A 60948-nucleotide genomic window follows, 5' to 3' on the forward strand; every position below is an offset into this window, starting at 1 on the left:
ATGAGGCCACCTGCAGCATGTAGTCTTCTCCACCAAGAAATCTTCAGGTTGTTCAAGATGATATAGGCTCGTATGGGTATGATAACCATGGGTGCTTAAAAGCACAACTTCCCGTGGTGACATGGAGAGGGAGATGGCTGCTGACATGGAAGGCTGGAGGGGTAATTTTGGAAATGAAATTATAAAACAGTGGATAGTGCATGAAAGAGATATTTTTTTGGGCAACAGTAGACATATTTTGGGTTATGGAAAGTTGGGTTATGAAAAAGCTATTAGGCCCAAATGGGCGGGCCAAAACACAGTTTTCCCTATATTTATAGTATAGGGCCTAAGATGTGAACGTTTCTTTTAAAGTTAGGTAAACATTTCTTTCAAAATTAATGGAATCTCACTATGATTTATATACACATGCTTTCAGTGTCCATAGAGGTTGAAATAATACAATGATTTTTAACTTATATCTTGCTTTTTATATGTGATTTAATATTGTTTTGGATTATTGATTATGACTCATGAATTATCATGCATGGAACTAATCAAAATGATATAATTAAATTATATTAATGAATTTGAGATAGACATGACAATTATTAATTTAAAATATCTTATATGAACATAAAATTTTAAATATAGACTCATAATTTATATTAATATAATAAAGTTAAAAAACTACGTTTATCTCAAATTTATGCCTAGGGCCCATATTTTGCTGAGAGCCAGCCGGATGTCATCACATGCAAGAAAGCTAGGAAACAAAGCTAAAGTTTGCTTCTTGTGTGGGAAGAGGTACTTCCGTGCTTGACTGAAAGAAAGGATTTTCTACAAGAAAAATTGTCCCCTTGTTTGTAAAGCCTCAAGTTGCGACAGCAATAACGACAAAAGTAGGCCAAAGAATTTGTCATTATTATGAGACTAGAGAGGTTTTACTGAGAAGTTTTCCGAGCGTGATATCAGCATTCGCTGTATCACAGTGATACAACAAATGGTTTGAACACAGTACCTAGAACCCATTAGCTCAAATTTCATTGATCTGAACACGATGATCCTCATCCGCAGACCATTTTAGGGAATAATTAATTCTAGCGATTGTTTAACTGCCTGTACGAAGAACTTTATCAAAATTGGATTCAGTGTATCTTAACCAATCTTGATCAGTATGCGACTGATGATTCTATTTGATAAAAGTAATGCGGTGGCCCAACTTTATCTTAATTTCTATGTTGAAAGTAACCATTATATTATTCTATAATTATAAATATATACTGTGGAATCAAGATGACTTTGATATGCTAAGGATCAAAAGAGGGCAGCCACTTTAGTAGTGGATTATACTAAATAAAGCTGATCGATTATTACATTGGAAAATAACATTGAACCTATCATGAAAGACAACCCTACTGGACCATGCCCCGAGTACTAAATGCTGATAAAAAACAAGTACATGTTCCAAAGGAATTGAGTCCATATATACACATTAGTGCTCAAAGAGAAAAACTATATATCCACCGCTTAACTACAGTGATCCTTTGAGCAGAAGAAGCTAGCCATGTACTTCCTTCTCCAATACCTAAACATAACCACGGTCGGAGTCTTTGCCACACTTTTCCTTTCCTACTGTCTATTATTATGGAGGTCTAGAGCTGGTAACAAAAAAATAGCACCAGAAGCTGCTGCTGCATGGCCCATAATCGGTCACCTACACCTGTTAGCTGGTGGTTCTCATCAGCTTCCCCACATAACCTTGGGAAACATGGCCGACAAATATGGACCGGTCTTCACAATTCGGATTGGGTTGCATCGAGCTTTGGTGGTAAGTTCTTGGGAGATGGCTAAAGAATGCTCGACCGCCAATGACCAGGTTTCATCCTCGCGTCCCGAACTTTTAGCCTCAAAACATTTGGGCTACAACTACGCCATGTTTGGTTTCTCTCCATACGGTTCTTACTGGCGTGAAATGCGCAAGATAATCAGCCTAGAGCTACTCTCTAACAGCCGCTTAGAGCTGCTGAAGGACATCCGAGCTTCAGAAGTGGTGACATCCATAAAAGAGCTATACAAGCTCTGGGCAGAGAAAAAAAATGAATCGGGCCTTGTCTCGGTGGAGATGAAGCAGTGGTTTGGAGACTTGACTCTGAACGTAATTCTTAGGATGGTGGCAGGGAAGCGTTATTTCAGTGCTTCAGATGCAAGTGCTAATAAACAGGCGCAGAGGTGCCGGAGAGTGTTCAGGGAATTCTTTCATTTGTCAGGGCTCTTTGCGGTGGCGGACGCTATTCCATTTCTTGGATGGCTCGACTGGGGGAGATATGAGAAAACCCTAAAGAAGACAGCATTGGAAATGGACAGTATCGCTCAAGAATGGTTAGAGGAGCACCGTCGGAGGAAAGACTCCGGTAATGATAATAGTACGCAAGACTTCATGGATGTGATGCAGTCAGTTCTTGATGGCAAAAACCTTGGTGGTTACGACGCTGATACCATCAATAAAGCCACATGCCTGGTATGAGTTATTAATGAAACACCCACGTACCATTTATATTTGCATATTATCTTCTTTTCCACAGACAGTTTTTCTTTTGTTTATATGTTTTAATTGATGCATATTCACTTTCTTCTTCTCTTAATTAAATTGCAATAATTAAACATACAATTTAAATAAATTTTAAAATTTATTTTTAACTAAAAACAAAAGTATACATATACAAATATATACTGTTTAAGCAATTAATTTTTAAAAATTATCCTTTCAGAACACCTCCGCCAAGCTGAGACATGCTTCAAGGGAAATCTAAATATAATGATTTTAAAAGCTACTTTATAATTTTATTTTCGAGCATGTTGCATAATATATGCTTTCCTTGAATTGATTTTCTAAATTTTATTTTTGTCAACAAGAAAGGGTTATCTACGTTTTAGAAGTTATCTTTAATTTCCCTTGCAAAGAATAAGTGATATTGAAAATTATAAGTTAATTATGTTCACTTGAATAAGAGATTTGAATAATCTTGTAAAAAGATGATGTATATCGTTTAAGTGGATGGTTGATTTAGAAATTATCATAAAGGGAAATGGAAAAAAATACTATTATTTTGGTACAAGACCATATTATTAATTGGTGTCTCTAGAAAGTTCCATTAGATGCTATCAAACAATTAATTTGGTGTCTCACTTGCATAATTTTGAGTTATTGGATTTTGGGTTTTGCAGACTCTAATCTCCGGAGGTAGCGACACAACTGTTGTCTCTCTAACATGGGCACTCTCTCTTGTACTAAACAACCGTGACACCTTAAAAAAAGCTCAACAAGAATTAGACATCCAAGTTGGTAAGGAAAGATTAGTGAATGAACAAGATATAGGTAAGTTGGTCTATCTCCAAGCCATTGTTAAAGAGACATTACGGTTATATCCACCAGGACCATTTGGAGGACTACGCCAATTTACCGAGGATTGCACCTTAGGTGGATACCATGTCTCTAAAGGCACCCGTTTAATAATGAACCTTTCGAAGATCCAAAAGGATCCAAGAATTTGGTCAAATCCGACAGAATTCCAACCAGAGAGGTTTCTCACCACCCATAAAGATGTTGATCCTCGAGGAAAACATTTTGAATTTATACCATTTGGAGCTGGTCGAAGAGCATGTCCAGGAATAACTTTTGGTCTTCAAATATTACATTTAACATTGGCTAGTTTCTTACATGCGTTTGAATTTTCAACTCCATCAAATGAACAGGTCGATATGCGCGAGAGCCTTGGACTTACAAACATGAAATCTACCCCACTTGAAGTTCTCATTTCTCCACGCTTATCTTCTTGTAGTCTTTACAATTAAAACATTGAAACGAAGAGGTCAAGTCGGTCTTGCTAGTCTTGGTTTAAAGACATATGGAGTTAGGTTCAATCAATCTATGACAAGATTTGGGATTGTATTAAAAGTAGGTTGGACTAAGAATGATGTATAATAAACTAAAGTACTATTTATGTCAATAAAGTATAACTTTATATATTATTTGGTTATCCTTGCTCTCCGTCTAGGCTCTCATGTGTGCAAGGCCTACCCATGAGGCCCTTTTCTCCAAATTTGAGTCAAGTGGCTAAGGGGCTTACAACTAGCTTCTTTGCCATAGACAATTTTTCTTTTGTTTATATGTTTTAATTGATGCATATTCACTTTCTTCTTTTCTTAATTAAATTGCAATAATTAATCATACAATTTAAATAAATTTTAAAATTTATTTTTAACTAAAAACAAAAGTATACAGATACAAATATATACTGCTTAAGTAATTAATTTTTAAAAATTATCCTTTGAGAACATCTCAAACAAACTGAGACATGCTTCCAGAGAAATCTAAATGTAATGTTTTTAAAAGCTACTTTGTAATTTATTTTCGAGCATGTTGCATAATATATACTTTCCTTGAATTGATTTTCCAAATTATATTTTTATTAGCAATAAGGGTTATCTACGTTTTGGAAATTATAAGTTAATTATGTTCACTTGAATAAGAGATTTGAACAATCTTGTAAAAAGATGATATATATCGTATGGCTGATTTGGAAATTATCCAAAATGGGAAAAAAATGCTATTATTTTGGTACAAGACCATATTGTTCAATAGTGTCTCTAGAGAGTTCCATTAGATGCTATCAAACAAATAATTTGGTGTCTCACTTGCATAATTTTGAGTTGTTCGATTTTGGGTTTTGCAGGCTCTAATTGTCTGAGGTAGCAACACAACTGTTGTCTCTTTAACATGGGCACTCTCTCTTTTACTAAACAACCACGGCATCTTAAAAAAGGCTCAAGAAGAATTAGATATCCAAGTTAGCAGGGAAAGATTAATGAATGAACAAGATATAAGTAAGTTGGTCTATTTTCAAGCCATTGTTAAAGAGACATTACGGTTATATCCACTAAGACCACTTGGTGGACTATGCCAATTTACTAAGGATTGCACCTTGGATGGATACCATGTCTCTAAAGGCACCTGTTTAATAATGAACCTTTCAAAGATCTAAAAGGATCCAAGAATTTGGTCAGATCCAACAGAATTCCAACCAGAGAGGTTTCTCATCACCCATAAGAATGTTGATGATTGGAGAAAACATTTTGAATTTATTTCATTTGGAGCTGGTCGAAGAGCATGTTCAGGAATTGCTTTTGGTCTTCAAATATTATATTTAACATTAGCTAGTTTCTTACATGCATTTGACTTTTCAACTCCATCAATGAACAGGTTGACATGCAAGAGGCCTTAGACTTACAAACATGAAATCTACCTCACTTGAAGTTCTCATTTCTCCGGACTTATCTTCTTATAGTATTTACAACTAAAACATTGAAATGAAGAGGTCAAAGTCGACCTAGCTAGTCTTGGTTTAAAGACGTATAGAGTTAGATTCAATCAATCTATGATAAGATTTGGGACTGTATTAAACATAGGTTGGACTAAAAATGATGTACAATAAACTAAAGTATTGTCCATGCCAATAAAGTATAACATTATATATTATTTGGTTAGCCTTAAGGAATGTAGCATCATAATTATTTCTTTGTTTGGTCTATTTATCACCATTTTTTCCCCTTCTCTTCTTCCCTCCTCTTCATCAGAACAAATAATATATAGTCTTTTTATTTTTAAAAATCAAATTCGATTCCCAATTATATAAAAATTTTACTATTACTTTATAATAAACTTTACTTTAATCTTAATAACTTTGACCATGATCTCCATCATTGATTAAATATAGGGATAATTTCATTTATTTTTTCTAATATTGGAGTTAAATTTACCCATCCATTATTAACTTGAAATTTTATTAAATATCCCTTTTTTTTCCTTCTTTTTTTTTACATGTATATCTTTTAATTTAAAATAATAGTTGTCCGATATATTTATATGAAATTTTCGAAGAGGTGAATGAAACTAAACTTTTCTTTAAATATAAAATCATAAAAATTTAATATACGCTAGCACGATCCGGTCTAAATATTATATATAATTTGTGTCATTTCAAAAAATCATAGAAGATCCTTTTGGCAAGGTGGCCCCTTTGAATGGGAATTCTCTAACTGGTCACTACATATTTCATAATTTCAAAGATTATGGAGGATCATTTACCAATCATTATCAGAAGAAGTGCTGATTCCTGTATAAAACTAACCAATACGATATTTAGCACATGCAAACAGATTTGCAAGGATCTTAAAGTCAAGCCTACGGGCCATCCCTTTACGGCCTGTTCGAAAAAGCACAAATTGATGGGGTGCCACTTGCCAGCGGCCCAGCAGTCTGTTTCAATATCTAAATGTTACCCGGTGGGATTGCTTGACATACTTTTTGTCTCCTAGCTACCATATATTATTATGGAGCTCCAGAGCTGGTAAGATAAGAATACACCCAAAAGCTGCTGGTGCATGGCCAATAATCGGTCACCTCCTCTTAGGGTCACAGCTTCCTGGGATTTTTTTTTATAAAATTACGATAAATTTAAAATTAATTTTTTAAAATGCAACATATTGAAAATATGCTTGAATAATAATAATAAAATGACAAATAATAAAAAGGAAAGAAAGTTGTCTTGTGGCTATAAGAAAGAATAATATAAAAGAGAGAGATGAGGAGAGGCGGATAGAGAGAAGAGTAGGCGGAAAAAAAAAAAAAAAAAGGAGAACGGGGAGGTGCTGCAAATCTTTGGGCGTTCGATCGTATGACGAGCAAAACGAGTTATGTTTTGCATGAAAGTCAAGGAGAAAATTTTCTTTGACGCGAGGAACATTCCTTCAAAGTTCGATTTTAGTTTCAATAATTGGATTTTTTGATTTGTGGTAAGATAGTTTAATCCTACAACTTTGTTTAATATTTTGTTCTTGAAAAAATATTATGAATTTTTTTAGTGGAAGATAAATATGTTTTATTTGTGTTTTCTTTATGTTATTTGAAATATGATTATTGTTAAGGTTATTATTATTATTATTTTATAATTTACATATTATTATGATTTTATTTTTAAAATTTTTATGTTTGCAATGATTTAATTGAAGAAAAATTGTTGTGTTGATTGTTGAAAATTATTTAATATGTTGGGAATAAATAAAATTTATATGATTAGGGTTGAGACTCTGTTTTGATGATATGTAAATTATTGTGAATATATATATATATATATATATATATATATATATATATATATATATTATATTTGTGATGATTTAATTGAAGAAAAATTGTTGTGTTGTAATTGGAATTATTGATCATGTTTGGAGTAAATAAAAATTATGTCCTAGAAAATTATGCATGATAACATGTAAGTTTATTATATTTCATATGCATCATGGTTATGTGAAAAAAAAAATTGATGAAAGATTTTATAAAATGAAAAACAAAAAAGAAAATAATGATGAAAAGTAAAAACCTGAAAGATAAATTAAGAAGGAAATGAGATTTCTAGTGTGAAAAATTACAAAAATTTATCCCGTGAAAACTCCAAATAGAGAGTGTTTTTGGTATAGATGCATATCATTAAGTGAAAACCCAAAAACAATAGTGTGTTACCTTATTGAATGTAAGCATTTGCACCATGTTTTCATTTGGAAGGACATGTATTAAATACTTGAATGACATCAATGGTATGTTTAAATATATTATTAGAGATTGAAATGGTTTATTTATTTTGTAAGTTTAGAATTATTGGATAAACCGCTATTGGCGATTGGACCGATGAATCGGGCGGTTTTTCATGAACTGCATGGCTAAATTCCAGCTCCAGTCTTCCCCCCATTTTTCCTTTCATCCAAATAGTCCAACCTCCCCCTCCTCTTTTTCATAGGGTCCAAGTGAAAGCCCAATAAGCCCAGCCTTACATTTTAATGGCTTTTTGGCAAAACCTAAACCCATTTAAACCCCTCAATGGGTTGTACCTTTGAACCCATTAGTTACCCAAATGGCTTTAATTTATATTACCTTTTTGGCATGTAGTTACATGAATTTTTGTAATTTAAATTATATTTTGTTATTTTGTAAAATATTTTTTACTTAGATTTATGTAGATATTTGGGTTAATTTGGGATTATATATTGATCTATTCAACTAAAATCATTGACCGTCAAATTGGATAGGAATAACATTTAACGTCAACCCTTTGACCTGATATCACTAGTCGGATTCTGAGTTGCCTTGAATAGGGTGTGACTATAATGGATTTTCTTCTCCAATGCCTAAACCCTGTCATGGTTGGAGCGTTTGCAATACTCGTCCTCTCATACCACCTGTTATTATGGAGGACTGGAGCTGGTAAGAGCAGAATGGCACCTGAAGCTTCTGGTGCATGGCCCATAATAGGTCACCTGCACCTGTTAGGTGGATCTAAGAATTTGCCTCACTTACTTTTTGGAACCATGGCCGACAAGTATGGACCAGTATTCAGCATCCGGCTGGGATTAAAAAGAGCTGTGGTGGTGAATAGTTGGGAGATGGCCAAGGAATGCTTCACCACCCATGACCTGGCTCTGGCCTCCCGTCCTGAGGTTGAGGCCGCCAAATATTTGGGATATAACTATGCCATGTTTGCTTTCTCTCCTCACGGTGCATACTGGCGTGAAGTGCGTAAGATAGCTACTCTAGAGCTACTCTCGAATCGCCGGCTAGAATTGCTGAAGAATGTCCGAATCTCAGAGGTGGAGACATGCATGAAGGAACTATACAAGCTTTGGGCAGAGAAGAAAAACGAAGCGGGCGTTGTTTTGGTGGACATGAAGGAATGGTTTGGGCACTTGACTCTGAACGTGATTCTTATGATGGTTGCTGGAAAACGATATTTCAGTTATACAGGCGAAAGTAAAGAGAAAGAGGCCCAGCAGTGCCGGAAAGCGATTAGGGAATTCTTTCGTTTGTGGGGACTCTTTGTGGTGTCAGATGCCATTCCTTTTCTTGGATGGCTTGACGTGGGTGGACATCTGAAAGCCATGAAGAAGACTGCAAAAGAACTGGACGGTATTGCTCAGGAATGGTTAGAGGAACACCGGCAGCGAAAAGATTCGGGTGAAGCTGATGGTAACCAGGACTTCATGGACGTGATGCTGTCCATTCTGGGTGGTAGAGACACTACTGATTATGATGCTGATACCATCAACAAAGCTACAGCCCTGGTATGCACATTATTCCTTTAGCATCTTTATATGGTAGTAAAAAATGAGACATAATTTCATGCTTTATCATCTTTAGTCCAGACTCAAGAGTACTTGGGCCTGGGTTGGAAGAACTTCTTATTTTTGCTTAGTTTCAAGTCGAAACTAATCAAAAGCAGCGATTTTTAAAAGGTAATTATAATAATGGTATTATAAAAGTTCAAACATAAAATAACTTTTTGCATAAATCAAAATAGAGTTTTTATATATACATATAAAATGTTTTTCTGATCTTCATATTAATTTTTTTAAGTCATAACTTTTTTGAACAAAATTAGTCAAACCATAGAACTCTTGAACTTACAAAAAAGGGCTTTCGATTTCTTAGAAGTAGATACATGTAGATTATGAAAGTATGTTCCTTAGTCCGCATGGTTTGAGGCCTCTTTGAGTGGGCTTCTAGAGTCGGTTAGACAATTGGGCCTTTCAAAGGATTTCCTAGATTTACATTTTTTTTAGCCCAACTTGAGTTTTTATAAAATGCTATATTTATACGCGAGTTTCATATTCAAGCTAAACATACCCATTTTGATTGGAAAAAAAAAAAGGAAAGAAAATGGGGCCTTTTTTCCACCCTTAATCCTATCACTACTTTTAATTTTATTTTATTAGTTAATGGTTTGTATTTCACAGATTCTGATTGGAGGAGGTACTGACACTACATCTGGTACTTTAACGTGGGTCATCTCACTTTTATTAAACAATCCAGATGTATTAAGAAAAGCCCAAGAAGAATTGGATGCTCATGTTGGTAAAGAAAGACTAGTAAATGAAATGGATATAAGTAAGTTGGTCTACCTTCAAGCAATTGTTAAAGAGACATTGAGGATAAATCCAATAGCCCCACTTTCAGGACCGCGTCAATTTATCCAAGATTCTATTTTAGGGGGTTACTATATCTCAAAAGGCACTCGTCTTATATTGAACCTTACCAAGATCCAAACAGACCCAAGAGTATGGTTGAACCCAATGGAGTTCCAACCAGATAGATTCCTCACCACCCACAAAGATGTTGATGTTAGAGGTAAACAATTTGAGTTGACACCATTTGGTGGTGGAAGAAGAATTTGCCCTGGAGCAGTTTTTGCCCTTCAAGTGCTACACTTAACATTAGCCAACTTCCTGCATAGATTTCAACTTTCAACTCCATCAGATGCACCGGTTGATATGAGCGAGAGTTTTGGATTAACAAACATCAAATCCACTCCACTTGAAGTTCTTATCTCCCCACGCTTGGCTTCTTATGATCTTTATGAGTAGAACTTGAGGTTGCTAAGAGACTTATTTCAAAAAACCTAGTGCTATGAAATGTGAAATAAAAATAAATTTCACACATGTAGCATAAGTTCAATATTATTTTAAAGTAGTTACTCATGTGTGTCCTTTAATATTGTCTTAGCTTGAATTTAATGAAAAATATTTTCGACACCTATTTTGTGTGGACAAGTAATAACCCAATTTTTTGTTATGTTTCTTCATTCTTCCATGAAAGAGAATTTAGAAGAAAAAGTGGCATATAGCATTACAATTTAAAAATTAATAAGCATGTACTCCACCATATCCATATATATGCATAGTAGACTTAATGAGTTTCCAAGTTGATTAATTGGTATCTCCTTTTGATAGATTTCAGCCACCTTTTTGTACATGATTAAAGTAGTAATGGAAACTAAAATTACAACTCCCATTTCATTGTAAAAAGTTGGGATGTGCAAGGTGGGTCAGTTCAATTTTGGGCATTAAAATCAAATCGAATTGAACCCAAAAGAGGAAAATGATTAGTTTGACTTGATTAACAATAATCTAAGTTGGTTTATTTTGCTTCTATTTATAACATCAAATTTTTTTTTTTAATTTGAACGAAAATAATATTATTGAAGCAAGTCATCTTTGGACGGTTGAAATGATATTATTACGACTAATTTCAAATCATATTATTATAACTTAATGACATGAATAGGTATTATTGTAACCCATGTCAATCATATCAAATAGTCCAAGTCATAGATAAAAGTTATAAAGGTGTGATTGGGAGTTCCATCCAATGTGAAAAATGTATACCAAATTAATGATGTAACCAATTGTTATACTGTATATTGTCACTGTGTGTATAACTTTCAATTCAATTCAGTTTGGTTCATTAATTTTTCTAATCGGTAATTGAATTGGTATAACTTAGTTTTATATTTAAAAAACCAAATTTATTAAAAAATAAAATCTTAAAAAATTAATAGATTTGGGTCAATTTCATTGATTTTGCCAATTGTACACCCTAAAAGAAGGGATGTCCACTTATCATCCATAAACTTTGTGCACTCCTAAGTTACAATTTTGCCCCATGTGATTCACATTTGTATTTATTATTCTCAATTTTCCGTACAAATGATTTATTATTTTGCAGAATATTACTCCATGAGATTCACATTTGTACTTATTATTATCAACTTTGTCTACTCTTAAGTTACAATTTCTCCTAATTAGATTCACATGTGTTACTGCCATAATTGACTTTCCACATTTATGCATGAATTATTATGTCAATAGATGCATTATCATTTTGTCAAGTTAATCTGACTTAGGTTAATCACCAAAGACAAGGTGAATTCATTGACTCAATTTTAATAAATTTTAATTTAAATGAGTGCAAGTAATAATAATAAAACAGTTAAAAAATACATAATTAAATAAATAAAATGGAGAGATAACAGGTACAAACTCCAATTTATATTTTGCTCAATCCTATACTCTCCTCAAGCTCTCAAATGCAAATTGAGGGTTCCACTAGTTTTTAAGACTTCAATCAAACCTTAATCCTTTACACTTGGATTCTCAATTTCAATGATCTTTTTACACTTTAATTCAAGAAATTCCTCACTCTTGAACATACTCAAAGGTAACACTTGAACAACATTGATCTCACAAAATTTTATTTACAGATAATATAAATGAAAACTTAAATGGTTTTTCTTGATTAGGATTTCTAAGTTAATAAGGATTTTTACATTAAAAAGAAAGAGTTAAGATCAACTGGGTTTTGTAAGATTTTGATATATATCTTAGTTTGCGAGTTTTTTGGGATTCTATTGTAATCTTATTGTTTTATCCTAAAATTGTCAAAAAAAGAAATCAGTAATTTAGTATGGCAATTTTACTCCAAAGATTATTGATTAAAAATTATTTTACTAATACCAACGTGTAAGAGTTAAAGGCATAAAATTGAAATTAAAGTAAGTTTATTATTTTGGATTTGGTTAAGTAATGACAAGATTAATAATTGAACTTAATGTAAAAAGAAGTGTAAAAACTTTAAAAGTTTAAAATATCATTTCATTATTAGTTTCCACTTGCCAACATAGACTTCTCATTCTATTCTAACAAGTTTTTTGTACTTTTATATATATATTTCATAAACTTAACAAAGGATACAAACAGCAAAAGAAAAAAAAAAATTGAGCTACTAAACCTCAATATAAATTTGGGGTGAATTGTCAATAAGGAGCATGGGGAAGTACTGTATCACAGATCAATGTGAAGAAGATGTATATATATTTATAGTATAGGACCTAAGAGGTGAACGTTTCTTTCAAAGTTAGGTAAACATTTCTTTCGAAGTTGATGAAATTTTACTATAATTTATATACACATGCTTTCAATGTCCATATAGGTTGAAATAATACATGGAGATGATTTTTAACTTATATCTTGCTTTTTATATGTGATTTAATATTGTTTTGGATTATTGATTATGACTTATGAATTATCATGCATGGAACTAATCAAAATGATATAATTAAATTATATTAATGAATTTGAGATAGACATGGCAATTATTAATTTAAAATATCTTATATGAACATAAAATTTTAAATATAGACTCATAATTTATATTAAAATAATAAAATTAAAAAAGTACGTTTATCTCAAATTTATGCCTAGGGCCCAAATTTTGCTGAGAGACGGCCGGATGTCATCAGATGCAAGAAAGCTAGGAAACAAAGCTAAAGTTTGCTTCTTGTGTGGGAAGAGGTACTTCCGTGCTTGACTGAAAGAAAAGATTTTCTACAAGAAAAATTGTCCCCTTGTTTGTAAAGCCTCAAGTTGCGACAGCAATAACGACAAAAGTAGGCCAAAGAATTTGTCATTATTATGAGACTAGAGAGGTTTTACTGAGAAGTTTTCCGAGCGTGATATCAGCATTCGCTGTATCACAGTGATACAACAAATGGTTTGAACACAGTGATCTAGAACCCATTAGCTCAAATTTCATTGATCTGAACACGATGATCCTCATCCGCAGACCATTTTAGGGAATAATTAATTCTAGCGATTTTTTAACTGCCTGTACGAAGAACTTTATCAAAATTGGATTCAGTGTATCTTAACCAATCTTGATCAGTATGCGACTGATGATTCTATTTGATAAAAGTAATGCGGTGGCCCAACTTTATCTTAATTTCTATGTTGAAAGTAACCATTGTATTATTCTATAATTATAAATATATACTGTGGAATCAAGATAACTTTGATATGCTAAGGGTCAAAAGAGGGCAGCCACTTTAGTAGTGGATTATACTAAATAAAGCTGATCGATTATTACATTGGAAAATAACATTGAACCTATCATGAAAGACAACCCTACTGGACCATGCCCCGAGTACTAAATGCTGATAAAAAGCAAGTACATGTTCCAAAGGAATTGAGTCCATATATACTCATTTGTGCTCATAGAGAAAAACTATATATCCACCGCTTAACTACAGTGATCCTTTGAGCAGAAGAAGCTAGCCATGTATTTCCTTCTCCAATACCTAAACATCACCACGGTCGGAGTCTTTGCCACACTTTTCCTTTCCTACTGTCTATTATTATGGAGGTCTAGAGCTGGTAACAAAAAAATAGCACCTGAAGCTGCTGCTGCATGGCCCATAATCGGTCACCTACACCTGTTAGCTGGTGGTTCTCATCAGCTTCCCCACATAACCTTGGGAAACATGGCCGACAAATATGGACCGGTCTTCACAATTCGGATTGGGTTGCATCGAGCTGTGGTGGTAAGTTCTTGGGAGATGGCTAAAGAATGCTCGACCGCCAATGACCAGGTTTCATCCTCGCGTCCCAAACTTTTAGCCGCAAAACATTTGGGCTACAACTACGCCATGTTTGGTTTCTCTCCATACGGTTCTTACTGGCGTGAAATGCGCAAGATAATCAGCCTAGAGCTACTCTCTAACAGCCGCTTAGAGCTGCTGAAGGACGTCCGAGCTTCAGAAGTGGTGACATCCATAAAAGAGCTATACAAGCTCTGGGCAGAGAAAAAAAATGAATCGGGCCTTGTCTCGGTGGAGATGAAGCAGTGGTTTGGAGACTTGACTCTGAACGTTATTCTTAGGATGGTGGCAGGGAAGCGTTATTTCAGTGCTTCAGATGCAAGTGAAAATAAACAGGCGCAGAGGTGCCGGAGAGTGTTCAGGGAATTCTTTCATTTGTTAGGGCTCTTTGCGGTGGCGGACGCTATTCCATTTCTTGGATGGCTCGACTGGGGGAGACATGAGAAAACCCTAAAGAAGACAGCAATAGAAATGGACAGTATTGCTCAAGAATGGTTAGAGGAGCACCGTCGGAGGAAAGACTCCGGTGATGATAATAGTACGCAAGACTTCATGGATGTGATGCAGTCAGTTCTTGATGGCAAAAACCTTGGTGGTTACGACGCTGATACCATCAATAAAGCCACATGCCTGGTATGAGTTATTAATGAAACACCCACGTACCATTTATATTTGCATATTATCAGGGCTAGCTTCTTTTCCACAGACACTTTTTCTTTTGTTTATATGTTTTAATTGATGCATATTCACTTTCTTCTTCTCTTAATTAAATTGCAATAATTAAACATACAATTTAAATAAATTTTAAATTTTATTTTTAACTAAAAACAAAAGTATACATATACAAATATATACTGCTTTAAGCAATTAATTTTTAAAAATTATTCTCTGAGACAAGCTGAGACATGCTTCGAGGGAAATCTAAATATAATGATTTTAAATGCTACTTTGTAATTTTATTTTCGAGCATGTTGCATAATATATGCTTTCCTTGAATTGATTTTCTAAATTTTATTTTTGTCAGCAAGAAAGGGTTATCTACGTTTTGGAAGTTATCTTTAATTTCCCCTGCAAAGAATAAGTGATCTTGAAAATTATAAGTTAATTATGTTCACTTGAATAAGAGATTTGAATAATCTTGTAAAAAGATGATGTATATCTTTTAAGTGGATGGTTGATTTAGAAATTATCATAAAGGGAAATGGAAAATAATACTATTATTTTGGTACAAGTCAGTGGTGTCTCTAGAAAGTTCCATTAGATGCTATCAAACAATTAATTTGGTGTCTCACTTGCATAATTTTGAGTTATTGGATTTTGCAGACTCTAATCTCCGGAGGTAGCGACACAACTGTTGTCTCTCTAACATGGGCACTCTCTCTTTTACTAAACAACCGTGACACCTTAAAAAAAGCTCAAGAAGAATTAGACATCCAAGTTGGTAAGGAAAGATTAGTGAATGAACAAGATATAGGTAAGTTGGTCTATCTCCAAGCCATTGTTAAAGAGACATTACGGTTATATCCACCAGGACCACTTGGAGGACTACGCCAATTTACCGAGGATTGTACCTTAGGTGGATACCATGTCTCTAAAGGCACCCGTTTAATAATGAACCTTTCGAAGATCCAAAAGGATCCAAGAATTTGGTCAAATCCGACAGAATTCCAACCAGAGAGGTTTCTCACCACCCATAAAGATGTTGATCCTCGGGGAAAACATTTTGAATTTATACCATTTGGAGCTGGTCGAAGAGCATGTCCAGGAATAACTTTTGGTCTTCAAATATTACATTTAACATTGGCTAGTTTCTTACATGCATTTGAATTTTCAACTCCATCAAATGAACAGGTCGATATGTGCGAGAGCCTTGGACTTACAAACATGAAATCTACCCCACTTGAAGTTCTCATTTCTCCACGGTTATCTTCTTGTAGTCTTTACAATTAAAACATTGAAACGAAGAGGTCAAGTTGGTCTTGCTAGTCTTGGTTTAAAGACATATAGAGTTAGGTTCAATCAATCTATGACAAGATTTGAGATTGTATTAAAAGTAGGTTGAACTAAGAATGATGTATAATAAACTAAAGTACTATTTATGTCAATAAAGTATAGCTTTATATATTATTTGGTTACCCTTATGTAATGCGACATCATAATTATTTATTTGTTTTGTCTAATTCATTGCCACATTTTTTCCTTCATTTTCACCACAACAAATAATATATAGCTTTTTTATTTTTTGAAATCAAAGTTAGTTCTGAGTTATATAAGAATTTTACTATTACTTTATAATAAACTTTAATCTCAATAATTTTAACATGTAAATATGATCTTTATCCTTAATTAAATATGGGGATAATTTCATTCATCTTTTAGAAGATTAGAGTTAAATTTACCTATCCATCATTAACTTGAAATTTCACTAAATATCTTTTTTTTTTCTTTTTTCCTTTACTATTTTTACTCATCATATCTTTTAATTTAAAATAAAAAATATGTTTAATAAAATTTGGAAATAATGGTTGTTAGACATATTTACGTGAAATTTTCGATGAGGTGAATGAAACTAAAGTTTTCTTTAAATGTAAAATCATAAAAATTTAGTATCTGCCAGCATGATCCGGTCTAAATATTATATATAATTTGTGTCATTTCAAAAAATCATAGAAGATCCTTTTGGCAAAGTGGCTCCTTTGAGTTGGTATTCTCTAATTGTCACTACATATTATATAATTTCAAAGATCATGGAGGATCATGTTGGCAATCGTGATCAGAAGAAGTTGCAGCTTCCTCTATAAAATACTATATATACATAAAATTAATCAATGCAATATTTAGCATATGCAAGCAAAATTGGACGGATCATGAAAGTAAACCTACGGGCCACCCCTTTACGACTTGTTCGAAAAAGCACTAACCCAGGGTGGTGCCACTTTCCAGCTGTCTTTTTCAATAGCTAAATGTTACCACGGTCGGAATGCTTGGCATACTCTTTCTCTCCCCACTATCTATTATTATGGAGATCCAGAGCTGGTAAGAGAAGAATAGCACCCGAAGCTGCTGGTGCATGGTCAATAATCGGTCACCTCCTTTGGGTCACAACTTCCTGAAAAACCGTCTGTCTAGTAGGTAAGATTCAGAGGTGAATACATGTATTTAAAAAGATTATAACAAAAAATTTGAATTGTTTTAACCTAATGAAGATATAAAAGATAAATAAAATAATCAAAATCAAACAAATAAGTAAAGGACATAAATTTTTTTATGGAAAATTTTCACATTTACTATAAAGATAAAAAAACTACAAGATATAACATCTTTAATCTATGATCTATTGTTTGAAATCAAAGTATGCAAATTTATTTGCGCACGATGCAACACCTTTCTCTTAGTCTCGTTGAAGAGATGCAAGTCAATCCTATGAATTTTTTCTCAAGAAATTGGAAATGATAGGGTAAGTTGTTGATTCTCTTATAGTGTCAACATAAAACATATTTAGGTATTATATATATAAGAGAAGATCTACTAGAATTGGTATCAATTAAAAAATTATATTTTACTAAAAATAATTTAGAAACTTAAACTTTTAAAAAGATTTGGAATAGTTTTCTTTTTAAAATTATTAATTTTAAATTATTTCCCAATTTATTTTTATTATTTGGAAATGAATTTTTAAATTGAGAATTTAAAAAATCTTTTTATTATTTGGAAAGATCTTTTAAATTCTCAATTTAAAAATTCATTTCCAAATTATTTTTATTATTTGAATTTTTTTTTTAAAATTCTTAATTTAAAGTTCTTTTCAAATTAATTAAAATATTTTAATTCAATTAAAACTTCCATTTTAACCTAACATAATTTATTAGAAAAACTAACTTGTCTTTACTCATTTCAAATTTACTTGTAATGGTTCAGTTGATTAAATGAACTGTAACGACCCGCATTCAACCATGTAGATATTGTTCGCTTTGGGCCCAAGGGGGCCCTCACGGCTTTAAAACGCGTCTACTTGGTTAAGAGGAGCCTCTACATATATAGCGCCAGGAACTTCCTCCCCTATCCGATGTGGGACATCACAAACACCCCCCCATGCAGACACAACGTCCTCGTTGTGTCCCATGAGATTGCGGGGCCAAACAGACAAAGCCAAACAAACCCCCACACCGGGGTCGGGGATCGGCTCTGATACCATTTGTAACGACCCGCACTCAACCATGTAGATATTGTCCGCTTTGGGCCCAAGGGGGCCCTCACGGCTTTAAAACGCGTTTACTTGGTTAAGAGGAGCCTCTACATATATAGCGCCAGGAACTTCCTCCCCTATCCGATGTGGGACATCACATGAACAATCTCCTTCAATATTGAAAAGTAAGCCATCATCTAAAAAGATTTTTAAGTCAAAATGAAATTAAACAAAATTGTTAACTAACAAATTACAAGACTTACTATCCCAACATCCCCCATATATACTTGGGAACCATGGCAGACATATACAGACCGATCTTCACGATCCTGGTCGGGAATGCATCGAGCATTGGTGGTGAGCAATAAGGAGGTGGCCAAAGAATGCATCGCCATCAATGACTCAGCAGTGTCCGGCCATCCCAAATTGGTAGCCCCAAAACATCTGGGTTACAACTATGCCATGTTGGCTTTATATATATATATCAATAGAAATACTTAATAACAAAATAAATATTTACATGTGAGGAAAAAATATTTACTTAAATTTTGGAGAATTAATAATAAGGTTATATTTGGTTTCTAAAAAGTATTAAAGAAAAAAAAAATACAAAAGAAAATGATTTTTTTATGTTTGGTTTTATTATAATTTTTTTTAACGAAAATTAAATATAATTAGAAATTTATATATTTTAAAATTATTTAATCTTTATATAATTGAGGAAATTAAGTGAAATAAGTTTGATGAAACATATAAAAATAATTTATTAATTTTGAATATATATGTATTTTTTATTTTTCTTCTTTTTTTTTTGTTCCACTTTTCATATCTATTTTCTTTTCCTCAAAATTTTCAAGAACCAAGCCAAAGTATTTGTATTTAATTGTAATAAATACATGATAGTTTATTTTTTTTTTCACGAATTGTAGACACCATTTATGTGCACTTGTCATAAATTACTTTTACGATAATTTTAATTATCTAAATTATTATATCGTAATGTAATAAAATAGTTCCTTTATTTTTTATAAAATATTTTTATATTTTAATTTTATAATAAACATACTCTTTCCTACATTTCTTGAAATTTTTTTATATATAAATTATGAAAACGTAAATTATGGTTGCGTCTTTTTTTTTTTTTTTTTTGGTTTTAGAAAAAATAATGAAAATGCATTTCATAGCTGTGGATTTTGATAAATTGGAAAAAAAAGAAAAAAAAAAAGAAAGAAAGGTGGAAAGAATTTAAAATGTGTATTTTTAAAATTTATTAAGAAATTTAACCTTCTTTTTTCGTGGATATGGGCGATTATGCCAAACCATATAAATATTTTTTCTTTTTCATTTATTTTATTTTTGTTGTTGCATTTGATATTGCAATTTCCCTCCTCCCCCAACAAGTGGAATTAAAGTTGTGGTGGGAAGATCATGTGAAAATTGAAAAGGATGTCAAGCATAAAACATGATATTGAATCATTTGATGGAAATAATAGTAATAATAATTTTAGCATATGCCAGATGTTTTGGTATAACAAAGACTTCTTAAAGTGTTAAAAAGGTAAGAAACCAAAGAACATGATAGAAGATGATTTATGGGAGAAGTTATACACAATTTATATGTCAACATCCCAAGAAGATGGATGAAGGATTAGATGTTGGGGTCATATAGATAAATTTATTAAGTATATACCCAGGTATTAAGTGTAGATATTAAGATGGATAGAAAGATCAAATCATTATTTCATTGGCTTTCTACCAAAATCGTACGAGATAGTAGTAACTGCACTTTTAGTTGGAGACAACTATTACACACCCTAAATACTAAAATTATGATTTAATTATAATATCAAATGATTAATTTATAATTTTAAAATTTTATATATAAATTTATGAATAAAATACAATGTTTGAAATATAAAACTAATTATTTAATTATTTTCAAATTCATGAATTTTAATTCTAATGTACATAATAACCGTAATTTTTTTATAAAGTTGTTACTAAATATATATTTCCAAATAGTAACATAATAACATTTTATTTTACAATTTCTAAATTTAAAATTTTATTTCTTTTAAAAGTTGAAATAATATGGTCTAATGAATTGAGAGTTTTTATATATGTCTTGTATGTTGTTTAAGTTATGTAATTTCACCATGTAAAATAGACTATTTTAAAAAGTTTTAAAATTTAAGATAAGAAATAATAGATTTTGTTACTTTTCATGTTGGTGATACTCAATTTTTTTGATTTTTGATTTTTGATAATTTTACTTAGGTGAACTTTTTTCAAAAAAAAAAGAAAAGAAAAAAAGAAATTTAACTAAAGTTGTCAATTTATAATTAAAATTGGAAAATCAAATTTTGATTTACCTATAATTAAATTCTAAAATATTTTTATTAGATTCAAGGAGGGTATTCCATTATTTATATTACAAACTTAAAGTTAAGTAGACATTTACTTCAATGTGCTATACAATAAATAAAATGATGCAAAATGGTGCACCACACCCAACCTGCGCACTTTATGCACACCACTCAAATTGTGCATCTCCAACATACCACCTAAATTGTGCACCTCTAATGCATCACTTGAATTGTGTACTACTTAAATTATGCACGTCTCCGGTTTAAAACACTTTGTGCATCCCCAATTATGTACCTCCTTCTCTTTTAACACCTACTTAGATTTGCATATTATCAGGGCTAGCTTCTTTTCCATAGACAGTTATTCTTTTGTTTATATGTTTTAATTGATGCATATTCACTTTCTTCTTCACTTAATTAAATTGCAATAATTAAACACACAATTTAAATAAATTTTAAATTTTATTTTTAGCTAAAAACAAAAGTATATGTATCCAAATATATACTGCTTAAACAATTAATTTTAAAAAATTATTCTTTGAAAACACCTTAGACAAACTAAGACATGGTTCCAAAGAAAACTAAATATGATGCTTTTAATAGTTGCTTTGTAATTTTATTTTCAAGCATGTTGCATGATATATACTTTCCTTGAATTGATCTTCCAAATCTTATTTTTGTCAACAATATACCTATGTAAGAGATGGTTAGTTTAGAATTTTTCTCTTAAACCATAGGGAAAAATGGAAAAAGAATACCATTATTTTCGTACAAGGTCATATAGTTTAACAATGTTTGAAGATGGTTTCATTATATACTATCAAACAATTAATTTGGTGTGGTCACATACGTATTTTTAAGTTGTTGTCTTCTTCATTTTGTAGGCTCTAATTGCAAGAGGTAGCGACACAATAGTTGTCACTCTAACTTGGGTGCTCTCTCTCTTCTATTAAACAACCATGACACCTTAAAAAAAGCACAAGAAGAATTGGATACACAAGTTGGCAAGGAACGATTAGTGAATGAACAAGATATCAGTAAATTGTTCTATCTCCAAGCCATTGTTAAAGAGATATTATGGTTATATCCACCACGACCACTTGCAGGGCCACGCCAATTCACTGAGGACTGCACCTTGGATGGTTACCATGTCTCTAAAGGCACCTAATTAATATTGAACATTTCCACAATCCAAAAGGATCCAAGAATTTGGTCAAATCCAATAGAATTCCAATCAGAGAGGTTTCTCACCACCCATACGGACCTTGATCCTCGAGGAAAATACTTTGAATTTATACCCTCATTTGGCACCAATAGAAAAGCATGTCCTGGAATGACTTTTGGTCTTCAAATGCTACATTTAACGTTGGCCAATTTTTTACAAGCATTTGACTTTTCAACTGCGTCAAATGCACAGATTGATATGCATGAGAGCCTTGGAATTACAAACATGAAATCTACCTCACTTGAAGTACTCATTTCCCTACGTTTGTCTTCTTGTAATCTTTACAACTAAAACATTGAAACAAAAAGGTCAAAGTCGGTGTAGCTAGCTAGTCTTAGTTTGAAGACGTTAGCTTCAGTCAATCTACAATAAGATTTAGGAGTGTATTAAAAGTAGGTTGGACTTGATACTTTTAAGGAATGCGATGCTAGTACTATTTGAATGGGTAATGATTCAAACTCTAAAATCATTAGGATTTGAATCATAAAGGTGAAGATATTTTATGGTATTATAAGGATGTTGAGTAATGTTAAGCATGTTCCCAAGTTGAGGAGGAGTTTAAATTTCTTTAAGGGCTTGGACACTTTGGGTTGTGATTTTTTTGTGAAGCATAGTATTATGGGTATCAAAAAAGGTGCTTTGACAACAATGAAAAGGAAAAAAGTGAAAAATTTATACACCTTAATCAATAAGACAACTTATAGGTGGAGTTCTGAAGGAGTCATGTTAACAGAAAGAAGGAATGACACGTATTTATTAATCTTCATAATTATGTATAATTATGAGATTTGAGTCAATGCATGTGGAGATTATTGGTATTTGAATCTAATTATTTATTTTTTATTTTTGAAAAAGTCAATATTTATAAAGTCTATGTTTTACTAAATTACCCTTTTGAATTTGACTAGGATTAGGAAACTATTGATTTAGGGTTAATTCACATGATTTTACAAATATGTGGTTTTAAATAAGATTTATACTAAAAAGGAAAAAAAAAAATAAGAAAAGAGGAAAACTTAAATAGGTAAATAGTCTATTGAGTTTTGGATGGAGAAATGTTGAGAGAATTTGAAGATTTTCTTTGTGAAGCATATTAATAAATTTTATCTTCCTTTCCCAGGCCTTTTCTATTTATTTTATTTTTCCTGCTCAATTTGAGTGTTTCAATTTTTCCAGAACATGGACAGCACAAATGGCCAGATGTTTTATATACGGTGCATGTCATAAAGTCGCCGCCTTCAGCTTGGCAAGAAATCAAGCGAAACTGGACTTGAACTTGTCATTCTTAAGAAAATAAGCGCTAGCTAGGGTTCAAATTTTATGATGTGAGCATGCAACACTTATCCCAATCCACTGTTCTACTAATAGGATGTAGAAGACAGCAAGCAATTGTAGGAGCTTTTCTTTTTTCTTTTTTTTTTTTATCAAGGTAGTTTCTGAAAGGATGTGGATCAACATCGATCTGTAGTGATCCCTAGAAGGCTCCACTGTTCTAATAATAGGATGTAGAAGACAGCAAGCAATTGTAGGAGCTTATCTTTTTTTTTTTTTTTAATCAAGGCAGTTCCTGAAAGGATGTGGATCAACATCGATCTGTAGTGATCCCTAGAAAGGCTGTTTTCTAAATATAGTATTATAATAAAATTAACGTTTGCCGAAATTAATAACGTTTGGACATGTTACATGAGAGAAACAAACACGAGTACTCCTTGTAGTACATGAGAAACCATATATATATATATATATATATATATGCTTGAACGGGGGAGCTACCCACAGTTTAACCACAGTGATCCAATAACGACATTCTGAGCTACAATGGATTTCCTTCTCCAATGCCTAAACCCTGTCATGGTTGGAGCGTTTGCAATACTTGTCCTCTCATACCACCTGTTATTATGGAGGTCTGGAGCTGGTAAGAGCAGAATGGCACCTGAAGCTTCTGGTGCATGGCCCATAATAGGCCACCTGCACCTGTTAGGTGGATCTAAGAATTTGCCCCACTTACTTTTTGGAACCATGGCCGACAAGTATGGACCAGTATTCAGCATCCGGCTGGGATTAAAAAGAGCTGTGGTTGTGAGTAGTTGGGAAATGGCCAAAGAATGCTTCACCACCCATGACCTGGCTCTGGCCTCCCGTCCTGAGCTTGTGGCTGCCAAATATTTGGGATATAACTATGCCATGTTTGCTTTCTCTCCTCACGGTGCATACTGGCGTGAAGTGCGTAAGATAGCCACTCTAGAGCTACTCTCGAACCGCCGGCTAGAGTTGCTGAAGAATGTCCGAATCTCAGAGGTGGAGACATGCATGAAGGAACTATACAAGCTTTGGGCAGAGAAGAAAAGCGAAGCAGGCGTTGTTTTGGTGGACATGAAGCAATGGTTTGGGCACTTGTCTCTGAACGTGATTCTTAAGATGGTTGTTGGAAAACGATATTTCGGTTATGCAGCCGAAAGTAAAGAGAAAGAGGCCCAGCAGTGCCAGAAGGCGATTAGGGAATTCTTTCGTTTGTTGGGACTCTTTGTGGTGTCGGATGCCCTTCCTTTTCTTGGGTGGCTTGACGTGGGTGGACATGTGAAAGCCATGAAGAAGACTGCAAAAGAATTGGACGGTATTGCTCAGGAATGGTTAGAGGAACACCGACGGCGAAAAGATTCGGGTGAAGCTGATGGTGACCAGGACTTCATGGACGTGATGCTGTCCATTCTGGGTGCCACAGACCCTAATGGCTATGATGCTGATACCATCAACAAAGCCACATCCCTGGTATGCACATTATTCCTTGAGTATCTTTACTGCTTGTAAAAAAAAAGAAGCCATATTTTCATGCTTTATCATCTTTAATCCAGATTCGAGTACTTAAGGCCTTGGTTGGAATAGCTTCCTATTTTTGCTTTAGTTGCAAGTTGAAACTAATCAAAAGTCACAATTTTTAAAAGGTAATTATAATAATGGTATTATAAAAGTTCAAACATAAAATAACTTTTTGCATGCGAGAAAAATAGAGTTAAAAAAAAAACAATATTCTCATGATTTTCATATTAAATTTTAAAAAAATTGTAAACTTTTAGATAAAAATTAGACAAATTTATCATAGAAACTCGTACTGAACTTAAGAAAAAAAGGCCTTCTTTTTCTAAGAAATTGATACATATAGGCTTTTATTATATGTTGGTTTTTGTCAAAAGAGTAACATGAGCAGCTTAGAAAAGCAATTAGAATGAAGTACAATTGGGCTGAGAATCTGAGTATAACTAGAATTTTGTAGAACCTCTCATGCTAGGATAATTGGGCTGGACTGGTAATGATACAATTCTACGTTGGAGTTGGGTGGCCCAAAAAGATTATGCTGTTATAATAGCTGGTTCTCTCATTTAGGAAGAGGCAGCCCAATTTGCATCCCTGAACGATGCACCGCTCGGTGGCTGGGACCATGGAAAATTTTCTTGTTAGAAAGATCATGAAATTATGGTCCTTAGTTTGAGGCCTCTTTGATTGGGCTTCTTGAGTTAGTTAAGGCAATGGGGCCTTTCAAAGGATTTCCTTAGTAAATTTACATGTTTTTTTTTTTTTTTTTTTTGTATTTTTATAAAATGCTAAATTTATAAGTGAGTTTCAAATTCAAGCTAAACATACCAATTTTGATTGAAAAAAAGAAAGAAAGAAAGAAAGAAAACATAGTCTTTTTCCACCCTTAATCATGTCACTACTTTTAATTTTATTAACATTTATTAATTGTTTGCATTTCGCAGATTCTGATTGCAGGAGGCACCGACACTACATCTGTTACTCTAACATGGGCAATCTCATTATTATTGAACAATCCACATGTGTTAAGAAAAGCTCAAGAAGAATTGGACACTCATGTTGGAAAAGAGAGACTAGTAAATGAAATGGATATAAGCAAGTTGGTCTACCTTCAAGCAATCGTTAAAGAGACATTGAGGTTATATCCAGCAGCCCCACTTTCAGGACAACGCCAATTTATCCAAGATTCCGTATTAGGCGGTTACCATATCCCAAAAGGCACTCGTCTTCTATTGAACCTCACCAAGATCCAAAGAGACCCAAGAGTATGGTTGAACCCAACAGAGTTCCAACCAAGTAGATTCCTCACCACCTACAAAGATGTTGATGTTAAGGGTAAACATTTTGTGTTGACACCATTTGGTGGTGGACGAAGAATTTGCCCTGGAGCAGCTTTTGCCCTTCAAGTGTTACCTTTAACATTAGCCAACTTCCTACATAAATTTCAACTTTCAACTCCATCAAATTCACCCATTGATATGAGCGAGAGTTTTGGAATAACAAACATCAAATCCACTCCACTTGAAGTTCTCATCTCCCCACGCTTGGCTTCTTATAATCTTTATGAGTAGAACTTGAGGTCATTGAGAGAGACTATTTAAAAGAACCTAGTGCTATGCAATGAAAAATAAAAATAAATTTTATATATGTAGCAAAAGTTTAGTATTATTTTAAAACAGTTACTAATGTGTGTATTGCTTTAATATTGTCTTAGCCTGAATTTAATGAAAAATATTTTCAGCACCTTTTTCGTGAGGACAAATTATGACCCAATTTCTTGTTATGTTTTTTCCTAATGAGTTTCCAAGTTGATTAATTGGTCTCTCTTTTTTATATATTTCAGCTACCTTTTTGTACATCATTAAAGTAGTAAATATATAGAGACCAAAATTACGACTTCTCCGATTTCATTGTAAAAAGTTGGGACGTGCAAGGCAGGTCGATTCAACTTTGAGTATTAAAATCAAATCGAATTGATCTAATTAGTTTGTATATATACATTGAAGAATTGATTTAATTGAACTTAAAGGAGAAAAATGATTAGTTTGACTTGATTAACAATAATCTATATAAGTTGGTTTATTTTGCTTCAGTTTATAACATCAAAAATCAACTTTTTTGTTTTGCTAATTTGGACTAAAATAAAAAAGCCCATGATTAGACATTGTTGATCAAATGATATTATTACAACTAATTTCAGGTCATATTATTATAACTTAATTACAAGAATAGATATTATTAATTATAACCCATGTCAATCATATTAAGTAGACCAGTCATAGATAAAGTTATAAAGGTATGATTTGAGGATCATGGAATGAGAAAAATGTATACCAATTAATAATGGAACCAATAGTTATATTGCACATTATTAGTATGTGCATGTACAACTTTCAATTCAATTCAGTTTGGTTTATTAATTTTCTAAATAGGTAATCGAATTGGTATAATTTAGTTTTATATTTAAAAAACCAAAATTATTTAAAAAATCTTTAAAAAATATTTGATTTGGGTAAGTTGGATTGATTTTATCAATTGTACACCCTAAAACTAAAAGGGTGTCCATTTATCTAGTTACAATTTTGCCCCAATTGATTCACATTTTTACTTATTATTATCCACTTTGTTTACGCATGAATTATAATTTTGCAGAATTTTGCTTTATGAGATTCATATTTGTACTTATTATTGTCAACTTTGTATGCTCAAAAGTTACAATTTCCCCTCATCATGAGATTCACATAATCACATGTAATCATGTATAAATTACTACATTTTAATAGATGCATTATCATTTTGGCATTAAACAAAATGGAAAGAAGTCTATGAAGTGAAGTTAATCTCACTTAGGTAATGCAAGTAACAATAATAAAGCAATTAAATGCATAATTAAATAAATGAAAAAGAAGAGATAACAAGTATGAACTCCGATTAATATTTGGCCCAATCCTATACTCTCCTCAAGCTCCAAATACAAGTTGAGGTTCTGCATACTCTCCTCAAGCTCCAAATACAAGTTGAGGTTCTGCTAGCATTTAAGGCTTCAATCAAGCGTTACTCCTTTACACTCAAATTCTCAATTTCAATGACCTTCTTACACTTTAATTCAAAAAAATTCTCACTCTTGAATCTAATTAAAGATAACAAAGTCTAAACTCAAGATGATATAAATGAAAACCAAGATGGTTTTTTCTTGGCTAGGATTTCTAAGTTAACAAGGAAGATCAATTGGGTTAAGTTAGATTTTGATATCTTAGTTTGCGAGTTTTTTAGGATCCTATTTTAATCTTATTGTTTTATCCAAAACTGTGGGAGAGAGAAATGACTAATTTTAGATGACAATTGTACTCCAAAGATTATTGGTTCAAATTTATTTTACTATACCACCATGTTATAGTTAGAGACACAAAATTGAAATTAAGGTTAAGTATCTTGTTCTCGATTTGGTTAAGTAATGACAAAATTAATAATTGAACTTAATGTAAAAACAAGTCTAAAAACTTCAAAAGTTTAAAATGTAATTTCATTATTTGTTTTCACTTGCCAACTTTAATAGATTATTTTTCATAATATTAGCAAAGGATACACACACCAAAAGAAAAATATTATAATGCCATTGGTGAATTGATCTAAACTTTCAAAATAAAGGTTTTGATTAAAAAATCATAAAACTTTTTTCAAGGATAAAAAATAAAGGTCAAGAATTTAAACTACTAAACCTCAATATAAATTTTGGATGATTCATTAATGTCATCTATTAAGGAGCATGAGGATGTACTGAGTCATAGATGTGAAGAAGATGAATAAATATTTATCGATATAAGATCAAAGAGGTAATAGTGTGTTACTTAGGTAAATCTATATACACTTTTTTTCAAAGTTCATGGAATCTTATTATGATTAACAAACACATGTTTTTAACATCCATAGAGGTTGAAATAACATGTGGAGATGACTTTTAACTTATATATTGTGTGTTTACGTATAATTTTGATTTCATTTTGTAGTGATTTTAAAAAGTATTTTTAGTTTAAGAAGTGTTTTAAAAAAAAAAAAAGTATTTAACAAAATTTAGTAAACACTTTTAAAGATATGAAAATTCACTTACAACATTTTTTGAAAAAAATATTTGACAAATAATTATCTTAAAAACATTTTCAGATAATTATATTAATTATATTAATGAATTTGAGATAGACTTGAAATTTATTAATTTATAATATCTTATTTGAACATAAAATTTTTACCAATACCTATTCAATCCCGTAATTATTAAAATCAAGAATATAAACTCATAATTTATATTAATATAAAGAAGTAGAAAGCACTCTCATCTCAAATTTAAGCATAGGGCCCAAATTTTGGTGAGAGCTGGCCGGATGTCATCACAAGCAAGAAAACTAGAAAACATGGCTAAAGGCTGCTACAGATGTACTTACGTGCTTGACTGAAAGAAAGGATTTGCTACAAGATATATTGTCCCCTTGTCTGTAAACCACTAAACCCTCAAGTTGTGACAGCAAAAAAAACAAAAGTAGGCCAAAGAATTTGTCACCATTAAGAGCCCAGAGAGGTCTACGTTCAAACTCTGGTAAGAGGAGCGTGCACCACTTGTTCACTGTTTAGGGATTCAGTTGATATTTCTAGGCTCCATGGTGCATGGTAGGCAACCCCCCTGTGCGATGCTGTAACGATGAAGATATACAGATATTGCGCTCCAAATGTCCGGATGTTGCTTTCTTGTTTTACTGAAGTTTTCCCGAGTGCGATCGATATCAGCATTTGCTTTATCGGTACCCACTATTGACCGAGTTAACTTATTTGGGAGCAGCTTCTTTCATTCTGCGCCTATTACGACAATGATATAGAACCCATTAGTACACATTTCATTGGTTTGAGCACAATGATCCTCAACCTAGCATGATGATCAGTCACCTCATCTGCAGATCACTTTAGGAAATAATTAATTGTATTGATTTTTCAACCGCATGTACGAAGAACTTTATCAATAGCGGATTGAATGCATCTTGATCAGCATGCGGAGAGATTCCATTCTCGTCAAAGTAATTCGGTGGGCGCCCTACATCATCTTAATTCCAACGTTGAAATTAAAGAGGGCTATACATCAACTCTGGTATCAAGATAATTTTGATAAGCTAGGATCAAAATAGGGCTGCTACTTTATATAGGATTAGACCAAATAAAGCTGATAGATTGATATTACATTTAATTACGTTGGAAAGTAACGTTGAACCTATGATGAAAGACAATTCTACTGGGCCATGCCCCTAGCACTAAATGCTGATAAAAAGCAAGTATGTGTTCAAAAGAAATTAATTCTATATATGCATATTTGCGCTCAAACCGAAAACTATCCACGGCTCAACTATAGTGATCCTTCCTTTGGGCATTATAAGCTAGCTGCCATGTATTTCCTTCTCGAATACCTAAACTTTACAACAGTCGGAGTCTTCGCCACACTTCTCCTTTCCTACTGTCTATTATTATGGAGGTCTAGAGCAGGTAACAGCAAAATAGCACCTGAAGCAGCTGGTGCATGGCCAATAATCGGTCACCTACACCTCTTAGGTGGGTCACAGCTCCCTCATGTAACCTTGGGAACCATGGCCGACAAATATGGGCCGGTCTTCACAATTCGTCTTGGGGTGCATCGAGCTTTGGTGGTGAGTAGCTGGGAGATGGCTAAAGAATGCTTGACCACCAATGACCAGGCTGCATCCTCGCGTCCCGAACTTTTAGCCTCAAAACATTTGGGCTACAACTACGCCATGTTTGGTTTCTCTCCGTACTGTTCTTACTGGCGTGAAATGCGCAAGATAATCAGCCTAGAGCTACTCTCTAACCGCCGCCTAGAGCTGCTGAAGGACGTCCGAGCTTCAGAAGTGGTGACATCCATAAAAGAGCTATACAAGCTCTGGGAAGAGAAAAAAAATGAATCGGGCCTTGTCTCGGTGGAGATGAAGCAGTGGTTTGGAGACTTGACTCTGAACGTAATTCTTAGGATGGTGACAGGGAAGCGTTATTTCAGTGCTTCAGATGCAAGTGAAAATAAACAGGCGCAGAGGTGCCGGAGAGTGTTCAGGGAATTCTGTCATTTGTCAGGGCTCTTTGCGGTGGCGGACGCTATTCCTTTTCTTGGATGGCTAGACTTGGGGAGACATGAGAAGACCCTAAAGAAGACAGCAAAAGAAATGGACAGTATTGCTCAAGAATGGTTAGAGGAGCACCGTCGGAGGAAAGACTCCGGTGAAGTTAATAGTACGCAAGGCTTCATGGATGTGATGCTGTCAGTTCTTGATGGCAAAAACCTTGGTGATTACGATGCTGATACCGTCAATAAAGCCACATGCCTGGTATACATTATTGGAACACCCACATATCATATATATTTGCATATTATCAGGGCTAGCTTTATTTCCATAGGTACTTCTCTTAATTTTGAAGTGTTACATTGCAATAATCAAATAAATTTTAAATTTTATTTTTAAAAAATAAAATTAAAAATTATATATACTACTGAAATAATTGATTTCAGAAAATTATTCTTTGAGAACACCTTTGATAAACTGAGACATGTTTCTAGGGAATACTAAATATGATGTTTTTAAAAACAGCTTAATTTGTTATTTTATTTTTTAGCAAGTTGCAAAATACTTTATCTTCCAATTTTCATTTTGGTCAGCAAGAAGGGGTTATCTAGGTTTCGGAAGTTATATTTAGTTTCCCTTGTAGAAAATAAGTGATCTTGAAAATCATAAGTTTAATCATGTTTGCTTGAATAAGAAACTTGAAGATCCTGTAAAGAGATGGCATATATCGTTTGGGCAATATACCTATGTAAGAGATGGTTGGTTTAGAATTTTTCTCTTAAATCATAGGAGAAAATGGAAAAAAAAAATACTGTTATTTTTGTACTAGGCTATACTATTTAATAGTGTCTGAAGAGAGTTTCATTACATGCTATCAAACAATTAATTTTGTCTCATCACCTGTGCAATCTTAAGTTGTTATCTTTTTAATTTTGTAGGCTCTAATTGTAGGAGGTAGCGACACAACAGTCGTCACTTTAACTTGGGCCCTCTCTCTTCTATTAAACAATCGTGACACCTTTAAAAAGGCACAAGAAGAATTAGATATTCAAGTTGGCAAGGAAAGATTAGTGAATGAACAAGATATTAGTAAATTGGTCTATCTCCAAGCCATTGTTAAAGAGACATTACGATTATATCTGCCAGCGGCACTTGGAGGACCACGTCAATTCACTGAGGACTGCACATTGGGTGGTTACCATGTCTCCAAAGGCACCTCATTAATATTAAATCTTTCCAAAATCCAAAAGGATCCAAGAATTTGGATGAGTCCAACAGAATTCCAACCAGAGAGGTTTCTAACCACCCATAAGGACCTTGATCCTCGAGGAAAACATTTTGAATTTATACCATTTGGTGCCGGTAGAAGAGCATGTCCAGGGCCAATTTCTTACAGGCGTTCGACTTTTCAACTCCATCAAATGCACAAGTTGATATGTGCGAGAGCCTTGGACTTACAAACATGAAATCTACCCCACTTGAAGTTCTCATTTCTCCACGCATGTCTTTACAACTTAAATATTGAAATGAAGAGGTCAAAGTTGGCCTAGCTAGCTAGTCTTAGTTTAAAGACATCTTGAGTTAGCCTTAAGATGCATAAGATAAGATTTAGGAGTGTATTAAAAATAGTTTGGACTAAAAATGATGTATGGTAAACTAAACTACAATCTATTCCAATAAAAATATAGTATTATATATTATTTGGCCAGCCTTTTAAAATTTAGCATCATAAATTTGAACATACATATAAACTTTAGTATAACTTTATTTCTCTATTTTGTGTAGTTTATTGACATTTTTTTTCTTCATTTTTTTCACCAAAACAGGTAATACATAGCCTTTTTAAAAATATTACCTATATAAGAATTTTATTATTACATACTTAGAGGATGTTTGGTAAATTAATTTAATGGCTTAATGACATATTTAAGTCTTAACTAGATTAAGAATATTTGGTAAAATAATTTAATGTCATAATTTAAAATCAAAAAAATAATTTTAAGTACTAAGTTAAAATAATTAATTTATTCTTTATCTCAATTTTTTTTCCTTCACTTATCATGTTCAATAAAACCGTATTTTACAATTATGACTTTGAATTTACAACTCATCTTTTATAGTAAATATTTTTGTAATTTATTTACAATACTTTAAATGTAAATATTTAACAACTAAATTTATTATTATTATTTAAGATTAGTAAAAATTTAAATATTAGTTAAAATGAATGAAGATAAATATATAGATTTTATAATTTAAAATAAATATTAAGTTAATTCTATTAAACAATCCTAATATTAAAAGTAATAAATAAGTAATAAATTTTAATTTAATAATTTAACTTAAAATTAATTTAATTAAATTATTAAATAATAAATATTAAGTTTTATCGTGAAGTGAACGTTAATCTCAACGACCTTGACATCTAAATATGATCCGCCCCCAATTAAATATTAAACCATAACTTAACATTTGCCCGCATGACCCTCGGAGCATATAATTAATTCATTTCAAAGATCACGGAAGATCCTTTTGGTAACGTGGCTCCATTGATATAGCATTCTATTTATTGATCGCTACATATTATATAAATTCAAAGATCATGGAGAGGATCTTGTCGGCAATCATTCGTCAGAAGAAGGGCAGTTTCCTTCATAAAATAGTATACTTTGAATAAAAGTAAACTACACAACATCATAGCATATGCAAGCAATTTTGGACGGATTACGAAAGACAAACCTACTGGGCCACGCCCGTTACAACATCTCGAAATATGGTAGTATAGATAAATGCTTAAGCTGGAAAAACACCGACAGATCGATCTAACCATGGCGGTGCGACACTCCAGCAGTCTTCTTCAATACCTAAATGTTACCACGATCGGAGTGCTTGGCATACTTTTTCTTTCCTACTATCTATTAGTACGGAGATCCAGAGCTGGTAAGAGAAGAATAGCACCTGAAGCAGCTGGTGCATGGCCAATAATCGGTCACCTACACCTCTTAGGTGGGTCACAGCTCCCTCATGTAACCTTGGGAACCATGGCCGACAAATATGGGCCGGTCTTCACAATTCGTCTTGGGGTGCATCGAGCTTTGGTGGCGAGTAGCTGGGAGATGGCTAAAGAATGCTTGACCACCAATGACCAGGTTGCATCCTCGCGTCCCGAACTTTTAGCCTCAAAACATTTGGGCTACAACTACGCCATGTTTGGTTTCTCTCCGTACGGTTCTTACTGGCGTGAAGTGCGCAAGATAATCAGCCTAGAGCTACTCTCTAACCGCCGCCTAGAGCTGCTGAAGGACGTCCGAGCTTCAGAAGCGGTGACATCCATAAAAGAGCTATACAAGCTCTGGGAAGAGAAAAAAAATGAATCGGGCCTTGTCTCGGTGGAGATGAAGCAGTGGTTTGGAGACTTGACTCTGAACGTAATTCTTAGGATGGTGACAGGGAAGCGTTATTTCAGTGCTTCAGATACAAGTGAAAATAAACAGGCGCAGAGGTGCCGGAGAGTGTTCAGGGAATTCTGTCATTTGTCAGGGCTCTTTGCGGTGGCGGACGCTATTCCTTTTCTTGGATGGCTAGACTTGGGGAGACATGAGAAGACCCTAAAGAAGACAGCAAAAGAAATGGACAGTATTGCTCAAGAATGGTTAGAGGAGCACCGTCGGAGGAAAGACTCCGGTGAAGTTAATAGTACGCAAGACTTCATGGATGTGATGCTGTCAGTTCTTGATGGCAAAAACCTTGGTGATTACGATGCTGATACCATCAATAAAGCCACATGCCTGGTATACATTATTGGAACACCCACATATCATATATATTTGCATATTATCAGGGCTAGCTTTATTTCCATAGGTACTTCTCTTAATTTTGAAGTGTTACATTGCAATAATCAAATAAATATTAAATCTTATTTTTTAAAAATAAAATTAAAAAATATATATACTGCTGAAAGAATTGATTTCAGAAAATTATTCTTTGAGAACACCTTTGATAAACTGAGACATGTTTCTAGGGAATACTAAATATGATGTTTTTAAAAACGGCTTAATTTGTAATTTTATTTTTGAGCAAGTTGCAAAATACTTTATCTTCTAATTTTCATTTTGGTCAGCAATAAGGGGTTATCTAGGTTTCGGAAGTTATATTTAATTTCCCTTGTAGAAAATAAGTGATCTTGAAAATCATAAGTTTAATCATGTTTGCTTGAATAAGAAACTTGAAGATCCTGTAAAGAGATGGCATATATCGTTTGGGCAATATACCTATGTAAGAGATGGTTGGTTTAGAATTTTTCTCTTAAACCATAGGAGAAAATGGAAAAAAAAAATACTGTTATTTTTGTACTAGGCCATACTATTTAATAGTGTCTGAAGAGAGTTTCATTACATGCTATCAAACAATTAATTTTGTCTCATCACCTGCGTAATCTTAAGTTGTTATCTTTTGCGTTTTGTAGGCTCTAATTGTAGGAGGTAGCGACACAACAGTCGTCACTTTAACTTGGGCGCTCTCTCTTCTATTAAACAATCGTGACACCTTAAAAAAGGCACAAGAGGAATTAGATATTCAAGTTGGCAAGGAAAGATTAGTGAATGAACAAGATATTAGTAAATTGGTCTATCTCCAAGCCATTGTTAAAGAGACATTACGATTATATCCGCCAGCGGCACTTGGAGGACCACGTCAATTCACTGAGGACTGCACCTTGGGTGGTTACCATGTCTCCAAAGGCACCCGATTAATATTGAATCTTTCCAAAATCCAAAAGGATCCAAGAATTTGGATGAGTCCAACAGAATTCCAACCAGAGAGGTTTCTAACCACCCATAAGGACCTTGATCCTCGAGGAAAACATTTTGAATTTATACCATTTGGTGCCGGTAGAAGAGCATGTCCAGGAATAGCTTTCGCTCTTCAAATGCTACATTTAACATTGGCCAATTTCTTACAGGCGTTCAACTTTTCAACTCCATCAAATGCACAAGTTGATATGTGTGAGAGCCTTGGACTTACAAACATGAAATCTACCCCACTTGAAGTTCTCATTTCTCCACGCATGTCTTTTTTATAGTCTTTACAACTAAAATATTGAAATGAAGAGGTCAAAGCTGGCCTAGCTGGCTAGTCTTAGTTGAAAGACATCTTGAGTTAGCCTTAAGATGCATAAGATAAGATTTAGGAGTGTATTAAAAATAGTTTGGACTAAAAATGATGTATGGTAAACTAAACTATAATCTATTCCAATAAAAGTATAGTCTTATATATTATTTGGCCAGCCTTTTAAAATTTAGCATCATAAATTTGAACATATATATAAACCTTAGTCTAACTTTATTTCTCTATTTTGTGTAGTTTATTGACACTTTTTTTTCCCTTTTTTCACCAAAACAGGTAATACATAGCCTTTTTAAAAATATTACCTATATAAGAATTTTATTATTACATACTTAGAGGATGTTTGGTAAATCAATATAATGGCTTAATTAATGACTTATTTAAGTCTTAACTAGATTAAGAATATTTGGTAAAATAACTTAATGTCATAATTTAAAATCGAAAAAATAATTTTTAGTACTAAGTTAAAATAATTAATTTATTCTTTATCTCAATTTTTTTTTCCTTCACTTATCCATGTTCAATAAAACCGTATTTTACAATTATGACTTTGAATTTACAACTCATCTTTTATAGTAAATATTTTTGTAATTTATTTACAATACTTTAAATGTAAATATTTAACAACTAAATTTATTATTATTATTTAAGATGAGTAAAAATATAAATATTAGTTAAAATGAATGAAGATAAATATATAGATTTTATAATTTAAAATAAATATTAAGTTAATTCTATTAAACAATCCTAATATTAAAAGTAATAAATAAGTAATAAATTTTAATTTAATAATTTAACTTAAAATCAATTTAATTAAATTATTAAATAATAAATATTAAGTTTCATCCCGGAAGTGAACGTTAATCTCAACCACCTTGACATAATTAAATATTAAACCATAAGTTAACATATGCCCCATGACCCTCGGTGCATATAATTAATTCATTTCAAAGATCACGGAAGATCCTTTTGGTAACGTGGCTCCATTGATATAGCATTCTATTTATTGACGGCTACGTATTATATAAATTCAAAGATCATGGAGAGGATCTTGTTGGCAATCATTCGTCAGAAGAAGGGCAGTTTCCTTCATAAAATAATATACTTTGAATAAAAGTAATCTACGCAACATCATAGCAGATGCAAGCAATTTTGGACGGATTACGAAAGTCAAACCTACTGGGCCACGCCCGTTACAACATCTCGAAATATATATGGTAGTATAGATAGATGCTTAAGCTGGAAAAACACCGACAGATCGATCTAACCATGGCGGTGCCACACTCCAGCAGTCTTCTTCAATACCTAAATGTTACCACGATCGGAGTGCTTGGCATACTTTTTCTTTCATACTATCTATTAGTACGGAGATCCAGAGCTGGTAAGAGAAGAATAGCACCTGAAGCAGCTGGTGCATGGCCAATAATCGGTCACCTACACCTCTTAGGTGGGTCACAGCTCCCTCATGTAACCTTGGGAACCATGGCCGACAAGTACGGACCGATCTTCACTATCCGGCTCGGGGTGCATCGAGCATTGGTGGTGAGTAGTAGGGAGGTGGCCAAAGAATGTTTCACCACCAATGACTCGGCTGTATCCGGCCGTCCCAAACTGCTAGCCCCAGAACATCTGGGTTACAACTACGCCATGTTCGCTTTCTCCCCTTACGATGCTTACTGGCGTGAAGTGCGAAAGATAGTCAATACAGAGCTACTTTCCAACCGTCGCCTAGAGTTGCTGAAGGACGTTCGAGCCTCAGAGGTGGAGACATCCATAAAAGAACTGTACAAGCTCTGGGCGGAAAAGAAGAACGAATTGGGGCATGTTTTGGTGGAGATGAAGCAATGGTTTGGTGACTTGTCTATGAACGTGATTTTAAGGATGGTTGTTGGAAAAAGATACTTTGGTGTTGGAGCCGGCGGTGAGGAGGAAGAGGCCCGGCGGTGCCAGAAGGCCATTAGGGAATTCTTTCGTTTGCTGGGGCTCTTTGTGGTGAAGGATGGGATTCCTTCCCTCGGATGGTTGGACTTGGGAGGACACGAGAAGGCCATGAAGAAGACTGCAAAAGAAATAGACAGCATTGCTCAAGAATGGTTAGAGGAGCACCGTCGGAGGAAAGATTGGGGTGAAGATAATGGAATGCATGATTTCATGGATGTGTTGCTCTCAGTCCTCGACGGCAAAGCCCTTCCTCAGTACGATGCTGATACCATCAACAAAGCCACTTCCATGGTACTCCAAAGTTTTCCCCTTTATATATAAAAGTAGAAAACATAATTTTCTTGAAATTGCTTGCACATAATTATTTCTTTTTCTAATAAAAATGGAGTAGACCTTGATAGTGAAGCATTTTTCTTATGGTGAAGCCTCTCAATCCCGATGTAATGCTTTTTAAGTAGGTTTTGTACATTTCTGGATTACTTATTGTTAGGGTCTAAAATGAATTCCTGTTAAAGGTCAAAATGTTAGGAAGGGGCGTATTAAAGACCATGGTTTAAGGTTTGTTTAATTTGAAATGCAGAAACAATATTTTCATTAACATTTTGTTCAAATCTAGCTAGCTAGGTAGCTAGCCCGTGAAATTGCCCTGTCCACCCCCTACTTAACCAGTTTCAAAGACACACTAGGTTGTAATATGTAAAAAACAACTTGAGAAGAGAGTCGATCCCATTAGGCCTATTGCTGAACCTGAAGCAGCCATTTATTTTATGTGTCTTCAATTTCTGGCTTTTATGTTTTGCAGGCTCTGATTTCAGGAGGTACTGACACCATGACTGTTACCCTAACATGGGCACTTTCATTGATATTAAACAATCGTGAAACCTTGAAGAAGGCTCAAGAGGAATTGGATACCCATGTTGGCAAAGAAAGATTAGTTAATGCATCGGATATTAGCAAGTTGGTCTATCTTCAAGCAATTGTTAAGGAGACATTACGACTACGTCCTCCCGGACCACTGTCAGGACCACGCCAATTCACCGAAGACTGCATTATTGGTGGTTACCATGTCCCTAAAGGCACCCGACTAGTGTTGAACCTCTCAAAGCTTCATAGGGATCCAAGTGTATGGTTAGACCCTGAAGAGTTTCAGCCAGAGAGATTTCTCACCACCCACAGAGACGTTGATGCTAGGGGTCAGCATTTCCAACTACTGCCATTTGGCGCAGGTAGAAGATCATGCCCTGGAATAACTTTTGCCCTTCAAATGCTACATTTGGCACTGGCTAGTTTCTTACATGGATTTGAGGTCTCAACTCCATCAAATGCACCTGTCGATATGAGCGAGATTCCTGGACTAACAAACATTAAGTCCACCCCACTTGAAATTCTCATAGCTCCTCGCCTGCCTTATAATTCTTATAAATGAAAACCAAACATAACGATGGAAAGCTTCCTTATAAAGTGTTGGAGTTAATATGCTGCAGTCTTTTACCTTCATGTTTAACTAAATTCTTTTGAAAAAAAAGGGACCATACACCAACCCAATTTAAGTGTAAAATAAATAAAAAAATTATGCTTTCCTACACTCAAACAGTAATTATAATTTTTTTTCCAAAATTACCCTCTGCCCCTTCTACCACACCAAAATCTGTTAATGTCACCTTGCCAGCGCCATCATCGAATGGTCGTACAGTTTTCCTCCTCTCTCGCTTCTCTCTATTTCTCTCTCTTCCTCTCTTTTTCCCCCTTTCTCGACATCACCACTGCCAGCCGCTCATACTCCAACCTCCCTCTCTCTCTCTCTCTCTTTCCTTCTCTTTCCGCATCACCATTGCTACCACTGCCAACGACCCACTGCTGCTGCCGCCTTTCACCGGCATCAGTTGCCACCGGTGAGAGGCGGCAGCAATCGTGGGTCGCTGGCAGTGGTGGCGATGGTGATGTGGAAATGGAAAGAAAAAGAGAGAAAGAGGGAAGCGAAAGGAAGAGAGGGACAGGTTGCCGGCCTGAGAGAGATGTGAGCGACGGTCGGTGATGACGTCGACAAAGTGCTGCCCGGTTTTGCCGCCGATGAGAGACAGCAAGAGCAGTGGGTCGCTAGTAGTGGAGGCGGTGGTGATATGGAAAGGGAAAGAAAGAGAGAAAGAGAGAAAGGGAAAGGAGAGAGGGAGAGATTGTCAACAGATGTGAATGGCGGCCGGTGATGATGCCGGCAAAGTGTCGACCGATTTCAGTGGGGAGGAAGGGAGAGGCGAATGGTGAACACAGGAGACAAAACAAAGAATAATTTTGGAAAATCACTATTTGAGTGTAAAGGTTTTTTTTTTTTTTTTTTTCCTATCTTACGCTTAAATTGAAAAATAGAAAATAAAGATTCAGATGTTGAAAATCCAACCAAGGTGAATACCCTAATTTCATATATACTGGAATATTTCTTGTTATAACTCAACCAAGGTAAATACCCTAATTTCATATATACTGGAAACTCCTGATTAAAAATGAGTAAAAAAATAATAGCGGAAACATACCTGAATCCATTAAAGGAGAAAACTTTATAAGAAGAAAACCCTTGAGATGGTCTTCCAATTCTGGCCACTAGATTCTGTGTCAATTTCTCTCTGAGAGGATTTTCGGAAATTGGAATGCGTAGTGGTAGAATGGGGACCATAACCCTATTTATAAACTGGTAGGGCAATTTTAATTTTATCACAATTATATTTCTGCCCCTCATAGAAATAATAATTATCTAATGGTATCTACACAATAATCTCATGACAATTATACCCTTAAGCCAATTAATCAATTATTAATTAGATCACTATATTTAGGCTTAATTAAATGATAGCACACACATTTTAATTATTTACATGTGTGGCCCAAATTATAGATTAATTACAAAAATTAATCTAACATCAGAAACTCTTTTTTTTGGGGGGGATTGGTGTATGGTAACATGATTCCCTGAATGATCAGATAAAACCTCTCTTTTGATTTCTCCAACCTTCCTCTTACACAGCTCTATACGCAAACTTGACTGAGAAGAGGCCGTTAGAAAAAGTTGTTCGAGAATTGGTTGTATACCTATATGATGAAACTGAACTTCGGAAAAAGTTGAAAGGTCTTTTGTTGGTTCAAAGGAGTATGAAAAGTCTATTTTGGCCTTTCTCTTGGTGAGCCTTAGCTTTCCCTTCAACCTTAGCATTAGTATATTGTCCTTTTCTATTTCCTTGACGTTTTGACTTTACTTTTTGCAAATTGCAACATCCCACGTTGAGTGCATCTTTCTCCTTCTTTTGATGATTCGGTTTTTCATTTCTTTTTCTACCAATAAATAAAACCTTGCTAAATACGACCAAAAAGAAGTTGTATCTTATCATTTTTATAATATAAATAATATTTGTTATATTATGTATGTTTAAATGTAAATAATATTAGTTTAAGAATATCAAGATAAAATAATTCATATAAAATTATATGAAATTTTAACATGATTTGGTCGATCATACTTACATTTATAAATAAAAAAGAATCATTTTATTATATTATAAGAAATATTATAAATAATATAAACCAAATATAATTATTGAATTTTTAAAACATCTCATTTTTTATATCTATATTTTGAACCATGAGTTACAAACTCAGCTCCATCTTATAATTACATTTTTTTTCTTATGATCTAGAATATTTATAAACATATTTATAATAATTTTCTTTATTTTATAAGAACATATAATATTACAATAATATATCAACTTAAAAAATATTCTATATAATATTCTTTTATAAAATAAAATTTATACTAATTAAGAATTTGAAACATTTTTTCGACAATTTTCACCTTGGATTGAATTTGATTGAGTCAATATTTTATCTCTCCATGACAGACCTTTTTTTTTGTATCACATATAATGAGAGAACAATCGACTTTACCTTCAACTAAAATTCTCTTTGTCATCCTCTTGTAAGTTCTACTTTCTTTAGCTCTTCCAAAAATCTTCATCCTAAATTCTAATACCAGATTGTTATGTTAGCAAAAGTTTTAATGCAAACAATGTTATTTCAGTAACACATAAATACAACAATTAACACAAAACTACATAAAGTTTTAACATAGTTAGACTAACCATATCTACATTTACAAATAAAAGAATTTTTATTATACCATAACAAATATTATAAGGCTATGTTTGGTTTCCATAAAATTTGAAGGAAAATGCAAGAGAAAGAAAATACAAAGGAAAAATAGAAGGAAATGAAAAGTGAAGGGAAAAAAAAAATTAGATTAAAAGTTAATAAATCATTTTTTTTGTTACTTCAAATTTATTTTATTTATTTTAACTCATCGATATAAAGATTAAATAATTTAAAAATACATAAGTTTTTAATTATATTTGAATTTCTTTAATATTTTTCATAGGACAACCAAACATAAAAAAAATAATTTTTCTTTACATTTTTCTTCTTTCCTTAGTATTTTTCGGGAACCAAACATAACTTAAAAAATAGAAATAAGATACAACTATTGATTCTGGAATTCATGTTTCTTCATTCCTTATATATATACCTTAAACCACGAGCCCTTACTTCATCAAGTGTCTTATTATATATTTTTTACAGGAAAAATTGCTTTGTACTGAGATGGATTCTTGACTGTCAACCATATCCTTATATAAATTAATTCTCATCATTTCAATAAAGAAAAATTAAACCACACAAAAAAGATATAAGAATGTCTCATAGTTGCTTTGTACTGCCATGTTTAATTTTTTTTTTATTTTAAAAAATTAATTTTTTTTAAATCTGTAACAAAATATAATTATATTAAAAATAAATGTATTTTATAAATAAATAAAATATTATAATATTTTTTTTTTTTTGAAAAATAACTTTTTTATTATTTTATATGTGTTAAAAATAAGAAAATAAAAAAATTAATTAAATTACTTTTTAAAATTAATTATATGTATAATTATGACAGGATACCAAATCTACCCCGATTTTTAAAAAAATCTAAATTTGTCCTTAATCCGTTTGTTTTAATTTCAAGCTTATCCCTGGGACCTACCTAAGAGGGCAACCCATGCCCATCCATATTTGACCCTTTGCATTTGCATAAGTTAAAAAAATCCCATATATGCATCATCACCCGCGAATTGAATGAGCAGCCATGGAGTTCCATCTTCCATTTTCAATTACCACGGCCAGCATGTTTATCTTTCTACTCTCTTTCTATTATTTGTTAAAGATACTAAGGCGTTCTGAGAGGAAAAGAACTGCACCGGAAGCCGCCGGGGCATGGCCTGTGATTGGTCACCTCCATCTGTTAGGAGGCTCTGAGCTGCCCCACAAAACCTTGGGGGCTATGGCCGACAAGTACGGGCCGATCTTCTTTATCAAGCTTGGTGCGCAACCAGTATTGGTGGTGAGTAATTGGGAGATTGCTAAGGAGTGCTTTACTACCAACGACAAAGCTTTCGCCAATCGTCCCAAATTAATAGCGGTGGAGGTTATGGGCTACAACAACGCCATGTTCGGCTTTAGCCCATATGGCTCCTACTGGCGCCAGATGCGCAAGATAGTCACTACACATCTTCTCTCAAACAGAAGCCTGGAGATGCTGAAACTGGTACGTATATCGGAGGTGAAGGCAACGATAAAAGAGCTACATGAGTTATGGGTCTCTAAGAAAAGTGATTCAAACATGGTATCAGTGGAGATGAGGCGATGGTTTGGAGATCTAGCCCTAAATTTGGCTGTAAGGATGACTGCCGGAAAGAGATTTTCTAGTGACAAGGAAGGAGTGGAGTACCACAAAGCAATAAGATGTTTTTTTGAGTTGACGGGGAAGTTTATGGTGTCGGATGCTCTCCCTTTTCTAAGGTGGTTTGACTTGGGAGGCTATGAGAAGGCCATGAAGAAGACTGCAGAAAGTCTAGACCATCTACTTGAAGACTGGTTACAGGAACATAAACGAAAGAGAGTTTCTGGGCAGCCCACTGGGGACCAAGATTTTATGGATGTGATGCTGTCCATTTTAGATGATGAGACCAGGGCCCAAGATTTAAAGAGTTCCGATGCCGATATCATTAACAAAGCTACATGCCTGGTATGTTTTTCTTCAACCAAAAAAGCCCAGTAGAGGTGAGCATACTGTGATTGTGCGTATATATTAATTGTGAATAAAAAATAAGTGATGTGAAATAGGGAGAATTACTAGTTGAATGATATGATATAATATAAAATTTATATATATTTATGTATTTTGAGAAATGTATTTTAACTATAGAAAGACCGTGTATTAAAGGGTTATATCAAATTTGTATGTTGCAGAATGTCTTAATAGCGACCACCGATACTGTTACAGTTAGCCTAACATGGGCTCTGTCGTTACTGTTAAACAACCGACACGTATTGAACAAAGCCAAAGAGGAGCTAGATTTGCATGTGGGAAGGGAAAGGCGAGTTGAGGAACGGGACATGAGCAACCTGGTCTACCTCGATGCTATCATCAAGGAAACTCTACGTTTATATTCAGCTGTTCAAGTTCTAGCGGCACATGAGTCCACCGAGGAATGCGTTGTAGGTGGCTGCTACATACCCGCTGGGACGCGCCTGATAATTAATCTTTGGAAGATTCACCACGATCCAAGTGTATGGTCGGATCCTGATCAGTTCATGCCTGAGAGATTTCTCACCACGCATAAGGATGTTGATGTTAGAGGTATGCATTTTGAATTGATTCCATTTGGAAGTGGAAGAAGAATTTGCCCTGGAGTGTCCTTAGCTCTACAATTTCTGCAATTCACCCTAGCCAGCTTTATTCAAGGATTTGAGTTTGCAACGGCATCCGATGGACCGGTTGATATGACCGAAAGCATTGGGTTAACCAACCTCGAGGCCACCCCGCTTGACGTTCTTCTCACTCCTCGCCTCTCTTCTAATCTCTATGAGTAAATCTCTATGAGTAAGAGCTGGTTATCCTCGAATTAATGAATCTTCCTTTTTCTTTTCGAATTAACATTCTACGACTCTAGACTCTGTAAATTAAGTCCAGATATTTTGTTAAAAATTGTTCCCAGCTTTTACAAAAATATAAATATTCGGATTGGCTAATTTCAGAATTTGCTGTTTCTGCTTTACAAGCAAACTAAGACAGCATGACGTCATTTTTGCTCATGCTAGCGGACCTAACAATTTTTGGATTTATCTCCATATGAGATTGAATGTCATGAATCTTATTTGTATTTTACTTCTTGGTGGTAGCTTATAAAAAATGAAAAACAAATATTAATTTTAATTTACTTTGCATCGATCTTTATTTTTATTTGTATTTTTAATAAATAAAAAAAATAAAGCATTATTTTCTTCAATCCCTCTAAACAATCCAACAAATATAAAATTTTAATGGTTTTAATCAACTTTTTAAAATTAATTAATATAGAAATTAAAATTCTGAATCGCTTTTCCTCACATGTGACCCCATATTCATATAGAGAGACAAATAAACTAGCTTATAAACTTACTAATTTGGGATAATAACATGCACTAAAGTTGAAACTTATAACTTTTAAATATATAGTTGTACTATGTAATAAAATATAATGCAAACTAACTTTGAATATTAGAAAAAAAAAAAAAAAAAAAAGAGAGAGAAATACAATATTTATGAGGTCCAATAAGAATGTCTTGTCCATGTCCTAGGGTGATGACGATCAATCTAATAACTTCAAATTTAAAAATTATAAAACTAAAATATCAAACTTAGAAGCTCTTGCTTACCAAAACACTTTTCTCATACTAATATTGGCCGAAACCAATTTCTAGAATTTAAATATTTTGTAATAAATGAACTAACGACCACCTCCTCTACACAACCCTCTAAATGCCATTTATCCAAAGGTATTAAAACTCATAGAACATTAACTCAAACAATGCTTGAACTTGATTGTCACCCCATCTTAGTAATCATATTTATAGGTCGCTCATTATTAAGAAGAGAAGCAAAGAATAAGAGAAGCATCTTCTTGAACAGGAATTGATCAGTAAGTGTTTTTCACCATGCTCTGTTTTTGCTTTTATAAACAGAATATCTTACACAGCTTTACCAGAAATTAGTTTCAACAGTTTGCAACCATCTCTACAACAAACTTAGGGTCGTTAATCCATAACTAACAATCTAACCATCTCTAACATCCCCCCTCAAACTCAAGTTGGATAATGATTCAACTTTGAGTTTGCTACGTAATTCATTGAACCTTGCACTTGAGATAGCTTTGGTTAGGATGTCAGCTACTTGATCTTGTGCTGGAACCTCAAGTTGGATAATGATTCAACTTTGAGTTTGCTACGTAATTCATTGAACCTTGCACTTGAGATAGCTTTGGTTAGGATGTCAGCTACTTGATCTTGTGCTGGAACATGACGAACTTCTATTTCTCCTCGGGCAACTTTCTCACGAACAAAGTAAATGTCCAGCTCAATATGTTTTGTTCGAGCATGCTGAACTGGATTGGCTGAGAGTAAAACGGTGCTGAGATTATCACACCAGATGACAGGTCTTTTACTACAAGAAACCTGCAACTCTTCAAGAAGTGCCTTTATCCAAGTCATTTCAGCTACCAGGTTCGCTAAGCTGCAATATTCAGCTTCAGTACTTGATCTGGACACAATGTGTTGCTTCTTAGAATGCCATGAGACCAGATTAGAGCCTAAGAATACACAAAAACCTGAAGTAGAACGCCGGTCATCTGGATCTGATGCCCAGTCTGCATCTGAGAATCCAATAAGAGGAAGAGTAGCTGAATCTTTCTTCAAGTAAATTCCATAATCTAAAGTGCCAGATAGGTATCTCAAAATTCTTTTCACAACTTGCCAATGAGACTCAAGAGGAGCTTGCATAAATTGACATACTCTGTTCACACCATAAGCAATTTCTGGTCATGTGATTGTAGCATATTGCAGTGCTCCTACAATGCTTCTGTAAAGTTGTACATCTTTCACTAAGTCACTCCCAAAGGCTGTGAGCTTTTGTCCACTGGTCAGAGGCGTGCTGATCCCTTTGGCATATTGCATTTTTGCTCGATAGAGCAAATCAATAATGTACTTCTTCTGTGACAAATGCAAACCAGCAGTAGTCTTGGTCACTTGGATACCAAGAAAATAGTTTAATTCCCCCATATCTTTCAAGGCAAAAGTGTTGTGTAGACTGGAAACTAAGGCTGCAATTTCTTTTGAATCACTTCTAGTAATTAAAATGTCATCTACGTACACAAGAAGATACATACAATGACTAGGAGTGATTCGAACAAAAAGAGATTGATCAGATTTGGCTGAGCTGAATCCAAATGAGTGTAAGGCTCCATGTAACTTCTCAAACCACGCATGAGGAGCTTGCTTCAAGCCATATAAAGCCTTGTGCAACTTGCAAACATACTGAGGATGATTAGGATCAAGAAAACCATGGGGTTGTGCCATGAACACCTCTTCCTTCAAATCACCATTAAGAAAGGCATTATTTACATCAAGTTGCCTTATGCCCCATTGTCTAGACAAAGCAATAGTGAGAATGATTCTAATTGTGGTAGGCTTTACCACTGGACTGAAAGTTTCATTGAAATCAAAACCTGCTACCTGATGAAACCCTTTGGCCACCAGTCTTGCCTTATACTTTTGAATTGTACCATCAGGATTCTCCTTTACTTTAAACACCCATTTGCAGCCAATAGCATGTCTATCTGCAGGAAGGGGAACCAATGACCACGTCTCATTCCTCATTAGGGCCAAGTATTCATCTTGCATAGCTGATTTCCAATGTTCTTGCTGCAAGGCATCTTCTACAGTAGCTGGTTCACGGGAAGACATATATGCTTTTGGTTTAAAAATGTTTGACTTAGCCCTGGTTTGCATAGGATGTGGGGGACCTGCAACCACCTGGGAAGGATGATTAGAATCCAAGTTGGGTTGTGAAATAGGTGGTTCCAATTCAGGACTATGGTCAATAAAAGTTTGTGGAAGAGGAGAAAGAGAGGGACAATTATGCACTTGAGGAGAAGGATCAATGGAAGAAGACAAAGGAATGGTAGGTGGATTAGCAAAAACCTCCACATTGGACTTGGAGAAAGAAGACAAATCAGATAGGGAAGACTTTTTGACAGCATAGGGAAAAGAATTTTCATCAAAAATTACATCTCTAGACATGATAATTCGACCATTTGAGTCCAAGCACTTGTAACCTTTATAGTTAAGACTATAACCAAGAAAAGTACAACAAGTGGATCTGAATTGAAGTTTATGTCTATTGAATGGTCTGATGTTGGGGTAACAAGTACACCCAAAAACCTTTAAGGTAGAGTAATTGGGTTTTATTTTAAACAACTCTTCTAAAGGACTCTTGTTTTGAAGCAATGGTGTGGGTAATCTATTGAACAAGAAAACAGAGGTTCTGAAGGCCTCATCCCAAAATATAAGAGGCAAGGAAGCATTTGCTAGAAGAGTTAGCCCATTTTCTACTACATGTCTATGCTTTCTCTCAATTAAACCATTTTGTTGATGAGCTGAAGGACAAGAAATTCTATGGTGAATACCTTCAGTTTTGAGAAACTCAATGAAGGCTCTAAACTCCCCACCCCAATCGGACTGTATGGCTTTAATTTTGAGTCCTAATTGAAGTTCAACAAGACTCTTGAAATTTTTGAATGTTGGAAAAGCATCTGATTTATTTTTAAGAAGATAAATCCAAGTGAATCTGGTTTTAGCATTAGTAAAAAGAATGTAATATTTGTAGCCATGAAAAGAAGGTGTTGGTGAAGGTCCCCATAAATCTGTATGGATTAATTGGAGTGGAGTGTGATATTCAGTAGTAGATGTAGGAAAACGGAACTTATGAATTTTTCCTAAGCAACAAGCAGAACAAAAATCAAAATTTGTTTTGTTGACAGAAGACAGATTACAACTAGACATAACTGTTTGTACAACTTGAAAGGAAGGATGACCCAATTTGTTATGCCACAGATTACAAAGGGATATTTTTGAGTTTACAAGCTCAGAATTTATTGAACAAGATTGATTAACAGACTTTGACAGAAAAGATCCTTGAGACTCTTGACTTCTTGAAGGTTGCTGTAGGATATTTGGAGTGAACTGTGATGGATCAAAAATATAGAGACCATCCTTAACTCTCCCTTCCATTAGGATTGCCTTGTTGACCTGATCTTTCACACAACAATAGTTAGGATAAAACTCAAAAAACACATTATTATCAGAGGAGAATTTAGAGACACTGAGTAGATTTTTGGTAATAGAAGGCACATGTAGAAGTTGTTTTAATGAGAGAATTCTAGAGTTGAATTTTGAACAGAAATTTGATTGACCAATGTGCTGAATTTGCAAACCTGTTCCATTTCCCATGTGGATTTGATCATTTCCAGTGTAATCCATGCATGTCATCAGGTTGCTGATTGTTGGTGTAACATGGTTTGTTGCTCCCGAGTCAGGATACCAGTTGGTATCATAAACCGATTGAGGAGTAGCAAGCATTGCAGCCATAGGATTTCCAGGATTGTTGGTGGAGTTAGATTGAGTTTGTGGAACAAAATTCTCATCAAAACGATACCAACACTGTATAACTACATGACCGATCTTTCCACACAACTGACATTGGGGACGATTATTAGAATTCCAGGATTGTTTTCCATTACGACCACCACGACCACCAATGTTCTGCTGCTGAAAACCACGACTACCATTGAAACTTCCTCTAGAGGATTGTGAGTTCTGTCCTCTTCCAGTTCTTGAATTAAAATTCTGATGATTAAAATTGGATCCATTATAGCCACCTCGATTCTGCCTCCTGTTGTAAGTGGTCAGATTAGCTATTGGTGAAGCTGAATCTGACTCCTTGTTGTGTTTCTCAATACGAGCCTCTTGTGCTAACAGCAAAGACTCGATCTCCTCTATAGTATATGGATCTGTCCTTGAATTCACTGATACTATAAAAGTATCATACTCCTCAGTCAGGCCATTGAAAATTGCTTCTATATGATCAGACAAAGAAATTATATAGCCAACAGAGGCAAGTTTATCAACATTATTCTTTATTTTTAAAATATATTCGTTGATTGAGAGAGATCCTTTCTTGGTATTCCGTAAGTGAGTCTTGTATTGAGAGATCTTGGCTCTGGTTTGAGAAGCGAAATACTGATCCAACACTCGCCAAATCTGAGCAGCTGAATCACATCCTACCATCCTGGTAAGAAGACTCTCTGTTATCGAGGAGAGAAGCCAAGACACAAGAAGTTGATCCTGTTGTTCTCTTTCAAGAAATTCTGGATTGATCTTCCCCCGCGCTTCATCTTGATTTGAGAGAAATTTTTGTGGAGCTTCCTTGGTTGGATCAAGAAAATCTTGAAGCTTGTGTCCTCTAATGGCTGCCATGATCTGCTGCTTCCATAAAAGATGATTGTCGTTATCCAGCTTCACTGAGATTGTATGGTTAAAAGTGATTGGAACGAATTTTAAACTGGAAGAAGAAGAAGCCTCCATAGTTGAGTTGGACAAAAGGTCTCCACTATTCTATTCTCTATTGCTCTGATACCATATTAAGAAGAGAAGCAAAGAATAAGAGAAGCATCTTCTTGAACAGGAATTGATCAGTAAGTGTTTTTCACCATGCTCTGTTTTTGCTTTTATAAACAGAGTATCTTACACAGCTTTACCAGAAATTAGTTTCAACAGTTTGCAACCATCTCTACAACAAACTTAGGGCCGTTAATCCATAACTAACAATCTAACCATCTCTAACACTCATGGTCTCAATTTTTTAAATTCAATCTTTCTTTTATTAATCATTTTGTATAGAAAGTGAAATTGAACATCGATAGGCTTTGTATGTGCTTAAAAAATTTATTTTTTAGTTAAGTGAATAACACTTTAATTATCATAACATACTCATGATATGCTTTTGGATAGCACCCAAGTTTTCAACTGGTCCATGTAATTAAATCGCCTCATCAACAATCTTAAAAATGGTCATATATTATGCTTTTGTAGTTGATAAAGCAAGTAAAGAACCCTTTACTAATTTATAAGTTCTTATTTTCAAATAATAAATGATTTTATGTAAAAATGTTGTTGATGGAATCACTATTAATAAAAGTGAAATAAATCTACTAAAAGTAATTAATATAATTAAAATTACTTTAAAAGGAAGACTCAATACCAATAATTTATTTTAGTTTTAACAAAAACAAGTCACCTTTAAAAATTTTGAAGAAAAAGTCGAAGATAATCATTTTCCTTTGCCAAAAGTTTCAAAATAGTTAGGTTTAGTGGTGAGAAAAAGTTGGTTTTGAAAATTGAATCCACTTAATCTTCCTTAGGGCTTGGGTGCGTCCAACTGTTAGACTTGTGTCTAATTCAAAATTTGAACTCCCGTGAGAAAGGTATAAATGGGTTAGAAATTATATATGATAATTTGTAAAAACCCGTAAGAGCTATAAGAACTCGAGTTTGCCTTGGGTTTGGAATGGGTTGAGAATTTCAAATCTAATTTCAAGTTAGGCTAATTTGGTGTAGGTTGTACATTTTGATGAACGGATTTGAAACAAGTTAGCCTTCTAACCGGTTCAAGTTATGGTCCTAATTTTCTTTCCTATTCAACAAAATTTATAAATTGTTATTAGTTATGTGAAATTTTAATCATAAGCAGTATTTAGATGTGGTAGGGAATATATATTTTATAAACTAGTTAAATTATAAATTCTACTATTAATAGAAATTTGTTAAAATTAAATATAAATATACCAGTGCCCTCTCTTACTCATGAATAATATATAAATTTAGTTTTTAATTAAGTAATTTATCTAATTGATGATCAACCAAGGTTAATAGAAGAAAAAGAAGGCCAAGCATTTTCTTTGGAGTATTTTCAGAATGGCAGTGAGTGCCTACAGCACATTGGCAATCAAGCCTGCATCCAACATAAGATTTCTCATAAATTAATTTTATAATAACGTGAAGCAATTCCAAAAAAATAAATATTGTATAGTCGGTTCTTCCATGGGTAATAGAGTTGCATGAGTACTTATTTCTATATATAAATTTACTTATGGCAATCTAACCTTTCATGCTGGATCAGAAGAAAGCTGTTTTTAATCATGGGTACGGGTGCAATTGTCATAATATGAGGAGAAAAAAAAAACTATAAAAATAAACAAACAAATATTTGATTAACAGTAACTTCTCGTATCCTATATTCAATCAAATATAAATATGACAAGTAATGAAATATATTATCTAACATTTTTTTTATCTTATAAGATATGTTAATCACGTGATAAGATATAAAATATACATATCCTATAAATCAAAAATTTATTTTTTATTAAATTTTTATTTTTTAATATACTCATATTATAAAATAATTTTTTGTTATAAATTAAATTTATGATTAAAAAACTACAAAATAATATTAATATATGATATATAAATTATTTTTAAATATTTAATAACATAATATTAAAAAATACATTTATAAAGTTTAAATATTTTAATTATAAATATTATTAAACATAACAAAATTTTTATTTTTTAAATAGAAAATATTTGAATGTACTATATTTTTTAATATTAAAAATAACATAAATTTTATATTATTTTTTATTTATTTTACAAATTAAATATAAATATAATATAATACAGTATATTCAATTAGATATATTACATTTTAATATATTTCATAGCCTATTAAAAATTATATTTTAATATATTTCATCACATATGCTAGATATAAGTATGGTATCTTAAAGAACCAACCACACGTATCTTATCCTATCCTTCCCACTACACATATCTCAGATGCACAAGGTAAAGATATGCCTGATTGATGTTGATAGTCGGCATAAAGCAGCCCTTAAGTCCTCATTCTTGGATGCTTGTGTGGCCGTAATTAATTTGGTTTGCACTAGGGGATATTGTTTATATTACAAAAGTCAGGCAGGGACAGAGATCACTCCTTTGAAATCTGATCCAGTAACATCCTTCCCTCCAGAGTCCAGACAAATGCTTCGTGTCTTTTGACCAATATTCATTGGATTTTGACAAAAATGACATTGCTAAAATATGCTGTTGTCTTGATTATAATATTTATAGAGCGCAGTTGGATGAATAAGAAATATTAAAAAAAAAAATTGTGAGGAAGTGAGAGATTTTACATTGCCAAGAAGGTAGAAAGTTTATTTTAATTAATCAAATTATTTTTTATGTCCGTAGACTGATATTATCCACTGAAATGGATTGCATCACTCAAGCAAAGCCAAAAAAACCTTTGGTTTTTCCATCTTATTTGTCGTTATTGCTTGTATAATTTAGCCGGAGATAAATGCAATCCTATGTTCACCCACGAGTTGAATCAGCAGCCATGGAGTTCCAACTTCCATTTTCAACGATTGCCATGGCCGCCATGTTCACCTTTCTGTTCCTCTACTATTTTTCAAAGATAGTAGAGAGTTCTGAGAGGAAAAGAACAGCTCCGGTAGCCGCCGGGGCGTGGCCTGTGATCGGTCACCTCCATCTGTTAGGAGGCCCTGAACTACCCCACAAAACCTTGGGGGCGATGGCCGACAAGTACGGGCCAGTCTTCTTAATCAAACTCGGTGTGCAACGAGTCTTGATGCTGAGTAATTGGGAGATGGCAAAAGAGTGCTTTACCACCAACGATAAAGTCTTTGCCAATCGGCCCAAATCAATAGCAGTGGAGGTCCTGGGATACAACTATGCCATGTTCGGCTTTGGCCCATATGGCTCCTACTGGCGACAAGTACGCAAGATAGTCACTACAGGGCTTCTCTCAAACAGACGACTTGAGATTGTGAAACACGTCTGGATATCAGAGGTGAAGGCGTCAATAAGAGAGCTGTATGAGTTATGGATCAATAAAAGAAGTGATTCAAACATGGTGTTGGTGGAGATGAAGGATTGGTTTGGGGACCTATCCCTCAACATGGTTCTTAGAATGCTCTCAGGGGGGCGAGATTCGAGCAGCAAGGAAGAGAGGATGCGGTGCCACAAACTGGTGAGGAATTTTTTCCAATTGATGGGTACTTTTTTGGTGTCGGATGCTCTTCCTCTTTTGAGGTGGTTCGATTTTGGAGGCTATGAGAAGGCCATGAGGAAGACTGCAAAAGATCTAGACCATCTACTTGAGAGCTGGTTACAGCAACATAAATCAAAGAGATCATCTGAGCAGGCGGACGGGAACCAGGATTTTATGGATATGATGCTGTCCATGTTAGATGACATGGCTACGGACGAAGATTTAAAGGGTTTCGATGCCGATACCATTAACAAAGCTACATGCCTGGTAAGTTTTTTTCTTACCTAGTTTATCCATTATAAGGGAGCAAATTATTGGGAGCATGCACTCTCTTTATATTATTCATCACCGCTTGTGGATTAAGTAAAAATGAAGAAACATTTTTAAATTAGTATTTTGGAACAATTGATCACAACTTATTTCTGCTTTGCAGACGATTCTGGCAGGGGGCACTGACACTGTTACAGTTAGTTTAATATGGGCTCTCTCTTTGCTATTGAACAAGCCGCAAGTATTGAAAACGGCTCGAGAGGAGTTGGACTTGCATGTAGGAAGGGAAAGGCAAGTTGAGGAACGGGACATGAAAAACCTGGCCTACCTCAATGCTATCGTCAAGGAAACCCTGCGTTTGTATCCAGCTGGTCCACTCACAGCACCACACGAGTCAACGGAGGACTGTCTCGTGGGTGGCTACCATATACCAGCTGGCACACGCCTGCTGGCCAATCTTTGGAAAATTCATCGAGACCCAAGTATATGGTCAGATCCAGATGAGTTCAGGCCAGAGAGATTTCTCACAACTCATAAGGACGTTGATGTCAAGGGTCAACATTTTGAATTGATTCCGTTTGGGAGTGGTAGAAGAATTTGCCCCGGTATATCCTTTGGTCTACAATTTATGCAATTCACACTGGCCAGCTTGATACAAGGGTTTGAGTTTGCAACCATGTCCGATGAACCAGTTGATATGACTGAGAGCATTGGGTTAACCAACCTCAAAGCCACCCCTCTTGAAGTCCTCGTTGCTCCACGCCTGTCATCTGATCTTTATGAATAAATGAAGTGTCCATTCACTGATATATTTGGGTTTCTTTTCCAAGTACTGATAAATCTTATCCCTTCTTGTGGAAGTTCCTCCCAGATATCATCATGGATGATTAGCTGGAAAGTAAGAAAATGTTAATTCTCAGTGCAGGACCAACAAACATATATACTTTGAGACCAGCTTTCCATGTTTGAGATTATGTTTGGTTGGTGGTATTGAGTAAGATATTAATGTTTTTAGATATTATTTTTAATTATGCTCTATTGTAAAATATATGTTATATGTTATGATGTCATATAATGTACTCTCCTATATTTAATTTGTAAAAAAAAATTAATTAATGAAATAAAAAAACATATTATATTTCAATGTTTGATATTTATATAAAATAAAAATCTTATTATAAAAATTCAAAATTTTCATAAAAATCATCTATCAAAGAGACGATTTCAAGCCAATTTTCTTTATAAAAAAAAAATGACAACGATAACTTTCTTCAATTATTTTCACAAAAATAGTCTCTTATAGAGATGACACTAGGCCAATATCACTACAAGAAAAAAGTGAAATAATGATACTTTTTAAACTCAAGAAAGGTAAAATATGACACTTCCCTGAAGCGTCATCTCTGTCGTGTCATTAAATGTTACAATTAACTATGACACTTCCAAGAAGCATCATCCTTTATTAATGCTTTCAATGGCGCTTTAAGTAATGTCATCCTTGAATAATGTCAACACTGACACTTGTGGAAGTGTTATCTTTGAACATTTTTTATTGAAATAATTTGTATAAAATTACCATTCTTGACACTTATGTGAACGCTATGTTTGATTTAGTTTTATTAATGACACTTTTAAAAATGTCTTCTTTGTTTAATGTTAACAATGACACTTATAAAAGCATCATCTTTGAACAATTCTATTAAAAAAATAATATTTTGATTCCGTTATTAAAATAATTGATTTTTTATATAATTAAATTAAAAAAACAATTACAACTAATAAAATAAAATTGAATTTCATTAATTAAAATATATCCAAATATTGATATATATTAACCTAGTTTAAACAATTAATGTAACCACCTATATATATTAATTACACATTAACTTATTAATTATATCAAAATATTTCAATAAGAATTTTTAATTCTAACATAGGACAAACATTGGTACCAAGACTACTAAAATAAACCATAATATTTAAAAGCATAGTTCAACCTCCTAATGGTTCATTGATGTAATTTTCATGGTTTTTTACTTCGTCTTCTTTAACACAATGGTTTATCTTCTTTTAGCAAACAAGTTTCCTTTGTAACCTATAAATAAAAATAAGGAAGAGTATAAAACATCTAAATTATATATACATACAATAAATAATAAGCATAAATGAAATTATAACTTTCACAAAATTAATTTAGCTTATCAAGTTTGCTTACATGAATCGTCTTAGCCTCTTACATATATGGATTGTGCTACTTTCAATTCATTATAAGAACAAAAAAATTATATTATGAAGTGTTTTCAAAATAAAATATAACAGATTATTCTAATGTAGATAAAAAGCTCTCCATTATCATCTCTACGTTGCACCTTTAGAACATTACTTCAAAAAAGACCTCATAAAGAATTCATCAAAGTAAAACTAGACATACAAAATATTTCATTAAGGAGACCAATGAGTTGAAACTAAATAAATAAATTTGTACTCTATCAACAAAATACTTGAACTACAATTTCAACTAACATATTATGTTTTCCCCAAAATAAGGAAAAAATGTACTTAAATTTTTTTTAAAAAGTTTGATATTTTATTGAACAACATAGAAGAAATAAATTTTGTTTTTATGAGATAAAATATTGTATTTTTAGTATAAATTAATAATTAAATTAAATCTTTAATAAACTCATAGACTCTAAGCGAATAAATATGCATTAAACGCTTATTATAAAGTGTGTATATGAGTTAGGGCTATTTTGTAAGGACATTTAATGGTGAACTTTTAAAGTATTCTTGAATACAAGAATAAGTCCTATAATGAACAATAAATAAAAAAATACCAAGGTCCAAACACGATGAAAACCATCATGTTATCACTATGTTATGATCAAAATTTTATTTTTAATTTCTTATATGTTTTTTCATTTAACTAGTTTTTTTTTTTTTTTTTTTCCGGTTCCTTTGATTTTTGTTTATTTTGATAATAAGAGAAGCTTGTAATTTATGAGTAATATATTTCCAAATATGATATAATATCAAAAATTAAAAGTGGCAAATCATAAAACCCCAAAACAATAAGAGGATAAATGAAACATGACGTAAACATTAACTAACCCAAAATAAATATTCAACAAGATGAAAATTTACCTAAACAAAATTAGCAAGGACAAATAAGGGGAAGGTAGTTGGGTTGAGAATGGTGACTCTTTATTATACTATGAAAGCAACAATGAATCAACTTCTTCCTAAGCATGATGATGTTCAGAAAAAAGCATCTCAAATTTTGACTTTAAAATTTGAAAGAAAAGCAGTTAGCTATGAACATTAAGTTGGGTTTAATCATACTTAATATTATAACTATGAAGTTATTATAACTAAGGCAATAGAACTTACTTTTTATTTGGAGTTAGATTTTTCCAACCTTAATCTTCGGAATGGGAAAAAATAGTGTTAGAGATTAGAGGAGTTGAAACAATGAGCAAATTATTCTCAATAACTCTTCCAAAACCTCATAAGAGTACAAGTTTGAAGAATGAAAGCTTTAAGAAAGGATTTGGATTAGTACAATGTAAGGATCCAAACACATTTAAAGCTTTAAAGAAGATTGACCAATTGAGTAATGTGATTTATAGTTATTAGGTTAATGCAAATGAACTAGTTGGGCACTTACTTGGTTGGGAAAGTGATGAAAAGTATGACTCCTGGTTGGGTAATTACTTGGTTATTTAGGAGAAAAATCAATTTTAAATAAAATAAATAAATAAATAGTTTTTGTGAGATTTTATATGAAACTTGAGAAATAGTAAGAAAAAGAAAATAAATAATACAAAGGCAAATTAATTTTTTGTTTAATTGGTTTCAAAAATATAAAGAAAAATGAAGTAGGATAAAAAAATTTGAGAATTTATACAATTTTAGAGTAAGAAAATTGGAGGATTGTGGTAGAAAAATAAGAATTTAATTTAAAATTTTATTATATTTTTCTTCAATATAGATCAAAGTCTAGCTTTTAGGCATAAAGAAACACTACAAACACATGCTAACCAACCTCAATAATCAGCACACATGTAAAAGTAAATCTATCACAAAATCCTAAAAAGATAACAAGAGATATGGAGAAAAGCATATATAGAAATAAAAAGGAAATCTTCACATTTTAAATTTTTCCTCAAGCATGAAAACAACTTATTTTTGGATGGGAAAGATTATGAACACATTTAAAGAAAAATATTATTTGTGTTTTGGATAGACAACAAAATTTTATGGTCTTTGCCTTTTAAAATAACTTTCCTATTTAATACAAGAAAATAGAGAATAACTGTAAAAGAAAATGGTTTATGAGCTTATAGAATTTAAAATACAACAGTCCCAAATAAATCTATCAGCAGAGTTTCAAGTAAAAAATTAAGAATTTATAAGAAAATCAAGAACTATAATCCATAATATGAAATAGCTTAAACCCCATATTTCAGATAATATGAAATCAAAAGAATGGTAGGGTTTATGCAATTTGTTGTCCATGGATGCCAAGAAAATAAATTGAAATTTTGAAGATATGACCTCTTTCTATCACTTGGGAACCAAACAAACTATAACTTTTCCTCAATTGGACTAATTCCATATGCTTAATTCTAAACAAGTATTTATCATTTAGAAAGCAAGCCATATGGTTTAAAAAATAATAATAAATAGAAAGAGATTAAGGTGGTATTTGTTTTTTTGGCTTTTTGCTTAAAGCAATTTGCTTTCAAAATTTAAGTTGTTTATTTTTTCAGTTTTTTTATGAATTATTATTGCATTTATAAATTTTTTTGACTAAATAGAAAAAACAAGCTTTTTAAACCTTTCCAAATCAAGATTGCAACCCGACGCCTGACACCTAACCTTAGCTCATCCCTTATATCTCTCTAGTCTCAATTGCAACCGGCGATCCCCAACCCTCACCAACAAAATTTAATTTGATTTGTTAATACATTAAAATATTAAGATATTGGTTTTTAGTATATGAAAAACAAATAGTTTAATACTTAATAGAAATAAAATATTAAAAAAATAAACAACCTAATACTTAATACTATTAAACATTATTTAGTATTAAGTTATATATAAGTTTTATTTATAATTAAGCCAAAAAAAGAAACATCACCTAAGTCCTTACATTTTGAGTTTGTTGGCAGAAATAATTGTTCTCATACACAGCCATGACACATGCTTCTGCAACCTATCATTCTCCTCCACTAATAGTTCATCCATGGTTGTCGAATTCTTATTCACAACTTGGAGGCATGATGCCTCCTTCCTTCGCTTTTCTCTGCATCTATAGAAATAAAGAAACATAATCCACCCAATTAGAAATTGTTGTAAGAGAATCAACAAAAGCATAATATTCTTTTTGCTGAACAAGAAGACAAAAATGAAAAGAATTGAGATTCTGATCAATGTTAGATTTTGCATTATCTAGTACTTGGAAAATAAAAACCATCCATTAACAAATCCTATTATGACTATTAATGGATGACTTGAGAAATTTAAAAGATTCAAAAATAAATTTCTTTCCTTTCCCTCAATTTTCTTGGCAACCAAAGAGAGTGTAAAAGACACCCAAATTTCTATACAACTTTCCGAGAATATTTCACAAATGGAAAATTAAATAAAATTTTGAAACTTAAATTTATCAGTTATTTAAGAAAGTCTGCACTCGATTGAGCTTTTCAGAACCATACATTATATATATTATTTTCATTCTTCCTTTCCAAAGACTAGAATAAAACTCAATTTTTTCTTCTAAATTTTCCTAGATACCAAACAATAAAAGACACCCAAAAATTCACATTTAAAGATATATCTTCATCACAAAGATCAAATTAAAATAAATGCACAAAACTGATATTCAATAAAAGCAAAAACTCACATCAAATCACAAGAAAAAACTTGATTTCATAGACATTCAGACTAAATTTCATCCAGTAGCACTCACCTAAACCCAAAAACAACAAATCAATAAAATAACACTCACCCAAACCCAAATTCAATGAATGAAAGAAATATGTGGAAGAGGTTGGAAAACCATAATCAAAGGTGTTGGTGAAGTAATGATAATCAAACAACAGAGAAAACAACATTACACATAAAAAAATAAAAATAAAAAAAAATAAAAACAAAGAGAGAAAATGGCGAACCTTGCAGCCCAAATATTAGAACCTGAAAAAGTCGAGGAGGCTTCGACAACAAATCTCGTGGCAAAACCAAGAACTCTCCACCTTCAATCTTCTCCAACCCCCACAACTCCAAAAACCCTAACATACATAACTTCAAAACCTTGATCTCGTAGAACTCCAAAAACTCTCAGTAGAAGAATAATGCAATGTAACCAATAGAAATAATTCTAAAATTTTGGAAAAAAGATCTTTACATAAATAAATTAGAGATTCAAAGGATCAAACCACAATGACGGCTATTGTTGGCATCAGTGAACTCTCCATTTGGGTTCCTGGTAGTGGTATTAGCTTATGGAGGGCCAATGAT

At 33.3% G+C, this 60948-nt stretch overlaps 8 protein-coding genes and 1 pseudogene across 10 annotated transcripts; all 9 read left to right on the plus strand.

Annotated features, from left to right (window-relative positions):
- Positions 1-1508: 1508 nt before the first annotated feature.
- On the plus strand, positions 1509-4019 carry LOC117907679 (cytochrome P450 CYP82D47-like). Its single transcript, XM_034821303.1, has 2 exons — positions 1509-2500; positions 3208-4019. Exons 1-2 carry the CDS (start codon positions 1547-1549, stop codon positions 3832-3834), a joined length of 1581 nt encoding a protein of 526 aa, XP_034677194.1. The 5' UTR covers positions 1509-1546; the 3' UTR covers positions 3835-4019.
- Positions 4020-6689: 2670 nt separating this feature from the next.
- LOC117907681 (cytochrome P450 CYP82D47-like) lies at positions 6690-10622 on the plus strand. Of its 2 annotated transcripts, none has more exons than XM_034821305.1 (3): positions 6690-6834; positions 8125-9153; positions 9826-10622. In XM_034821305.1, exons 2-3 carry the CDS (start codon positions 8203-8205, stop codon positions 10450-10452), a joined length of 1578 nt encoding a protein of 525 aa, XP_034677196.1. In that variant the 5' UTR covers positions 6690-6834; positions 8125-8202; the 3' UTR covers positions 10453-10622. The 2 variants fall into 2 exon arrangements, with proteins under 2 accessions (XP_034677196.1, XP_034677198.1); XM_034821307.1 differs by having other exon boundaries at positions 8191-9153.
- A 3284-nt stretch (positions 10623-13906) lies between these two features.
- On the plus strand, positions 13907-16435 carry LOC117907680 (cytochrome P450 CYP82D47-like). Its single transcript, XM_034821304.1, has 2 exons — positions 13907-14933; positions 15624-16435. The coding sequence occupies exons 1-2, from the start codon at positions 13980-13982 to the stop codon at positions 16248-16250; spliced, it is 1581 nt and encodes a 526-aa protein (XP_034677195.1). The 5' UTR covers positions 13907-13979; the 3' UTR covers positions 16251-16435.
- A 7460-nt stretch (positions 16436-23895) lies between these two features.
- Positions 23896-26459, plus strand: LOC117907728 (cytochrome P450 CYP82D47-like). The gene is made up of 2 exons (XM_034821370.1): positions 23896-24846; positions 25833-26459. The coding sequence occupies exons 1-2, from the start codon at positions 23896-23898 to the stop codon at positions 26457-26459; spliced, it is 1578 nt and encodes a 525-aa protein (XP_034677261.1).
- A 3820-nt stretch (positions 26460-30279) lies between these two features.
- Positions 30280-32659, plus strand: LOC117905365 (annotated as a pseudogene).
- A 1163-nt stretch (positions 32660-33822) lies between these two features.
- On the plus strand, positions 33823-36274 carry LOC117905363 (cytochrome P450 CYP82D47-like). Of its 2 annotated transcripts, none has more exons than XM_034818275.1 (2): positions 33823-34789; positions 35464-36274. In XM_034818275.1, the coding sequence occupies exons 1-2, from the start codon at positions 33827-33829 to the stop codon at positions 36076-36078; spliced, it is 1578 nt and encodes a 525-aa protein (XP_034674166.1). In that variant the 5' UTR covers positions 33823-33826; the 3' UTR covers positions 36079-36274. The 2 variants fall into 2 exon arrangements, with proteins under 2 accessions (XP_034674166.1, XP_034674167.1); XM_034818276.1 differs by having other exon boundaries at positions 33823-34859; positions 35464-35566.
- Positions 36275-37372: 1098 nt separating this feature from the next.
- LOC117906183 (cytochrome P450 CYP82D47-like) lies at positions 37373-39580 on the plus strand. Its single transcript, XM_034819147.1, has 2 exons — positions 37373-38354; positions 38866-39580. Exons 1-2 carry the CDS (start codon positions 37392-37394, stop codon positions 39487-39489), a joined length of 1587 nt encoding a protein of 528 aa, XP_034675038.1. The 5' UTR covers positions 37373-37391; the 3' UTR covers positions 39490-39580.
- Positions 39581-43266: 3686 nt separating this feature from the next.
- LOC117907478 (cytochrome P450 CYP82D47-like) lies at positions 43267-45187 on the plus strand. Its single transcript, XM_034821027.1, has 2 exons — positions 43267-44172; positions 44397-45187. The coding sequence occupies exons 1-2, from the start codon at positions 43273-43275 to the stop codon at positions 45018-45020; spliced, it is 1524 nt and encodes a 507-aa protein (XP_034676918.1). The 5' UTR covers positions 43267-43272; the 3' UTR covers positions 45021-45187.
- Positions 45188-53385: 8198 nt separating this feature from the next.
- On the plus strand, positions 53386-55457 carry LOC117906067 (cytochrome P450 CYP82D47-like). Its single transcript, XM_034819012.1, has 2 exons — positions 53386-54423; positions 54590-55457. Exons 1-2 carry the CDS (start codon positions 53443-53445, stop codon positions 55211-55213), a joined length of 1605 nt encoding a protein of 534 aa, XP_034674903.1. The 5' UTR covers positions 53386-53442; the 3' UTR covers positions 55214-55457.
- Positions 55458-60948: the final 5491 nt, after the last annotated feature.

Source organism: Vitis riparia, chromosome 18 (genome assembly GCF_004353265.1).
Source record: "Vitis riparia cultivar Riparia Gloire de Montpellier isolate 1030 chromosome 18, EGFV_Vit.rip_1.0, whole genome shotgun sequence".
NCBI classification, from domain to species: domain Eukaryota; kingdom Viridiplantae; phylum Streptophyta; class Magnoliopsida; order Vitales; family Vitaceae; genus Vitis; species Vitis riparia.

Coding starts and splice junctions, on each gene's coding strand:
- LOC117907679 (XM_034821303.1), top strand. CDS start 1,547: ATGTACTTCCTTCTCCAATACCTAAACATAACCACGGTCGGAGTCTTT. Junction 2,501..3,207: donor TCAATAAAGCCACATGCCTG/GTATGAGTTATT, acceptor TGGGTTTTGCAG/ACTCTAATCTCCGGAGGTAG.
- LOC117907681 (XM_034821305.1), top strand. CDS start 8,203: ATGGATTTTCTTCTCCAATGCCTAAACCCTGTCATGGTTGGAGCGTTT. Junction 9,154..9,825: donor TCAACAAAGCTACAGCCCTG/GTATGCACATTA, acceptor TGTATTTCACAG/ATTCTGATTGGAGGAGGTAC.
- LOC117907680 (XM_034821304.1), top strand. CDS start 13,980: ATGTATTTCCTTCTCCAATACCTAAACATCACCACGGTCGGAGTCTTT. Junction 14,934..15,623: donor TCAATAAAGCCACATGCCTG/GTATGAGTTATT, acceptor TGGATTTTGCAG/ACTCTAATCTCCGGAGGTAG.
- LOC117907728 (XM_034821370.1), top strand. CDS start 23,896: ATGGATTTCCTTCTCCAATGCCTAAACCCTGTCATGGTTGGAGCGTTT. Junction 24,847..25,832: donor TCAACAAAGCCACATCCCTG/GTATGCACATTA, acceptor TGCATTTCGCAG/ATTCTGATTGCAGGAGGCAC.
- LOC117905363 (XM_034818275.1), top strand. CDS start 33,827: ATGGCGGTGCGACACTCCAGCAGTCTTCTTCAATACCTAAATGTTACC. Junction 34,790..35,463: donor TCAATAAAGCCACATGCCTG/GTATACATTATT, acceptor TGCGTTTTGTAG/GCTCTAATTGTAGGAGGTAG.
- LOC117906183 (XM_034819147.1), top strand. CDS start 37,392: ATGGCGGTGCCACACTCCAGCAGTCTTCTTCAATACCTAAATGTTACC. Junction 38,355..38,865: donor TCAACAAAGCCACTTCCATG/GTACTCCAAAGT, acceptor TATGTTTTGCAG/GCTCTGATTTCAGGAGGTAC.
- LOC117907478 (XM_034821027.1), top strand. CDS start 43,273: ATGTTTATCTTTCTACTCTCTTTCTATTATTTGTTAAAGATACTAAGG. Junction 44,173..44,396: donor TTAACAAAGCTACATGCCTG/GTATGTTTTTCT, acceptor TGTATGTTGCAG/AATGTCTTAATAGCGACCAC.
- LOC117906067 (XM_034819012.1), top strand. CDS start 53,443: ATGCAATCCTATGTTCACCCACGAGTTGAATCAGCAGCCATGGAGTTC. Junction 54,424..54,589: donor TTAACAAAGCTACATGCCTG/GTAAGTTTTTTT, acceptor TCTGCTTTGCAG/ACGATTCTGGCAGGGGGCAC.